Source organism: Orbicella faveolata, unplaced genomic scaffold, assembly GCF_042242905.1.
Source record: "Orbicella faveolata isolate gen_17 unplaced genomic scaffold, um_ofav_v1 contig_34, whole genome shotgun sequence".
NCBI classification, from domain to species: domain Eukaryota; kingdom Metazoa; phylum Cnidaria; class Anthozoa; order Scleractinia; family Merulinidae; genus Orbicella; species Orbicella faveolata.
The window spans coordinates 2,242,098-2,313,050 of NW_028301563.1; the positions used below are offsets into that span (position 1 = coordinate 2,242,098).

A 70,953-nucleotide genomic window follows, 5' to 3' on the forward strand; every position below is an offset into this window, starting at 1 on the left:
TACTTCATTTACAGACCCAGAACAGGTGCGTACCTTTTTCTCCTTGCTTGTAATAAAAAAAAAATGCAATACAGACCTCATAGTCCAGCTGTTAAGGGACAAAATTGTTCATTTTTTTTGATAATAGCATCAAACTTGGCAGGGTTACGAACCTCTATAAGACAAATGTTTCCTGATAGGAAGCCATGCCAAATTTGCTTCCAGAACCACGGAATGCGCATGTCAAAAATATGGCATACAAGGCCCTTATATGGAAACGAGGCTGATGCAAAATACCGATTTTTTTTTTTTTTTTTTTTTTTTTTTGACATTCTGGGACCACTATGCCTAGTGTCTTACTTTTTTTAATACAAAAACAAATTAACCAGTGCCTTTGAGTCTTAAATTATGTCACGTGATAGTCACGACCATTATTTTCAATTACTAGCAAAGCGATAGGCACTGATGAAATCATTACCATTTTTTACATGCCAATTTTATCATTTGCAATGTGGATTCTATTATCTAGACTAGGAAATTCAAACCTTAAATGTATGTTTGGGATGTTCCAAAAACGTAATATCGGAACTATGCATCAAATCGAGGCCGTGATACAGAGTCAATTTAAATAGGTTTCATTGACATGATTTTCTTGAGTTACTTGCTTACTGTGATTGAGACACCTTCTATTTCGCGTTTGAGACTTTCAAATATGCCGGATTAGATCAGGTATGTTACAATAAAAACTTGCTGAACTTTTTGGTCTGAAGGAAACTTTTTGAAAAACAGCTTTCATTGGCTACAACGTTCCTATGCCTGCTTTAAAAACACTAGCTGAATAAATGTTTTTTTAAGATTTCCACCACAATTGCACAAACTGGTACAGTCAAGACTAGCCTTCAAGCATATGTTAATTTTGTAATAACTTACAACAATATTCTACTTATAAACCTGATTTCCACGAATGCCGTGTGTTTAAAAATTACGATAGAGAAAGCGTTTAAATTGATTTAATGAACCAAACTCTCTAATGTTACAGTGTAAGCTGTTGGAAAGGGTTGCGCCGCTGTAACTAAAACTATTTTTCATGTAATTAGTTCTCGGAAAGGGAACAACAAGTCTGTTAACCGAGTCCCTCAGAACGTAATTTGATTCATTTCGTGTTACAAATTTAGAAGTGGGATATTCGGGAACCAGACCGTTTAAAGACTTGAAAACCATTAATTAGGGCTTTCTAAATATGATGTTGAAATCGCAAGTCTTTCCAGCTGAGTTTGTGAAACAAGGAATCGACATCAGCGTCATAGCCCGATGAAGTTATTACTCGTGCAGCACAGCTTTGTAGTTTTTGTACCTTGTTAGATAATGTTTTGCCACAATTACCCCAGACTAGGCTGCAGTGATCAAAGTGAGGTTGAACTAGTGAGTTGTATATGCAGAGTGGGGTAGATTGACGTACAAATGACTTAACTCGCTTTATGGCTCCAATTGCAGTACTAAGCGATCTCTTTACACAGTTTATCAATGTGTGAATGCCACGTTAGATTTTCAATGAATTATACTCCAACTAATTTCACAGAGGAAACTTGTTCAATCGGAATATTATCAATGGAGAGTGCGAGTGTATCAGGTAGAGTACTTAATAAGTTTAACTTTAATCCTCGGCGTGTGCAGTACGGATCGGAACTTCTTGGACGTTTTCGAATGTAGAGGACACTTGGATTGTCAGGGCATCGTTTCAAGGTGTAGTTCTTAAAACCGTGTGAAATCGTTGCAAAATTTGGTTCCTAAAATTGTGTGAAATCGAATAAATGTTTATCTGGTAAACAGCTTTCAAGATAAGTCTGTTAGACACAAGCCATTTGCTTAGCTTTTCAAGGTCGTGAGATAGACTAGACTGAATCAGATGCAAATCAGAACCAGCATAAGTAATGTGGGTGTCATCAGCATACATTCTAGGTACTCTATACGATAGAGAGTTAGGCTAATCGTTAATATAAATTAGAAATAAAAGAAGACCAAAGATCGTTCCCTGTGGCTCACCAAATGATATTGCGTGACATTTTGAATTGATAAAAAGTCAGGTTGTTTAGACGGTTTTTCCAATATTCTGTAATTTGTCATTCTTCTAGATATATTAAGTTAGCTCGGACGGATTTTAACAAAAACTGGGTATTTTATACGAATTGTATGTGGTTACAACTGAGCCAAATGAAAAACAAAATAACTGCAGGAAACACAAGAAAATGCACTGTCAGTTTTGCTATTGCCATCTGCTTTTAATGATTATTTTACTACAGTTAATGAAATTCATGCCTATAATACGAGACTTGCTTCCAAACAATCCTATTCATTGCCCAAAACCAGAACTAACTTCGGAATCTTCAACATTAGATATCAGGGACCTAAAATCTCTTGATGAGTCTGACAAAAAATTACTTGATTTTCAATTAAAGAAGAAATTAAAAATACACTTTATTGATTCATATTAAATATTACAATTATTTTAATTAATTCATAAGGATATATTCTGTTCCGCTGTAAGTTTTCATTCTGTTTGTATCTTTATATTTGTGTGTGTGTGTGTAAGTGTGTTACCGACCGATAAGTGTATAAATAATCTATGTAACTTAATGTCTGCCCATTCTTTGTAGCCCTTCTGGTTATTTTGGGCAGGCAGTACTCTATACTAATTTAATGTTTATTGTAATTATTTTATAAATTGTGAGTACAAATAAATGGTTGTTGTTGTTGTTGTTGTTGTTGTTGCTGCTATTTGTGTTCATGTTGACGTCCTAAAAATCGAAAAACACTGACGTTTTCCTTTGAGCGCGCGCAGATTACTTGAGCTTTAGTTTTATGCACGCGTGCAATCGTAAACCCATAGGGAGCCACCTTAAGCAAATCACCTCAATAGCCAACATAGATCCATGCTTTGTCTAAGCTTCGATTTGATCCAGAGCCCCAATATGACACTGTGCGTGCCGAAACACAAGTTTCAGAGTTTGAATCTCTGATTACTCTATATGTAATGTTCAAAGTAATTATTTTTGTTTTATTTGCGAGGAAAAACGAGAAAGAAGAAGAGAAAGAAAAATTGTTAATCGTATTAATGCAATATTCGGTACTATTTTATTGTTGATTAAAAATGATGGTCACGTGACTAATCACGTGACAATTTTTTAGACTCCTAGATACTTAATAAGTTGCTGTTATATTAAAAAGCAAGAAATCTAGGCAAAGAACTCCGGAGAAGGCTTAGAAATAAGCATTTAAACTCAGCCTCGTTCCCATGTAGGGACCTAACAAGTCATTTTTTGACATGCGCGTAGCGTGGTTCTAGGTGTAAATTTCGGATGGCTCCATATCAGAAAATGTTTACCTTATAGAGGTTAGTAATCCTGGGAGTTTCATACTTTTATCACAAAATGAACAATTGAGGCTATTTTTGGCTCTTAAGGTGGCCGAACACAGTTTTCGCACGCGCTTTTGCTGATGCGATTCAGCGCGCGCACAAGGATTGCAAAAAACAAACATGCCGTCAATAGGGCGATCACTTTATTTGCCCAATGCCTGCATTATCTGAGCTATTTTTCTCTATAACTGAACGCAGTGTATTGACCGTTTTAATCTTTTATTGCAAAGATATGTTACAAAAGGTAACGATGCAAAGAACTCGGCAATTCTCAGCTTTTTCGTTGTTACCGAAAGAACCCAGTTAAATGCAGCGCATGCGTAGTAAGTCAAAAAATTGCGATTGAATGAAAAATTGCTTTCTCGGAAATTCGTCTTGTTCTCGAGAACCACTCATTAGAATTTCACGAAATTTGGCACAAAAATACTTTAGGAAATAAGGAACTGGAGTATTGAAAAAAATTGAACTTTAACAAAGGAAATTCTGGATATTCCAGTGAACCTTCAACAAGGGATAATTAAAGATCTCGCTGTTAAATTGTTATCAAAATGGTGTTAACTTGTGAGTATCGTTACAAGCTTGCTGCATGCAAATTATAAAGAAAATCTAATGACTAGATTTTCTACAAAATCGATAAAAGCGATTTTAAAGGCCCGTTTTTATTTATTCATGTTGCCATGGCAACGGCAAATACGTCAGCTTAACTATCAAAAAACCAAAGTTTGTGTTGTTAAATTGCTTGCTGCCAATTTTGGCGACCGAGGGATCAAGGGTTTTAGAGAAAAAGGTGAATGAAACGTAGGTATCAAAAACTGTGTTCAGCCACGTTAACAGCAGGACTATCATTCATACCTGACTAGAAACAGACATTTAGCGCTTAACAATTTTAAGAAAAACAGCAACAAGTAAGTAATAATACGCGGGGGGTTCTGCGGACGGGGTGTAGGGTGCTGATAACATAATCGAAAACTAGACGGGAGCGGCGGGCGATGATGACATCATAATCTAAAAATAGAATTAGGGTGTACACAATGTAATAATTTGAAAACGTAGAGGTGTAAGGGTGTTCATGACATCATTTTTACTGAAAGGTGACGTAATTCCTCCTTTTCGGAAGATGACATCATCTGGGCAAAAAGCTTAATATAGACTGAATGAAGTGGTAGAGTAGTTCTAAGAAAGAGAACATGAGGGGACAGAGTTCCCTCAGTAGGAAGAAAAACATTTTAGCGGGGTAATTTCATAACAGAATAAAATATACTTTATCTCTATTACTTAATTTACCAACCTGGGAAATATTAATTATGTAGGCAACATGGAAATTTCTTTTCCGCGTTTAGACCGTCAATTTGTATTTGCACTTTGAATAGACGCTAAGCAGAAAAGAAATTTCCTTTGGGCGTGATCACTATGGGCTTTAGAGCCTCGAGCCAAAGTCTGTATGGATCGCGGTTTCGTCTTATACGCCTCAGTCATTATAAGAATCTATGATTGCGAATAAATCGATTTCTATTTGGTCTATTCACTTAATAGACAGTACAAAACAACTCTGTTTGTTGAAACACACAATAGAGTTTTCCATTGCTTCTTTCTTATTACAAAATAATCACCCTGGGGTCATTAACGCCTAAAGTTATGCAAGTAGACAAGACCGAGAAAATGATGGAACAATTCTTTTTCAAAGACGTTTAATGCAGTCAACTAATCTTTAACTATTTACAACTTTCGGAGCTCTATCTTGTGAAGTGATCATTACAAAGTCCTAAAGTTTTTCTTTCAATCCGGTCATGATCATGAGAGCTCTCTTCATCTTCAATACTTTCTTGGGAACTTTGCATCTCTGATTCTTCGTCAGATTCCGCTTCTCGACCTTTTAAGTTTTGACGATAAAATCGTGAACTTGAATTCATAATAGTTCACGCTTTAGATCCTTCAACTGACGAGTAAATTACTTTTGCTATGACTTCACACCTTTTATAACCGAGAAGCGACACAGATGTACGACAGAACAATGTCTAAATCCGTGATATTACGTAAAGTGACCAAGTCGAAACACCTCGTGCGCAGATTTCACGTGTGCCACGCGCTTGTATGTTATTGTGTGTCGTCGATCGAAAATTGAAAATTGTCCCGATGGTTCCGATTGTTATGGAAAAGTTCCAATTGAGAACGTCATCAGTTTAAGATGAGAAAGCGCTTATGTCTTGATTGCCCAGTCCCTAACTGTGGAGCCAGATACCTTGTGAAGCTCTCAAATCATTTGACAGATGCACATGACTTACGAAACTACTACCAACGAAGCAAATGGTTGGAGGAGGAAAAATTACAGCCAAAAGGTAAAATTATGGTCTATGAGGATATACAGAGCACAAGTTTGAGGAGGATGTGTAAGAAAAATCAGAAGTATCAAGACGAAAAGAGAGTTTATGAAGCAGGCACTAAAAGAGAACGTCTTTACAAGAAGATGAAACGCAAAAAATCGTCTGCTAATATAAAATAAGAAACTCTACAATTTAAAGAAAAAGAAATGTTGCGGAAACATTTTTGTTTCATAACGAACAACTTTTGATGCATTCTTCGAAACAGGGACTTTTCCAGGACAATCAGGACTTTTCCGGGACTTTCCCGGGACCATCGGGACTTTTTCAGGGCAATCGGGACCATCGGGACAATTTTCAATTTTCGATCGGCGATACACAGTAACATATACGCGCGTGGCACACGTGGAATCTGCGCGCGAGGTGTTTCGAGTTGGTAAGATGACGTAGTAAGTGTTCTTTCAAAACTTCGGAGAAACGAGGAAACGTTGCAATTTAGTCGACCACACCAAGCCACTGAACACTAGTGACTGATAGTGTGCAATGGTTCAGCCAACTAGATTACAGTATTTGCATTTGTACACTAGTAGAATTCTACTAATGCTAATTAGTTTAATGTATGAAGTACAGTTATGATTAATTTAGTCTGGGCAATGTATTGTTTCAACAAATTTTACCTGTTTAGTGATCTTATTTTTCTGTTTTCAGACTTTAAATTCTCCACTCAGTTGATATCAACAGTCCTGCTTGTTGGGATCGCCGTCTTTGAAGTCAGGCAATTGTTGACTATGTGCGCAGCAGCGCTATTTAAATACCGAAAATGATTAGTTTCAGCTTCTTTCCATCACTTAGACTTTGATGGGTCAATACCACAACTCTTTTTCATGTGATCCTACAACAACGGTATCACACAAGTTATTGTCATTCTTTTATATAATAGGTTACCATGACAATAGAAACTAATGGGCATCCGTTAGTTTCGAGGGACTATGGATACGCGCTCTGAGTGGTAGTTCTGGCGTTAGTACAGCGTCGAGTACCATAGTATAACATGCTGAAAACACCCTTAGTTTCAGCTTTATGTAATGATATTGAACATGAAAAGAAAGAGTAACAGCTGTAACTTATGGCTCACCGGCCTATTTCTTCCATCCAGAGGTCTCGATATCTTGGTGCTTACCAAAAGGGTCGCGGCCTCTGGAAACAAGATAGCTCCCTCAGCGTTCGTATCGGGTACGTACCCGAAATGAAATGACCGTAAAAAAGACTAGAAGAAAGCCATATAGGAACTAGACAAAGGTAAAATGGCTTTAAAGAACGCATGCATACCTATATATGCATGTACTCTTTATTTTAGCGCGATCAAAACATCGCGAGTTAAGGTAAACGAACAAGAAAAGAAAAACAGTTATATCCATAGAAACCACCATCAAAACATTTTTTATTTTGCCTACCAAGGTAATATGCCATGCACCATGCATAGGGGATGGAATGTCTTACAGTTTTCTTGCAAAATTAAATGGTCTTTGCTGTATATATCTCTGGACTGAATCATTGTTGAATCCCAACGTTTATTTATTTATTTTTATTTTACTAGGTTTTGTTGGCGCTAATAATATACTTTGAAGCCTTGCTAGAAATGTATTGCAACCACACTTCTTCGTGTTAGTCGAGGTGCAGTAGTTTAATACCTCTCCCGGCTGTCTGCCTACCTGTCTATCTACTTAGATAGAACCAGCCTTTCTGCTTTGTTCTCGAGTTATGGTGTTTACATGTACATTTTAATTCGGAACTATTTTTTTATCCTTAGTTTAGTGATTAATAAACTTATTTTTGTGACTTGTATTGTTGTTAGGTTCATTGTATGGAGCCTTGGTCTTATCAGCCCTGATATCTTTAATGGAAATGCTACAGTTTATGAAGGTTCAGAGGTAAGTCTTGCGTTAATGAAAAGTTCCTTCACATGAACACCACAATGACAAGATATGCATGCAGGTAATGATTTTCTAGTGATGACTTTTTTTATCTCCAAAACCAAAGCAATTTTGGGGTAGATCATAACACCCAAATTATGCTATATGCTAGTTTGCTTGTAAAACATCTCTATAGTCTTAAGGTAAATTAATGGTTGTCTAGAGGATTGATGTCAGCATTGTTCGTGTCACTACAGGCGTTCCAAGCTCGCGTCTCGAGAAAAGCGAAAAACTAATTCTCGGACACGTACTCATTATCTCCATGAAAGCGTCACGTGTTTATCTGTGAGTCCAGGGCGGAAAGAACCCTGGCGAGTTTGAACTGACGCGGTGTTAGGTTAAGCGAGGAACCGTTGAAAATTTGAACACTTAACAAGGAATTGTATGGGGAACGAAATATGGTCGATTTCAAAGCTAATATTCCGAGATATGAACATTTTACGCGTAAGATTAATAAAACTTACTCTCTTCTTGTGGTGGTTTTTGGTGATCTGTACCGTTTTGGGCTTTCTTTGCCATCACTGTTATTTTCTTCACATTCAGTGTCAATGGAAATACAATGTTCACCATTGGAGAACTTCAAAGAACTCAAAAATTATTTCAAAATTGTTGTGTCGAAAATGAGAGTAGTGTTGAATATGGCTCTGACTCCCACATGGGGTAGACGAGTCCTATCTGACCGTATCAGTTAGTTCGAATTACCGTTTAATTGTAGCGAGAATCGTTCTGTTGTTGATTCGAACTTGGAGACGGCTAGGGACGAGTCAGGATTCGATCCTGAACTGAATACATGCCATCGGGTTACGCGTCCGTTTAAATCCTATCCACAAGTCGAAAGTCGCATAGGCAGTAAGTGACTGTAGGCTTATCATTCAGGGAGCTTAAGAAACCACGACGACGACGCCGAGGACAACGTCGATTAAAAAATGATTTTATATTTTACCTACGAATCTTGCGGTACATTTAAGTCATTTTATTTGCTTATTGCTGTCAAAGCTATCACGATACTGAATCTAGGACAAATCGATATATTCGAAATAGAAAATTGAAAAATTAGCCGTCGTGGTTCACGTTCTCCAGACAACGCAGAATTTGGTCATTTCACGTTGTTGTAGCCTGAGTATCAGGCTTTTCTTACTTGCAGGGTAGGAGGAGGAAGCACATGGAAAAGAAAAGCCTGACACAAGGGTCTTTATTGCAGTCTTCCACCTCCACACAGCGTGACAAGCGTCAGTGTACATATTAACCAATCAGAATCATTTCCGGCTGTCATGTTTACTTGCATGCATCACAGATTACAACGGCGGGAATTTGAGCAAATAATCCAGTTGCATCCATGTTTGTAATGGTTTCCGAGAATATTTGCGCAATTTGCCTCGAAAATTTTCACACAGAGTATGGAAAATGTGCCACCAGAGTACCGCTGTTTTCTGAAACTTCTAGCAAAAAGTTTTCCAATGTTTTGTGTGAAAAACCGGTCATTCTTGTGGAATTATTGTTCGAGTTGAGAATTGTTGTCTTCAAGATAGTGAAGACGGCAAAAGACCTGTTTGCAAAAAAAATGCGCTAGGAAAATGGTGAATTGCTACAGAATGTTCACGGAGTTACGGGAGGCAGTGGCGGGTGGTAGGGCACTCGACGAGGCGAAAGAAAGCGCTCCACGAAATCCTTCAAGAGCCAGTCTCCTGTTCGAGGCCAGCGATCCCCAACTGGAGTGACTGCAAAGGCGAAGCGGCATAAAAATAGCACTTGTGAATATGTAGCTGAAGGAACTCAGCGAAGACCTTCAACAGAGAGAGCTCTGTTTTCTGACCAATACTCTGAACTCGACGATAAAATAACAAGCCTGACGAATATCACAACAGAAAAGTAATCAGTCATTGTTCTCCTCATTGAACCTTTTGTTAAGCGACGTTGCGGATTCCGTTGCCGTCCTGGTTTTCTTAAACTCCCTATTAGTGTTTGTACGGCGAATTTAACTGGAAATACGGAATAGGATCGACTCCGATCTCTGTGTGTAACATTGCAATGTTGTTATTTTACATCTTTGTTATTGGTTTCTTTTTTTGCTTATATAGAGATCACGTGCTTCAGCTTTGTCGTGGCCAACGAGACTTCATGCAAAATGTTTGCCTCTCACCTGCCTCCTTTGTGGTATGCAAAACATAAACTAACAGTGTCATAATCCGCAATGCTTGCATAAGAATTTCAACAAATGTAGCCTAAAGATGAGGAAATCATTTTCCGTACTTCAGTCTATAGCAACACGAGAGTTTGACTTTTTTCGTTGGGGGCCTACGAGATTCCTGGCGGTCCCGGTTGGAACAAACATGAAAGCAAATTGGAGGAGTTACACACTGTAAATTGGTAGAGTTGTCAAGATTATGTCCTCTTTTGAAATTTTAACGAAAAAAAAATGATTCGAAAGGGTATCCATCTTCCTTGAACGTTGTAAAGCACATTGTAGCTTATTGTTGTTAATTTTGTCTTGCAGGGAACAAGTCTATCTTTTACCGGCTATCAAATTGCCCATGCTTTGTGGGGTTAGTAATTTAGTAATGGCTAATTTGCAAGTTACGATTTGTCGTCCCTGGTTTGTATGGGAATTTGGTCTGTTCGAGAAGCAATTAGGGATTAACGCTTGGACGGACATGCAAACTCCTTTCCCGGCGGGGTGGATGGAGCTATTCCCTACGTTTGGACATATCATTTTTTTTTTCGGCCAAACCCTCGATATCCTTTTTTTTACATTCTCTTACACAATAGGTCTTTCCTAGATATCTTGCCAAATGTCAATCTATTACGAACATTAGAATTCACGTTTTTTGGTTCTTTATTTCTGAGAATTTACGAGTAAACCTTCCGAACAGTCGTGAATTTGCAATGGGAAGATTGCGTTACCCGAAGAAAAGATTCCAGCGCGACCTTCACCTCTTCGAGAAGTACAGGGACACTGTTAATGTCTCCAGCCGTTACGCAAGACGAGTTCCTTGTAACCAACAGGAAGCTGTGAAGGATACACCAGTCTGGTACTTACCCCACCATGCCGTTTTTCATCCTCAAAAACCAAGGAAAGTGAGAGTCTTGTTTGACTGTGGTGGCCAAACCGTGAATTATCTCTCCAAAGAACCAGTTGATTACCAGATGTTAGTGCACTTGTTCGGAGCCACATCGTCTCCAAGTTGCGCAAGTTTTTGTCGCAAAGAGACGGCCTCGGATAATCAGAGCGAATTCGATATGGGAACAGGAGCCGTAATCGGGGACGGAGACCGCGCGCTATTTCTAGTATTGGGGCTGTCCCTATGATATGGGTCAGTTTTTCTATTTTTAGAACAAATTGCGCCATCATGTGCGACACACGCGTGTACAATGCTGCGAGGACTTTTGCGGATATAGAGCGGGGAAATGGCGTCCGAAATTCCCGAAATGTTTGATGCTTTTGGCCCACAAATCAATACGTTCATGTCTGTTGGATTTTTGCGTCAGTATTTTCGTCGTAAGCTGCTCCAGTTTGAGTGACGTAAGACAGTGTCGAATTTAGTTCTGTCCCGCTTTATATCACTGACCAAGTTGTCTTCCGCTGCTTCTTTTACAAGAGCTCCACATTACTCCACTCTAAGTTTCACATATATGTTAAAGATTAACAGCTTTTCCAAAGCACAGCAAAAAAACAGTCGGATATATTTGGATATAGCACCGTTTCAGGACTTCAAAGTTTCCCTCCTCTTGCCACACGCTTGCGGGGATTTCGCCAGAGTCTATCGCGACCGAAAAAAAAATAAAATAAAATAATGTAAAGTTTGAGTTTCGCCTGAATTGTAAGCAACGCCTGATGTTTTATCAAGGCCCATTAAGTGACAATAACGTTTATGTCTGTAGATGCTGCCCAGTTTTGTTTGTGTAAAAATCCAGTAAATTGTCTGTTGTCGATGAAGAAGAGCGCCCGCCGATGCGTGTTTTGTACAGTCAGTAAAACATGACAAATTGGACTTCCGCACTTTCGTGTGAAAACGTACATCGAACTCATATAATATCCCTAGTTTTTAAATATGTTTAAGGTTGACAAATGTTTGATAACATATTAAAAGGTTAGCTCAAAATATGTGAATACAGCAGAAATAATCAGTAAAGTTACGATGACGCTTTCTTTAATCAACTCGAATAACAATTTCGATTTCATTGGTTGACTTATCAAAACTCCTTGTCTATTTTATTTTCGCAGTGTAAAATTTCACTATGTTAAAGAAATACACATGATGTTAGTAGCCTTTTGGCGTTGGTGAAAATTGTTGCAGCATCTCAGCACAAAAGACAACGAGAGAGATCTTTGTCAAGATTTGTTGACAATTGAAAACACCGACTCGGATTTGGAAGTGCGCAAGCTACACTATGCAAATGAGCTACTTATGTACGCGTCAGACTTTCCTTTCAAAAACTTTTGCAAACTCGCCAAACAAACAGAAGCAATGAGAAACTATCAAAAACAGGTTTTGGTTATGATTAAGCATTGTTTGGGAAACTCACAAATTAACTAGATACCAGAGTAAAGAGTTTTCTTGCATAACTTTTCTTTACAGAACAAACGCAAAATCTTACTCGCACAACTAGCGCGAGCAGATATTATTCATTCAAAGTGCGAAATTAAAGTCATGCTTTCGACCCTGAAAAACTCACCTTTTCCATTAGCTCAGAGCATAAAACTACATATAAGAGCCCTGGCTCTTATTCCCTGCCTTATTCCCTACCATCGCTGTGAAAAATCTGCACAGGAGAATCTCGCAACTCTCACCATTTGATCACGCAACGTGACGGCATCCACGCGAGAGCCCCCGACATGTGCGTGGATCCGCGCGGATATATGACGTCAGGATGGCGCAATTTGTTCTAAAAATAGAAAAATTGTCCCATATCATAGGTGCGCGCGGATCCCAAGACTTATGGTCTCCGTCCCCGAGTATGGCTCTTGACGTAGACGACATCTGTCATCTGTACTTGTTTCTAACGGATATCCCTCCTCTTTTGTACAGAAGATCACAAATGTACGAACAACCCCAAGAAGAGAGCCCGTGGCGGAATTTAAATCCACCGCCGTTTTACCTTATGTCCAAGGAGTTTCGGAGTCTCTCCGCCGCTGCCTAGAACAACAAGGCATTCGCACCGTCTTTAAGTCCGACACGACACTTCGGTCACACTTAGTGCGACCAAAGGACACCGTCAACCCGGCTAAACAGGATGGTGTTGGCTACAGGATTCCCTGTGAGTGGAAACAGGGAGATCTATGCAGGAGAGGATCAAAGACCACGACAGGGATATACGACTCGCCTGCACCCAGACCTCCGCCGTTTCTGAACACACCCACGAGACCGGCCACTATCCTATCTGGAGTGAGGTCAAGTTTATTGATCGAGATCCTCACTGGTACACACGTGGGGTTAAGGAAGCTATTCACATAAGACTTCAGCCTAATGACATCAACAGGGATAGTGGAATTGAAATTCCTGAAGCATGGATGTCCACGATCAAAAAACACAACAACAGGAGAACGGTACAACAGCGGACCACTGAGGGAACAGCTACTCGCCGGAACAACGGAACAATAGGAGATCGAAATGCACCAATCACAGCCGACCTTTGTGATATAAATGGTACCGTGCAATCAGTCGACCTTATCGTCTGAAGAAGACTACCAGTAAGCAGTCGAAACGTCACGATCTGCATCTCAAGCGACTACATCGTGAGACAAACGATAATACACTTTATTATTGCTCCTGTTTCGCTCGAAACGAAGCGCCCTGTTATTCTTCCGATCATCCAGAATTGTCATCGCCAACTGGAGCATTGTGGTCCTTCTCAAGTTCTGGCCTTCAACCGACAGAGATTCTGCAAAGTACAAGGTCTCTCGGCAGTACGCAAGGTTTTGGCGAATTGCATGAATTGTTGCAAGCAAAATGCTCGTCCTGGTGAACAGATTATGGCCCCACTCCCGTCGGCACGAGTCGCTCGGACAGATCCACCATTTACCCACGTGGGTGTGGACTACCTCGGCCCCCTCTTTGTTAAGCAAGGACGCAGTCAGGTGAAACGTTACGGAAGTTTGTTCACATGCCTAACCATGAGGGCGGTGCACATGGAAGTCGCGCACACATTAGAAGCAGGCTCCTTTATCTGTGGGTATCAGTGTTTTGTCAGCCGCAGAGAGAAGCTCAAGGCGCTATACAGCGACTATGGCACCAACTTCACTGGCGCTGAGCGAGAGCTGAGATAGGCATTGAAGCGACTGGACCGAGCCAAAATTTATAATAGTCTAAGTTCGAAGGACGTTCAATGGTCATTTAACCCTCCTTAGGCCAGCCATCAGGGTGGAATCTGGGAAAGTTTGATCCGCTTCGTACGGACGATGTTGGGTGCCCTGTTAAAGAAACAGCTGGTCAACGATGAAACATTGTCAACCCTGCTGTGTGAAGTGGCCAATGGACTTGACTGAGGAGGTGCCCAGACATTAATGTGGTTATGTAGGAAGCGTTAAGGTGAAAACGGCCACATCTGTTAAGAGACTGCTACATTACGAACTGCGTAATCTAAAATAAGTTAATTTTCGTCACATTACTGTAGGATCTTCGTAGTCTAGGAATTGGTTACTCTGTTGTTGGAATTAGCTGGCACTAGTAGCTAATTCGGGGCTGGTGTAGAAACCAATCCTCCGCCTAGTTCCAGTTCGCGCGGCCATGCTTAAATAATTTGACCTTCGCGTGGGTTATGAAAATGACAAAGTGTTCGCTTGCGTCTACAAGTGATCAGAAGTAACATTACGTTCTTTATGCTGTTTCGCCGTATTCCCAAATCGTCAAATAAATACTAAATTTCATCGTTTGTTACTTATTTTCTATGTTGCACGTTTTTCCTATGTTATTCATATTTCCTATGTTATTTCCAATGTTGTGCTCTTAATGTATTATGTTTGTAACATTTATTTTATGAACCAATGACATGTCTAGAGTCAAGAGTTCGAGTAGTGGTTGATCATTCATTACATGCTAATATATAGATGTAGCCAAGCCTAAAAGCGGAACTCCAGTGTCGGGCTGGTCAAGGCCCTATTAGGCTAACCCAGGAAAAGCGAGAATTTTGATGAGCTCCAAACTTGAAACCGAGATATGGTCACGTGATAATGGTCAGCGGATACCTTGTTTTGATAGGTGTCAATTGACTATAAAATGGATGTCCAATATCAAAGAGGGACGCTATAAACCAAGGCTGCATGTCTGTCAACCTATTAGCTGGAGAATGGCCGCCATGTTGCGCGACTCCGTCGTCGCCTGCGCTGTACGCACGCGCCCACCAGCAATACCGCTAGCCATGATAACCATAAGAAAATCAGTTCATGAGTTTCCTTTTCTTTCCTTTATAAGTATGGGGTTCCGCTTGGCGGTTCTTGGGGCCGCCGGAGCCCCGTTATTAATGAACTAAGTATTTTATTTTCGTTACTTTTCGTTTCAGGTTTCCTGATCTGGTCGTTTCTATTCTACGTTTTGTTTTATGTACCGGCACTCTTACTTGCTTATAAAGATGCGGCCATTTCAAAATTTCTACTGGGAGGAATCTGGTCGATTGCACAAAGCTCCATGTGAGTTCACAAACTGAATGAATTTAATCTGTTACCATAAAAACTCCATTCTTGGTATTTAGGGCCCGTCCACTACGCCATAGCAATTTAAAAACGGCGTTTTCACTCTGAAAACGCATCAAATGTTTTCCGTCCACAAAACGCCGGAAAAATATGAAAACGCAACAATCACCGGCCATTTTGAATTTGTGTCTGAGGAAAACTCGGGCAGGAAAATCGCATCATTATTGTGATATCATCGTTTTCGAAAAGGTCCGTTTTCGAAATGTTTCCTGTTGACACTAAACAGCTAAAATGCAAAGCCTTCGTTTTAAAATTCCTCCGGTTTGAAGAGCGTTTTTTAATAGCCCCGTTTTCGTGACGGATTAGTTTGGATGGTAGGCCTAACCGTAAAAATAAAGCTGACATCTTCTGTGGGTTAGACTGATGATTTTGTGGGCGGCTTTGATAATCATTTGCAATTGGATAATCAGTCAAAGAAACATAGTGTTTGGCATATAACTACGAGCATGCGATGAAGGGTGAGCTTTTCCCATTAGATAAAGTTTTGAATTAAATGAGTCTTAGCCGCTCTACTACTAGCTATAGGTTTAAGATGTGAATGAAAAAAAGTTTCTATCATAGGAACGATTGTATTTTAGGAGGGCGGAATGCACTACTGGCAATGCGAAGAGGTTGCGACCAGGTTCAAATCGTCTGCGTGTTGTATTGAAATTTAAATATTGCAGCAGAGTTCGTAATGAGTGTTCCGGGCTTGTCCGCGTTAATTTCAGCATCCATTGATGAGTTTCAATGTGAAAAGCGAAGAAACTGCGATTAATTTGGTCAACAGAACAAAAAAATATTATTCTGTGACGATTTTACAATTATAATGGTTCTTGTTTACTACTGGAATAAGAAGATACGTTTTAAATGAAACTAAATCTTTTCTCTTCAATGTTATCGGGGTTTTCCGTTTTCGCCAGCACGAATTGTAGTAGAAGAAAAAGAACATTGTTTTTGTTCAAGATAACTTTAGTGGTCTTTAGTGAGGTACCCTGTATATGAAGTCTCGGGCGTTTTATTGTATTAAACACAAGGACTTTGGTTATTGAAAAATTGAGACTGACGTGTATTTTGCCGGTTTGTGATTTTTAGTCCGGTTTGGAGGGGAGTGTGACAGTTACATACATACATTGGGTTGTTTTAGAGTGCATAATGTTCAGTGTAATGGTGGCTAGTTATATATGAACGAGATGAGTCTTGAGTTTTGAAGCAGTTCACGAGTTAGTAGTATGCAAATGGCACGAGATATTTTTATTTTTAGTTACAAAGGGTTACTGGATACTCTTGTTTTTCACAAGGAGTAAATTCAATTAGAGCTCACGAATCGTCGCTTCTAGTTCTTAGGACATGTTTTAGAGGAGACGAGACTATTTAGATTTGAAACAGTTCTAACGTTTACAATTGTAAGTGCAGGTAACGATTGTTTTGTTCTTGTTGTATGCAAATATAACGAGATCTTTTTATTTTTTAGTTGCAAAAGGTAATTTGTCACTCTTGTTTTTCACAAGGGAGTAAATTCAATTAGAGCTGACAAATCGTCACCGCTTGTTCCCACGAGATGTTTGCTATTTTTAGTTCAAACGGTAACTTGATACTTGTTTTTCACTAGGGAGTAAATTCAATTAGAGCTGACGAATCGTCACGACTTGTTCCCATGAAATGTTTGAACAAACAAAACGAGATACTGCTATTTTAAGTTACAAATGGTAACTAAACACTATGTTTTTTACATGGGAGTAGATTCAATTAGAGCTGACAACTTATCGCCTCTTGTTTCCAGGATATTAAACAAAAAAGAAGCTAACATCTTTGGACAGTTTTTTGTGTGTCTGCAGCAGCAGTTTAATATTTTAATTCATGGGCATTTTCTGACATTCGTTTCAGTCCGAGATCTTTATTTGGAGGTAAAAAAGTATGAAAATGTTCAAATGTTCTTTGAAGACTTCGTGGCGCCAAATCAGATTTAATCAGACTTAAACGTGCCAGAGAGGTTATTTCTCTTTCTTGCTATTTTTGGTAAAGTAGTGTTGTTGCGTTCTGTAAGAGGTAAACTTATGACTCGTGTTCTCTTAACTTAAGTATTTCTATACAAATTCCTCTTTGGGGCTGGAAGGGCTATGTGGTCAGTGAGTGAGGGAGTCATGCCTGTGCGCGCGTCACACCAATCACGGCATGGGTTGTATCAAATAACAAATCAAATTGCCTGTTAGAAAATAGGATGGTATCTAGATTAATCTGGAGATGTATCAGATTACTGTGGTTCGTTCAGTTAAACATTTTACATTGTTATATCGAGGGAGAATTGCATATGAAAAGTATTTTGTGTGACGCCCAGCTGCTTACAACGCACACGCTGTGAGCAAAATGCCCAACACTAAATTGTGATCCAAGCGTTCGTTTAGGACGGGCTAATTTTGCCGACCGAAGCGAAAATTGTAGAAAGTACTCATCTGCGTTATCACGAAGTTACTTCTGTGGCTATTACAAACTGTTACAGAAATGGTAAGAAATCTCGTCATGGCCAACACATACATTGTCTCGAAGTCGGTTGGGAATATTTCGTATGGTACAGGTGTGGTGTCATACAAGATGTTTGCTATCATGGTAGTCGCATGTAAGAAAGAGGATGGCAGAAAAACAATTGTAGATCAGCGCGAGGCGGATATTGGTAAAGCTGCAGATGCTGTTGTTCAAACTGGGTATGTGTGCGAAGAGTTATCAACAAAGATTCGAAGCGTTAGTTTATTGAAATTTAGAGAAAGAGCAGTCTTTCCTAAATGTGAAGGAAGTGAAGGATTGTGCGCCAAAGCTAGGGATTTTAAGCTCATGTCTTCGATCAATTACAATAATTATTTAGAGGGAACAAGTTGTTTTGCAAATGAGTTAAAAGATGTAAGATCGAAATATTGTATTTTCGTGTGTAGCGGATGATGCATTGGGATGACTGAAAGACGTAAGCTTAGATGTCGAGAACCTTCAAGAATCTGTTCCAAACGTAAGACTGCTATACGGAAAAACAGAAAGATAAGATGCTTATTTAAAAGAGTACTGGGGGCTGTTCCAAGGTCGTCTATACTTTACAAGTTCAGACAAAGTAGTATTCGAAAAGAGCATGTCTGTTTTATTAAGTATTTCGTTGGGATATCAGCTTAAAAGGAGAAAAAGAAGGAAAAGAGTTGTTCTGAAGAATCGTTGTGAAATATTTAGGGACAACAATCATCAAAGCTGTTACAAAATATATTAAACTCTTTAATGACATTATATGGAATCCGGGACCAGCATACGTGAATGAGTTACCCTTATCATAACTGTTAAGAGTCCACCGAGTACTGCTACCCCCAGGGTTTTTAAGTCACAAAAAAAAACTCTTGCACGCCTTGCGTGCCTATGTTGTTTCGTGTTGTTTTGCTTTCTACTCAATTTGACTTCAGGCTGCTTGTTCTCTTGCAGACCATCAGCTGTTATGGCGTTTTTCCTGTGGACGGTTCAACGTATTTTCCTCGCCCGTTGGGTATTTCGCGACAGAGATTTCCCGAATTTGACTGTCACTATTGATAATCGGTAAGTGTTCTTTTTTGAAGAATTTACTCCCTCCTCAGGTCTTATTTTTACTTAATCATACTTGCTGCCTGAAAAATTTGGGATGTTGATATCAGGAATCAAGAGACCTTTATATGCCGAACTGAACCACTCAACCCCCTTACCGTCACGTTGTGCAAAGGTTGAGGAAATGTTTTCCATATGAATGTCCTTCCCCTCCCTTTCCCCCCACCTCACCCCTTCCCCCCCCCCCCCCCCACCTCTCCGTGTTGGTAACGCCGGCGCAAGAATGCCTCTTTAGCAAATGAACTTACAATATTCAACCGGCTGTTCTCTGACAGAGTCGTATTTTAACTTAACTTGTGGCTAGTGTGTTTCCTTGAGTGAATATACGCCTTGTACGACTTTTCCTTTGTGTCCAACAACAACAACAACTAGCTTTACTTGCGTGACTATAAATACATACAGTGTTGCAAAAGCTTTTGTAAACTAAAACTAAACTAACCATTCTTCTTCATTGCAGACGGCTGTTTTCCATATTGTCTTACGTGTTTGTTTTCCTCAACGTCATTGTGGGTTTGTTTTCATGCTTGTTACGCATGCTAAAAGGAATGATACTGGGGCTTTTCTTCTTTTCTCGCCTCGACAAAACGTGTCTCATGCAAGGATTTCAGAGATGGGACAAAGGTACATATTTCTCAGTCTGTGTTAAATAAGAAATAATTTCATTGTATCTCTGCTCGCGTAATGCAAAAAAAAAAAGTGTTTATGATTCTTCATATTCACCCCGCGTTTGAATGATTTTTTCCCGTCTTGTAACTATTATTGTCTGAAAAATGAGGTATTCCAATAGTGGTAAAAGTGGAAAATTTACAGTTAAGTCCCACCCTATAACTATAGTTGGCCCTTACACCATTTTTATTGTTCATGCATTAATAATAATAATATGTTGATGATGATGATGATGGTAATATTTATATAACACCATTCCAATGCTCATGGCGCTTTACAAAGACATGTATAAAACTGTAGAATCAGTAATAAAATTTGTATACAAAAAGAGCAAGGTTTCAAACTAAGTTTAGTTCGAAAAAATTAACAATGTCTAAAAAACAATGAACGACTGTCCACAAATACTTTAAAAAGGTACGTTTTAAGTTCCGTCTTGAAGCTCGCGATAGAGTTCGACTCGCGCAAGGCAAGTGGCAGATTGTTCCAAAATCTTAGGGCACTAAATGTCCTGTCACTATAAGTTTTTGTGAAAGACCTCGGCTAATCTAACGGTTCATTGGTGACAGATCTCAAAGATCCAGAGTGAGAGCGATGGTAAAGCTTATCGACCAAATAGCTAGAAAATGTACCATTAAGCAACTTAAAACCATTAATAACACCTAATACATATTCTAGAAGTCTCCACCAAGTTGTGGGTGTGGCAAAATCATTTTGCAGCTTATAAACTTGTAGGCGAGGTGGCCAAGTATTTAGCACTTAAAGCTCCGGATAGCGCTTTTTGAGTTCGAGCTCTTTCGGAAATAGGGAAAGAGAGCTTTAAGGTCGAATGTTTAATCGGCGAAGAGAAGAACTCTAACATAGTACTTCTCTTCATCATTTTTTTTTAAATGGGTGCCGGCGAATCAAATGCTGGGAGCAACCTTACAATGGACTAGTGTCCCTTTCTAGGGACTAGAAATGCTCCTTGATATTTCATGCTACGGCAACCAGAGAGATGATTGCAGGTGGGCCTGTCCTGATTGTGCTCTGCAACTTTGGAGCAACTTTTGGCCTTTAATTTGGAGCAACGTTTTGCAGTTCCAGAAACCTCGAGCAAGTTTTGCCTTTCTGAGCAACTTTTGAGCAAAATATTTGTTTAGAGCACATATCAAGCACCAAAAAGTCGACCATTTCATAGAAAACTTCACTTTATGCGAGTTTCTTGAATGTTTATCAACTTTTTGAAGTTTGAATACATAAGGTGCCAATTGACGTTCGGCAAGACGTCAAATAAACCACGTGTTTTGTTCCGTTAGTATCCTTAAATTTCGCCCAAATTTGCCAGCAACTCTTTAAAGCTAGGTTTCTAGCTATTTTCCTGACCGATGTTAGCAATTATTGTGAAGAACGAAAACTAAAGATTTAAATTGACGTTTATATAAAAATATCAAGAGATTTAGGTAATAACATCTGAAATAAAGGAAGCAACTTTTTTCAAGTTTTGGCAATTTTTTAGCAACTTTTTGGCATTCCAGTCAGCAACTTTCCAGCATTTTACGAGCACAATCGGGACCGTACTAAGCGCAGGACTAATGGCTACCAGCTAGGTTCGAACTTAGCTTTTATATATTACCATACACTGTTATGACTCTTATTAAAAGTATTGCTTTCTGGAAAAGTAAGGAATGTTACACTGAAGTTTCAGCCTCTAAGGTGCCTACTATCCTGAAGAAATTAAATTCGTCTCGAGAGAAGCCCAAATTCAGCTTTGGACGCCGTCAGTTTGAAACTGTACTTTGCAGCCAGCCTGTGTTTATGTAACGTCGTTCCATGCAACTTGAAATAGGCGGAAAAACGGAAAACCGCAACTGACTTGGCATCCTTCACAAGGTCAGCGAAATGTGTTTATTTATTTATTTATTTATTTACTTACTTACTTACTTACTTATTTATTTATTTATTTTTCTATTTATCTATTTATTTATTTATTTATTTATCTATTTATTTATTTATTTATTTATTTTCAACGGATTATCCACTTCAATATCTTCACTGCTATCATTTTCAGGGTTTGGAGCACGTTTGGCTCGAAATAATACGGCTCAAGAGCAGCTATAACCTAGAGTGTTAGTTAAAAGGCTTATCGGAAGCCATGGACAAAATCCCTGGGACGGAATGACGTCGCGAAGACACGGCCAGGCTGCTGAGTACTTTTCAAAATGGCGGCAACGATGTCGAAGTTTGGTCTTCTTTGGAGACGAATTTTATAAGGAAAAGCTGCACTTTAGAGGCTGAAACTTCGCTGAGCAGCTGAACTTAGTGCAGGCTTTTTTGTTGCTTTGAACAAAAAAAATTACGTTTCTAGGAGTGATGTTACGGTAGTCTGCTTAAAACGTTCGACCTTTGAGCTCTAATTCCCTTTTATTATATGGCTTTGGCTTGTGGCTGATATAACGCGCGTTCTGATTGGCTAAGAGCGAGATCTGAGCGGTCATTATGTAGCCGTAATGCCCACGGCCGATTACGGATTATGCAAATTAGGAAGAGCCCGGCTCGGAAAATTCAAGCGCATTGAAACGATGAAAGCCGATTAAAAACAGTAAGGAAAGCAAATTTAATTCCGAGTAGTTAAAAGTTTAGGGAGTTTTCCTTAATAAAATTTGTATAGAAGTCGTTTTTGACTTACCGGTAACCTTGGCGGGCACTAGTGAAAAACAATCAAGGTTTGCCGAGTGTTGAGTAAAGCTAAAATCGCTAAGTGAAAAACACCATCGGCAGATGTGTCACGTATCCTGAGCAGAACACCACGAAGAAACTTATAAGTTATCATCTTAGTCACAACAATTACCGAAATATTGAACTCCGTTTCTGTTCTCATCAAATAGATTCCCTCGCTTTAACACAAGCAAGTGTAAATCAGCTTCCAGGATCATCAGATGTACACAATCGGGCGGTTTCTGTCGGTAGCAGTGTTTCTGATACCTGCAGGAAGTTTTAGACGCTCACAAGGCTTGAAAAGTTCATTCATAAGTCCCAGAATGAAGAAGGCCAAGATATGTTGTCGAAAGCGAATGCGAAGATCGAGTTATTCTGAGCAGTGCATTCTGAAGCGTTCGTATTTTCTTTCACCGAAAGACCGTTGGTTTGGACTATTTTGAAGCACTTTCTGTCTCAGTTCTATATGCGTTGACGTTTCGCCACAAAAGTTGGAAAAGCTCCCTCATCAAGTTGTGGCACCACGATACTAAACTATCTTTTTGAGGGCTGTGACAATCATTTTTCCGGTAAAGAAATACGCTCATTGACTGTATAGTTTTGCCCTGGGTTTGAGACGATGAATGAATCGGTAAACGCGCGCATCGCCGGATGTAAATTGACAACTTCCGCTCGAATAATTTTTTTTTCTTTAATTCGTGAGCCATATAATAAACAACTTAATAACCTCGACCGTTCGGTCGTTACGGGAAAATCTCAAACCTCGGCTTACCGTATTGACCGAGCGATAGCGAGGTCAATACGGCAAGACCTCAGTTTGAGATTTTCTCGTAATGACCTCACTCTCGGTTATTAAGTAGTTAATATTTTGGCTTCTTGAACAGGTTTTGTTGCGTACCTTGGTTTTATCACTGTTCTGGTCGCCCACCGACACCCCGTGATGTTAGTGTTCTGTCAGCTGCTGATAGACAGGAACAAAGTACAACAGCCAGATAAAGTGACCGAATCACGTAAGTAACTGTGACACTCATTATCGTTTTACACTGGTTTATTTATTTTATTGGCAAAGAGGGTCTATTAGATTTTCTGATTATTATGTGGTTACCGTATCGTGGAATTTTCGGGAAGTAACTTTGCCCGTTACTTTGACATGACCAGTCTTGGGACTTAATGAGGGTCCGGATAGGGGTGCTGTAATCCCAGGTATTCCTTAAATTTTTCGACGATTTCCATCAACAAATTTTGCAGATCTCAGATCTCAGCTATCGGGTTATAAACGCGCCGTTTTGTGTGCGCAGATTAACGGAACGTTCCGATTTTGATCCACACGATTCAATAAAAAAAAAGTCTTCTATCAGGGGGACAACGTATCGTACAAATCATTTTATTCAAATGAGCCAACCAGCTAATCAAGATGGCAAATCGGAGCGTGTAAATTAACCTTGAGGATACCAATGGTTTAAAGCAGTTTTTAAATCAGTCGTAAATCAAAACCAAAGTAATTTCTCTGACCAATCACAGACAATCCAACGAACCAATAAAATTTAAGCCCAAAGTAAATACGTGTAGCTGACCCAAAGCGCGGGAAAATGTGTGCGAGCGAGTGACATTTGGTTTTGTTTTTACCTCTGATTGGATGAGAAAGTGGTGCGAGTTTTTTAAGCCCATCGCCTAGTGTAGTCGCACAAAGCCAACATGTATTGCACGTGTTTGTGATTCATAAGAATAGTTCAAAGATGTTAACTTCCAAACACTTTAATTTTGACACAGCAGAGCATCCAAGCCATGCCAAGGAAGCTAAAGGATCTGCAGGTATGTAACATTCGTGCTGGATTTCTATCAATTAAATAAGCGAAAGTTTGAATAGTCTCGCGATAGAGTGTGCTTCACTTTGATAATGCAAATAGTGCAGGCCCGTGCAAGTTATACGTAGACAACTTGTTTGTATGGGTATTTGCTGTACGTAATCAATTTGGAGAAGAGAGAGGTCATTTGCTGCGGGAAGGGTATATTTACTTCCATTTTCTGTAAGTTATAAATGTTATTTGCCGGTTTAGGGTACCGGCGGTCGATCCGTATAGTGAAAACCTGTGACCGATCCGAGGTCTTGAAAATGCTGCCCGAGGCCGCATTATGTACTCCACAGAAATTCTCCTAAATACAGCAACGATCAGAGAGGTAAATTCGACTGAAATTCTCTCAAATTTTACGGCGAGAGAAACACAGGATTACGCGCCATTACAGCACCAGGCTACAAAGAACCAAGCAAACTCTCACAACGTCAGAACACTCAATTGAATTTACTTAAAGTGATTTTCCTTGCCATTTTAAAGTGAACAGAGATAAACTTGCGTCTGTAAAAAAGGCAAATTATTGACGATTACCGCTAACTTTTAGGAGCGAAGTAAAATTCCGACCCGTGAGCCGTATCGTAAAAAGCTAGACTGGTCACGTACGTATGATTAGTCAATCAAATTGGAGGATTTAGGATTCCGGCCCGCTCAGATGCTTGAGAAAAAAGTAAATGAATTATATTTTTTTCGTTTATAATGTTTGGGCCCAACAGTTTATGACTAATTGAATTCTGCTGTTGTTTCCTTAATTTGAAACAGCCTACAGCCGTGAAGTCCGTAACCCGCGCTTGTCTCAGAAGGCGGTGAACCGCTGGCTGCTTGCTGTAACTCTTCTCCGCAACCCATCGCTTATACAGCACCGTCGTCAGTGGTATTCCAGTCCCATTGCAATGAGTGAAGCCGACACTGCTTCTATTACCGTCTTGGTACAGTAGACAGAAAGTGGCAGTTTTCAACAGGCGAACCTAAATCGACGGCTTTTTTGTGTATAGGGCGGAGGAGTTATTCATTAGACAAAACGCATTTTTTTGTCCAGCATTTAATGTTACGTTTATGTAGCAAATTCTTGTTTACATTTCCTTGTGTTATCATTGAGGCATTCTAAGAATTTAGCAACTCTGTTTTTGCTAGTATCAGCGTATGGAATTGTGTTGGCATTTTCTTAATATCGTAGTTGGATTTTTGATAGCTATAAGTTGATAAATAAGTGTCACTTATCAAATCTCAAGACCGCGAAACTAATACGGGATTTAAAAAAAAAAATCGGGGCATTGTATTTGACACCGTGGAATTTTGAAAGTCATGTTTTTCGTTGTCTTAGAAACTACTGTAAGAGGCAAATGGTTGCCATTTAACATTTTCAGGGAAGAGTACTAGTAGTGCGTTCCTTGCAAATGCCAACCAAGATTATGGGAAGATGCCTAGCTATGCCAAAAACCGCACTATATCTTTTTGTTGTTTTAGTTGAATGTACAGGGTAGCGACAATAACGTTCTGTTGCGAAAGCTGAATGACAAGAGGGTTATTTTTCGAGTTGGGAAGTACCACGGTACCTTCAAAAGTACACGGTATCTCTAAAATCTTATTTCTGTACATGGTAGTTCAGTGCTAGTGACAAAGAAGGATATGTATACTGAGGTACAACTACAAGCATTGTTTAACAGATTCCCGCCAGTTTTGTAACTAGTTGTACTTGTTGTGTTACAAGAGCATTAAATTGTCATTAAATTCGCGTTTAAACTTATTTCAAAGTATCTCGTCCAATTCTGACTCTGTTATATTGCTTGAAAACAAAGGCAATCCCCTTGAATATCTCCTTGCTGAAAAACGAAACTAAAAAAACTGTTACTGCAATGCTATCTCAATTATTCTTATTATTTTGGCGTTGGCAGTCCTCACGAATCATTCCGGCAGCTCGAGGAAGCTACATCACAGCTCTCTCCGGTTGGTGTTGTTCGGTTGTCAGAATGCAATTTCATCCTTCGGAATCTTCTTTTGAAGCGCTCCCGGATCTACAAAACCCCGAAGAAAAAGAAAATTAATTAACGCGTTTCTTATTTTGGTGATACGTCAATTAAACAGCGGCTATGGACTGATCTAGGAAAATCAGGAACAAGGGTTCTTAGCATTTGGCTTGGCACGATACGTTATGGGTGAGGGATCAACTCCCCCGGAAAACAAAAAAACTGTCAGGCTTTTTGAGATCTTATGTCCTGTATTCTGAGAGCATTTTGAGGAGGGAGAGTTTCTTAATCCACCTTTGGCTAATCAATTATATAGGGTACGTACCATTTACATGGGAAAACCGGAAATTCCAGTTGGAAAATCAAATGGTTCGCGCCATTCCGTTTGGGAAGCTTCTGCAAATATGGGCTGTGATTTGAGGTAATGCTATTTTTCTGCTCTTTTAAGTCTCTCTAACTGATGTGGATATACTTTATAGCGATTCCTTCTCTCGCAACGTGGCATTCAACTGTTTAATGTTTTTGCCTGAAATTTCCAACCGGATGGTTTCTGTAAATGGTAAGCACCCATATTGTCCTGTATTCCGGAAGCATTTGTGAGGAGGGTGGGCAGGGGGGGGGGGGGTTGTTAAAGTACCTTTGGCGAGTTGATTATATATTGTCTTCATTGCTGTCACACCGAACCCAGCTGTTTGACAATGCCTGTTGTCGATGAGGGAGATTCTATACAAGTTTTAAAGCCCCCTTCAAACATTTATCTACTTACTTACATCGTTATTTCTCAGGCAATGAAAAACGAAAATGAAGAATCCCTGTGAAATTATTGAAATATAAAGATAATGTTAACCAAAACAATTATCGAGATTAAATACAATTTTACACTGTCTTGTAAAGCACTGTACCTGAGTGGAGTTCAGGATTACAAATATGTAGGTGAAAGCGACGTGTAATGGCGACAGAAAACCAAACAGCCACGTGACACCCAACAAGGGAACCAACACCACGAATGCTTTGATGCCAAGTCTGCAAGAAAACCACAGAAAGAATTATATACTTATTGAGAACAACTGAAAAATATCTCGATCAGTACAGCTTCTTATTTCAAGAAGTTTGCTTTTTTTTGTCTTTTTGTCTAAGTAGTCAGCATAAGGAAGTAGTAGGCAGCTAAAGTAGTATTGGCAATTTCTAAGGAAGATCGACATTTTTCTGGCAAATGATTATTTTGTCGCTCTAAATAATAACACGTCCTTTTCTTCTTGTGATCTACTCGTGTCAAAGATTCTTCTCAGTGACATATCTACTAGGCTCGATTATCAGCCGCTATCAGGAGCCATAATCGGGGACGGAGACCGTAAGTCTCGGGATTCGCGCGCACCTATGATATGGGACAATTTTTCTATTTTTGGAACAAATTGCGCCATCCTGACGTCATATATCCGCGCGTATTCACGCACATGTCAGGGGCTCTCGCGTGGATGTTGTCACGTTGCGTGATCAAATGGTGAGAGTTGAGAGATTCTCTTGCGTATTTTTCACAGCGATGGCAGGGAATAAGGCAGGGAATACGAACCAGGGCGCTTATATGTAGTTTAATGCTCTGAGCTAACGGAAAAGGTGGGTTTTTCAGGGTCGAAAAACAAGACTTCAATCTCGCGCTGGGAATGAATAACAAGATCTGCTCACGCTAGTTGTAAGCTCACGCGTATGCTTAAGAATATAGCAAGAAAACTCTCTACTCTGGTATCAAGTTAATTTGTGAGTTTCTCAGAGAATGTTTAATCATAACCAAAACCTGTTTTGATGGTTTCTTATTATCTCTGCTTGTTTGGTGAGTTTGCAAAGGTTTTTGAAAGGAAAGTCTGACGCGTACAATTAGCTCATTTGCATAGTGCAGCTCGTGCACTTTCAAGTCCGAGTTGGTGTCTTCAATTGTCAACAAATCTTGACAAAGATTTCTTTCGTTATCTTTTGTGCTGAGATGCTGCAACAAATTTCACGAATGTAAAAAAGGCTACTAACAACATGTGTGTTTCTTCAACATAAGCATAGTGAAGTTTTACACTGCGAAAATGAAAATAGACAAGGAGTTTTGATAACTCGATCAACAAAATCGAAATCGTTATTCCAAGTTGATTAAAGAAAGCGTCATCGTAACTTTGCTGATTGTTTCTGCTTTATTCACATATTTTCAGCTTAGCTTTTAATATGTTCTCAAACATTTATCAATCTTAAACATATTTAAAAACTATAGAGTTATTGTTTGAGTTCGATGTACGCTTTCACACGAAAGTGCGGCGGAAGTACAATTTGTCATGTTTACTGACTGTACAAAACACGCATCGGCGGGCGCTCTCATTCATCGACAACAGAGAATTTACTGAATTTTTACACGAATAAAACTGAGCAGTATCTACGGATGTAAAGTTATTAAGCCTCGATGAAACATCAAGCGTTGCTTACAATTCAAGCGAAACTCAAACTAGCAATTATTTTGTTTTACTTTTCGGTCGCGATAGACTGACAAATTCCTCGCAAGCGTGTGGCAAGAGGAGCTATGAAACTATGAAGTCCTGAAGCTGTGCTATATCTACATATATCCAGCTAGTTTTTTGCTGTGTAATGGAAAAGCTGTTAATCTTCAACATATGTAAAATTTAAAGTGGAGTAATGTACAGCTCATGTAAAAGAAGCATCAGTCGGAACACAACTTGGTCAGCGATATATATAAGATTACAGCGGAACATACCTAAATTCGACACTGTCTTACTTCACTCAAACTGGAGCAGCTTACTACGAAAATACTTAAGCAAAACTCCAACAGACGTAAACGCGTTGAGTTGTGGGGCAAAAACATGAAACATTTCGGGAATTTCGGACGCCTTTTCCCCCGCGCGACATCCGTAAAAATCCTCGCAGCATGCGCGCGCGTGTGCCGCAGGTGATGGCGCAATTTGTTCTACAAATAGAATTATTGTCCCATATCATGGGGACAACCCCAATACTTGAAATGGCGCGCGCTTACGGTCTCCGTCCCCGATTATGGCTCCTGCCGCTATTCGAGAAAGGAGCCCGCGCTCCTCTCGGGGAGGAACGTAGACCAGACACGGCGAGAGAGCGGCGCAAATCGAGCCTACATGTCCACTCTCGTGAAATTTTGAGTAGGTACCCATGAACTGAATGAAAGTAGGTCATCATGTTTCCAATTCTCGTCATGTCTCTTACGGTTTGTCTCAATTATTTCGCCATTTCCACATCCCTCATAATACACCCTGTTACCCCCCAAAATTCTGGATAACCTTTGTTTCCCATTTCTTCTGGGTATTACAGTCGTCCCAAGAGAAACTGAAAACAATGCTTATGCAAAATTTTGGGAGGTGTATTATGGGGGAATGTGGAAATGGCGAATACACGGATTCGGCTAACGTGTTAACATCCTAGCTTGTTTTCACCCAATTCAGATCATGTGATGATTCATTTTGGAGGTTACAATTGTTCTGTTTGCACATGCCCTCGTGCACTCAGTTACACGTGACAAACTGAACACTTGTACTCTCAAATGAATCATCACATGATCTGAATTGGGTGGCAACAAGGATAAAAACGCGTTAGCCCAATCCGTCTATTTGATCTGCTCTATAGAGGAGTTGGCTTCGAAATCGCACCTGATCTGCTCAGACTGGTTTTCCTTGGCGTGTTGCATTGTCATCATCTCCTTGATAACTCGCACCAGGATAAAGGTGTTAAGCTTCAAAAAATGGGAGCAAATAATCTCAATGCCATTTTACAAAAATTTATTTTTTCACTAATGTTTTGGACTGGTGTTATCCTTTTAACTCTCTAAGATGGTAACGATTTGTATTAGTCTCCAAGGCCTTTTAAGGCTCCCAACAACCAAGTGTATAATAAAGGAAGATTTAACCCTATCACAGACAGACCATGGTGGTTAACAACAGTTTTCAGCTCTTTCCAAAACCGACACTTTACTTTTTATGAGATACGCTACAATAATGGTATTATGAGAAAGTCCAATGGTGCTCATCTTTGTTATATACAACAGGTTAACAAAAGGAACAGTATAACCAGTTAAAACTCGCTTAACATGTGGAGGCGCGGTGGCCTCATGGTTAGAGCGCTCGACTCCGGATCAAGCGGTCTTGGTTGAAGCCCTGGCCGGGACATTGCGTTGTCTTCTTGGGCAAGACACTTTACTCTCACAGTGCCTCTCTCCACCCAGGCGTATAAATGAGTACCAGCGAATTTAATGTTGAGGGTAACCCTGCGATGGACTAGCATCCCATGCGGGGGGGGGGGGGGGGGGGGGGGAGAAGAAATACGGAAACCGGGATAAGCTCCGGCCTGGTGGGCCACTTGGCTCGTATGTAGAATTTGCTTTTAACCATAGCGTTAAGTGCTAATACTCCAATAAAACGTAGACGTACTCAGTGAGCCCTATTTTGAATTGTGGAATTGTATCTCAATAGGACACAACTTTTTGTAAAGTTTTACAAACATTTTTAAAGTTTGAGATGGCTCTTAACCCACTTCACAGAAGATCTTTGTATCTTAACTTGCTTATCACTATTACGAATTTTTGTTTTTTCCGCTTTTTAATAAAACAAGTATTCGAAGAGCGCGCGTTCGGTACGAGATGGCTAAAGCTATCTCGGATCTAACGACAGTCACATACTGAGATCTTTGCATGGATAGATGGAAAGTATTTGAGACTCTAAATTCAGATTCCAGAGAATTAAATCTTCGTTCACTTACAAGTTCGACGAGCCCAACAAATGCGATAAATATCCAGATCAGATTGTTAGTGGAAGATAACCAACAGCTTAGAGATAAGATAAGAAAAACGTTATTGATAAACATTACAATGAAGGACTGAAGAGAAACGCAAAAACAAGGGTGATCTAAAGGACGAAAACGATGTAGTTTTAATTGTCAAAAGAAATTTCCTGGAAATTTCTTATATGTGCTTAACATTTATGGCCCCGTTCATAAAACGGCGAATAAATTTGAAAACGGAACTTTACTTCTACGGTTGCTGTCTACCGTCCACACTAATCCATTACGAAAACGGAGCTTTTCCGGCGAAAACGCTCTGCAAACCGGAAGAATTTGAAAACGCCGGCTTTGCGTGTTAGAGAGGACGGAACACATTTTGAACACGGAGCTTTTCGAAAACGATGGCTTTACGATAACAATGTGATTTCTCTGCTCGATTTTTCCTCAAACCCAAATCCAAAATAACCGGTTATTGTTGCGTTTTTGAATTCCTCCGGCATAGGGTGGACGGAAAACATGCATTTGATGCGTTTTCCTGAGAATGAAATTAAACCTCTGTTTTCAAATTCCTCTGGGGCGTAAGTCCTTGGGGAACTAATTAATCCCTCCTTCCCCCTATCTGAATCAAAAAAGAAAAATCAAGAAGTTCTTACTACTTATCGCCGACGAAACTCTGGATTCCATCTTTTCCTGCAGCAATGCCCAACGATAAGGCTACGATAACGGCAGGAAGTCCTAAAATAAGAACAAAAATATATTTTTTAATATGCTTCAGTTTCATTTCTTTAATCGTGATGTGATTTCAAGACTTTGACCTGAAACCGCAGATAATGTAAAACAAGAAATCTGGGCTATAGTTAGTTCTAACTTAGTGCGGAGTTTTGAAACAGACCTCTCAGACCTCTTAATTTAAAAAACTTACGATATAATTCCTTTAAAAAGCATTGTAAGCAGCACCTCATAAATACTTAATATGCACCTATAATTAATAATAGCAGGTGTATTTCTTGTATTTCCGTAATGTATTTCCGTAATGTATTTTCAGTAATGTATTTTCAGCAATGTATTTTCAGTAATGTATTTTCAGTAATGTATTTTCAGTAATGTATTTTCAGTAATGTAGTTTTGCTCTCCGCATCTACTTTAACATGGTGGTAACCAGCTGGAAAGCCAAGGCCACTCGGGTTACCACACATTTTTTGTTATTTTCTCCATAACTATACCGTAAATCCTCGAATTAGCGCCCTCCCCCTTCATTTTCTTCTAAGTTTGAAATAAGCGTCCCAGGCGCTAATTCGAGGATTTACGGTATGTAATATTTGTTTCGTTTCTCATATTTATTTTGTAATACTGATATAAATTTTAAAATTCTGTAAATAGTGTACATAAAAATTGATTGATTGATAGATTGATAGATTGATAGATTCATTGATTGATTGATTGATTGATTGATTGATTGATTGATTGACCAAACTAATTCTGTCCTGGGCAATTCTAGTTGATGCCATGTACCTTGTACTAAAACTCTCTTTTGTTATTATTGGTGGGTTTAAAACTGTGTACATTGATTTTCTTCCTAATTAACCATCTTTTAGGCCCATGTATTGGGAACCTTTAATTTGTTGTCCTATAGAAGGGTGCACTTCTGTTGCACCTGCTTAATGTGTACTTTCATTGCTCCTACACTGTTTTCCCTTGACAATGTTCATCCATTAGACCGGATAGTGAACAAAACAGTGGCTGCTATTGCCTGTTATCACAGGAGCTGCTGGAAATCACTTATAATAAGGCACAGTGTTTTGCTGATTGCCCTTACCCCAGGAAATCGCTTGATATACCCGCATTTTGTCCACGATGTTGTAGACCTTGACAACAAACAAGTAAAGGTAGATTCCTTCGACGAACATCCAGCAGAAAGCTGCCATCAGAAAATACTGCAGAAGGGCTGCCACGGCAACACAGGCATCCTGCACAACAGAATGACAGGTAAGAGTAGTTCAAAAAGGCAAAAGACAAAATTCACGGTAATTTTGAATAACTAGCTGTTCTCACCTTGTTTTCTGCAGCATCAATTCCGGCAAGGAAGATGACATGTCCTGCTCCAATAGCAGTGGCGAGGCTCACCCGGATGTGGGACAGAGGTGTGTGCCGGTCACTGCCAGATCCCAGGTAGATAAATTGAAAAAAAAAAACAAAAAAAAACAGACAAACAAATGAGGCAAATAAGCAATTCACCTTAAGAAAGACGGAAATCAAGAAAATTAGACAGATGAATATTTTGTTCCCGTATAAGTTTGTGGCTTCAAGGTGCCAAGACCATGGTGGAGATTTTGAATAGTGGCCTCACCGGTAGCTATATTGCATGTATTGTTCTTAGCACACCAGAGAGAAAGAAGGACTTTGAACGTGAGGTTTCTTGTTCAAGAACAAAACACAAGGAACCCCGCGATACTTTATCATGAGCTCCGCGCCTGGAGTTAGGTCACTGCGCCTTTTATCATTGCCCTGTCCACACTTCACCGGAGAAATCTGAAAACCCATCAACTGAGAAAAAATTGAGCAGGCTAGAGGAATCACATGCTCCCCTTCCAAAATGTTTTCCGTCCACACCAGAGCGCAAAGCCGGCATTTTCAAATTCCTCCGGTTTGAATAGCGTTTTCGAAAAGCGCCGTTTTCATAACGGATTAGTGTGGACGGTAGGCCTAACCGTAGAAATAAAGCTGCGTTTTGGAATTTGAAATTGGTCCGGCGTAAGGTGGACGGAGACTAAAGTAGAAAGTATAAAGACTACGTACGTGAGCAGGAGATAGCTGATTACAGTGAGAACAACTCCTGTTAGAGATAAGGACATTCCTACACGTGTGAGAACGGTCAGGATTTTGTCGTCTTCTGTCGGTGGCTTGGTTGAGCCCTAAAAGTTAATTAGAATTCTATTCATGAAGTGTACATTTTAATCAAATTTGAAAAGACGAACTAAATCACAATTTCAATGAAAATATTAAAAGTAAAAATTTGAGTACTAGCTGCCTGGAATAACCATAGGGGCTAGCGGAGCCAGACGTTCACCTTTCATAAAACGGGATCCAATGATGTAATACCAATTCAAAACAACTGTCAGGGAAACATTTCCCTGTAGTGTGACTGTTTTGTAGTGCCTAGCTACTGACAGCTTTTTGCAACAAACCAAATGTTTAAATGCGTGAATTTTTTTCAGTAATCACAACTGATTCTTTTTTATTATTTACGAGTGACCTCCGTGGATTTGTCACGTCATACTTGGCGAGGAAAACCATCGTAGACTTTCCTTAGTACAATCCAAAAAATTCGAGCTGGGAGCTTTTTAACGTTCTTTAACTCTCAAATTGTCAGTTTTCATAGCCCTAATTATGCACTTTTCATGAAGGACAGACCACATCACGCTCACTTTCAATTTCTCAAAAAGAAATGAAGCTTACCCCACTGTCGCCGCTGTCGCCGCTGTCGGCATAATCCATGAGGACAGCAAAGTGTGTCAAGTGATTACAAAGACATTCTGTTAGGGAGCTGTTTATTATCCTCGTTTGGCATCCTCGCCCTGACCAGCCCTCGGGACTAAAGAAAAAAGTGTTAACACTTTCACTTTCAAACTGGAAAATTTCGACTATATTTCTAGATTACCACGATTATATGTGCTAATTCTTATTTCTTAAACTTTGATTGTACAGATCGAACACAGCATTTTTACAAGTTGACGTTATATCAAATATGACCATATTAAATAGACTTGTTTGACTTGACTTGTGCGGCACTAACCAGCATCCCCCCTCTTTCCCGGGGTGTTTTATTTATTCCTGGAGGATAAAAAGCGGGGGAGGGGGAGAGAAGCAGGGTGGATATCACAAGGAGATCTTCTCTTTGATGCCCAGCCTTTCAGTAGTTACTCGTTCATCCCTCGTGGTAATTTGCTTTATATGAACGTCATTTGACACCATTATTAACTTTGAAGCTGTCAAGCCAAATTGCGTCTGTTTTACCAGATTTAATTTTCTTTTGTTTTGTTTTTGTTTTTGTTTTTGTTTTGTTTTGCTTTTTCATTTTTGAGTAGCATTGCCGAATTAGTACTTTTTTTATGTTCTGTGATCACTTTGAGTTTTATTTTCATCAATTTACGTAACTTTTATCCTTGTGAGAAAACCCTGAAATCCAAAATGGTGGATGTTATTACCTCAAATTACGTCATAAAACGCTAAAAGCAACACAAAAAACATCTTATTTTGTAGAGCAAGCACCGGGTTATCTATTAAAGCAAAAAAACTTTGAAATTTCCAAGGAAGAGGGAGGAGGGGGTTCCCATTTCTTTCCAAGGCGGAGGAATGAAAATGCTTGTATCTGTGAGGCTAAACACAGTTAGGATTGTGTATAAATGGAGACTGAGTGGAATCAGTTACTTACTTTTCCTCTGAGAAGTTCCAAAACACACATTCTCTATTTTTTCCCGCCGCCTAAAAACAAACACGTTGATGAAATTCTTATTTGTGCATTTTGCGCAGCTGAAGTTCTTTTTGCGGAGAAAAAAAATACGATCAAATAAATGGAAGGAAAAATAAAAACTAACAAAAAATTAATAAAGTGTAAGTCAGCTAGTCTGAAAATATCAACGATATGCACTTTGACGGTAGCTGAAGAATTAAACCAACAGAAATGAAAACTGGTAGAAGACCAGTTAATCAAATCTTTAGGAAAGAATATAAAGGCGAGGTAAATTGAGGACGATCACAATACAAACTACATAAAATTCTTAACATCAACCATCAGCTTATTTTGATTCTGAAGGGCTTTTTTAATGGTCTTCTCAGAATTACAATGCTTTGCAGGCCCAAATGTCTGAATAGGCGTAAATATTAAAAATCTGAAGACAGCTTATGAATACGTATCAGATGATACAACACAATGATGAACAAACACACTTTTTCTACCTTAATGCTCTCGAAAACTAACGTGACGTTCTCCAGTAATACTCCTGGCCAAGGGTATATTACGGCTGACATTATTATGGTATTGAGCCACCTGAAAGAGCCAATCAAACGAATAAAAGCGGGACGCGTTAATTGACTTACACTGAACAATTCAGCTCCTTTACGATCAGGGAAGGGAGACTTCTGAACCCGATCCTATTAAGACCAGGGACTTTGAAGGTTTGTAACCTCCCGACCCCTCCCCCCACCTCCTTTTTCCCATCCCCGTTAGTCTAGCTGTATACACACCTAGTCTGGTTTGTTTTATTGCTGCCAGCTGAATGGTTTGATGTAAGCAGTTCATGGATGTTGTTGTACGTGACACCAAGCACCACAGAGCCTAACAAAAGAGCAAGAACAAAGCAACCAAGCATTAACCATTTCAATCTTTAGTTTTAAATATTAATTGTCGTTGCTGATTTCTATGCATCTCTTTCAATATTCAGAATATGCTATGAATACATGTAGGTATTTCATGACATTTTAGACTGTAAGATATAGGTTCAATCATGGACAAAAGTCTTGGGACAAATTTGCATTTTGGCGCCTTTGCACACACGCCAGACGCGAATACAACTCAGTCATCTGCCAAGTCCCGCCCCCTACCCAACATACAATGTTGAAAACTAGTACCTGCAATTTCTCCTGAGTTTCAACATGGTATTGGGTAGGGAAGGAAGAACAGCAACGTGTCTTTGAAAGGATAGCAATGTTTTTTTTCGAACTTCAGTTGTAAAACTCATAATTCGTTGCAGATAATTCGATTGTAGAATTGATTGCTTGACTTAATTCAAGTAAAATACGCCTTTTTTAAAAAGGAAAAGTCGAACATGGTATGCTCAGTTTCAGGAAAATGTGTACAGTAAATGTCACAAAAATATCATCCGTTGTGAGGATTGACGTTCAATATTCCAGTCTCCAGTCCTTACACTTTGAAGAGGAGCTTTTATATGTCCTTAATAATGGAAAATGTTCAATGTTCTATACCAACCGTGCTGTAAGTTTCTCGATGGGATCTTGATGTAATTTCCTTTAGTTCCATTGAGAAGAAACTCACTCTCATTGTCCTGGTGCATTAAAATGCGTTGAACGCGAAAATCTGCAAGGCAAAAGGCAACGTGATAGTCAAATACTCTCGAAGAACATGGAGGCCTGACCCAGAGGCTACGGAGTGGCGTCAAACGTGCATTAATAAACGTCAAGAATGACTTTCCTGCCCCCTCCTCCTCTTCCTCCTCCTCTTCCTCCTCCTCTTCCTCCTCCTCTCCCTCCTTTTCCCCTCCCTCTCTCTCTCCCTCCCTCCCTCCCTCCCTCCCTCACGCCCCCTGCGTCCCCCCTTTTGACCCTGGCAACTTGAATTTGCGTGGAACAGTATTATAACTTCAACTTGAAACACCTGGTGGAAATTCTCACGTCCTTCAACAAAAATTCCCACACGAACCAAAAAATTGACTTACCAAGTTGGTTGCTCTGGTATGTGAATTTAGGACTTGTGTCATTGAGTTTTTCTTCCGCGAACCTGATAAAAAAGTCCTCGAAAGCACCCATGGCGAAACATATGTCATCTTTATTTCCCTCGCCTGCATTGTCCGGTCGATTAACATTGTTTGATATGGTTCTGAACTCCTCTATGGTGGCGTTCAGCGCGGACACTGCGCGCTGTATTGAGGTTAAGATAAGAAGGTTAATTTAGTAACTTAAAAATACTTCACTTTCGTTTTTACCTACAACGTGCAGGAGGTAACAGGCCGGAAACTTGCAAATACCAAAAGAAAAATTGGTTTTGTTTCACTCCCCCCGGCCCCCATTTTCCTCTTTACCTGTACTCCGTAACTGAGATAATACTTAACCAATGGGTCTTAATAATAGCAGGCAAGTCAAGAATTTAAAGAAAACGACAAAACCTCTAAGTTTCAAAGACATGTTTCGACAGAACCAACTGTCATCATCAGTTGATTAATGTACAAAGGGTTGGAAGTTGAATAAGTAGAAAAATACTAATATTCAAATGATGAACTAAGAGTGTTTATAGTACTTCTGAGAATGTATTCCATAAAGTGAGGAATACGAGATGATAACAATATATCTCGTGGTATAATTACTTCATGACATCCAAACAACCGCGATGTAACGGAGACTTGCAACATATAGCGTAGTCTTGGACAACACCCACACCCCGGCCGGCCCAGGCTTTGGATTGAGGGGAAGGAAAGCAATTGAGATTTAAGTCTATGAATGTTCTACTCCTTACGATCGGACTACCTGTGGGGCGTCTTCCTGTCCAAAGCCTATAATGTACAATGAAGTGCCAAAGTTATCCGTCTGCAACAAGAATGAAATTATTATTATTAGACACGAGTGAAAAGAAAGCTCTCATTTTACTGTCCATCGTGGGAATTCCATTTCTATTGTTTTGCTTCCCTTGACTAAGGAGATAAAATTCGCACCGTTCTCTGGGGGGAGAAGGTGGTTTGCCATCATCTTAAGCCTAGAAGTTAGTATTAAAAATGTATAATGTGGAAAGCTCGTCAAGGGTTTTTTGCTACTTTGAAAACGACATAATTTCTTAAACATTAGAAATGTAAATTCTCACCGTGTCCTGGATGGGAGAATCTGTTTCGCGTGTAATACTTGGTGCTGCAAAAATCAAATAGATAGTTTATGGACTATGAGTAAACTACTGGTTACGTCAAGCCATCTTCAAGCTAGGGTCGACCCTACAACGATATACCAGTAACATGACTTGTCTAGTTCCTAGGCCCGATATATTTCGCCTCGGTCAATCGTTTTCGAGTCACGTGGTCAGAAGCGAAAAGTGTGGCCTGTTCCGGACCGTTCGTCTCGGATATGCAACCGAAATAAATTGAAAATAAAGGCCTGGAAGAAAGCCGTACAGGAACTAGACAACAATATGACCTCGTTGCCTAGTTCCTGTACCGCTGTCTTCCAGGTGATCACGGTCAATTCATTTCGGTGACGTACACGAAACGAACGGACACTTTTTTGCTAAGACTACGAATTGAGACTTGAAACTGATTGAGCAAGGCTAATTACTGAGGCCTAAGAACTACATGTAGGTAAGTGACTTTGTATCACTTCGGTAATGGCATGTATGGCACTGATATCTACCCCAAAACAGTAAAATGAAAAGTAACTTACGTTCAGTTGTCCGACGCGGTTCGCAGGAACATTCTGTAACCTTGAAAACGACATTTTTGATATCTGATGAATTTCGTGAGCAAACTCTTTCGCGTACTTTGAAGGAAGTTTTGTTTTTCTTCTTCTTCTTAGTTGCTGAATTTAGGTTTGCCTTCTTACATCCCTGTATACTGTTTAGGTAGTTCTGAAGATATTGAGTCAAGTTCTTTTGCAGTTTGGACTCGGGTATCACTATTGGCAACAAGTCTTTTGTCCCACTAGCGTGCTTGCATTTTGAGAATCTGTCATTATTGCGCTTTGAGCAAAAATCTGTTTCTCAAAGGCAAAAATTTAACAAACAAACAAACAAACAAATAAATAAATAAATAAATATGATGTAATCACTCTACTGTGACTGCCCAGTCTCTTTTAGACCATTACGCTATATTGGGCAGCCATGAACTGATTTCAAACTTTTTAACTTGAGCAACATTCAGGCTATAGTCGTTGAAATTTAATTTTCTCAGAAACATGTGTCAACTGCTGATTTGGTCGTGTGATCTGACTTTTCCATGGCAACGTGCGTTACATAAACACATGTAGTACACTACATTCCCACTACATAAACGTACCAGTCTAAGAAGAGCTTAGAGTAGAATCTCACGCCCTTGCCCAAAAGGGTAAGAATTTCTTTCTTGTTTGTAAAAAGGGGCAATGAATGGAAGGTTTCTGAGAGTAAGATCGTTTAATATTTACCTAAAAAATCTGGAATTTTCGGTCAGAATGTAAACGGTAAGACAATTTTGGCTCCACCGACCGGAAAATTGCCAAAATAAGGGAAAGCCTTGAAAGTAAGTCCAAAATTTCCAACCGAAATATCCAAGTGGAAAATGCGCTTACCATTTGCAATTCTTCACGGCCATCTTGGAGTCATGATCGGGTCGAACTCGTCTCAGGCTCTTTCGGTAAATTTGGGATATTTCAGAAAATGGAAAGTCGCCCTTCGGAACGTAACTTATCAGCAGGAATTTTTTTTTACCATTTACACAAAGCGTTGACGAATCAGTTCTCCGAGTAAATAGTAAATAAGCTAAGACTGCTGTAACGGCTAATGTCTACTTACCAGTTTCATTGTCATCTTCGCTGCAGTTGCAACGTGATACTCTGACAGCATAGTCATTTCTCCTGAAAGGCCAGCAAGGATGAACATGAAAAGTATCCATAACTGACGAAGAAGCGTCATCGCCTGAGGCAGCTATCTGGGATGGAAACGACTGGCGGAACATGGCTGAACATTGCCGAGCCCAACGAGCGGTTCCGCTTTCATTGAAACAACGGGCAAATAAGTCGCACCAATTGGAACATTTTTTAAACTGCCATGAATAATAAGTTTTAAAGGGCCCACATTTTATCTGACGCCAAGGGTTTTCTTGAAGTTCCTTACAAATGTTTCCCTGTGCATTGTCAAAGTCTAAGGGCTCAGCAGTAGGACATGGTGCTCCTGAAATTTAAACGAAAGTAATGTTGGACAGCTAACCATTAATAACCAAAAAAGAGCGGTTTCCAATAGCACGTCAAAAGTAAAGCGCAATGGCTCTTTAGAACAATTTTCAATCGAGTGTCGAAAGTAATTAGACAACTACTTTGGTTTTGGGTTTGTTTTTACCACGGTGTGAGATTGACTGAGTCGTCTAACCGATATGAAATTGGTTTGGTTTTGGTTTTACGACACTCAATTGAAAACAGCTCTACTACGCTGACTAAGTAACTTTAAAAACACCTCCCCCACCCCCAAGCCCCTGCTGCATCTTCCAATCAGAAGTAAAACAAAAGCCAATAGGGACTCGCTCACAAGTGTTCCAACGCTTGTCAGCTTTATGTGAAGCGGTGTTCTATTGAGTGTCGTAAAACCAAAACCAAAGTAATCACTCTAGCCAATCATAAAGGACACAGACAGTCCAGTGAACCAATCAAAACTCGTATTAAATGCAGGTAGCTGACGGGAAGTGCGGGAAGACGTGTGCGAGCGAGTTGGCGATTGGTTTTTGTTTTAATTCTGATTGGATGAAAAAGTTGCGTGAGTATTTTTAAGCTAATCGTTTGGCGTATAGTAATGCAAAACCAAGTACTTTTCGACACTCGAGTGAAAACTGTATTTTTTCTTTTTGAGTCTTTGCCGTTCTTTACAAAACAACAACGTAAAATGATTAAATTCATCGTAGTCAAAAGAACGTTTACCACGCACGTTTAAATTTTTAGTTTCGAATTAAACGGTTTCTAACATATTCAGTTTTGGGATAGCTCTGACGGGGATAGACAAACTGAATGAATTCAGAATCTTCCGAGATTCGCTGGCTGAATTTATACAATCGACGTTTTCGATGCCGTACCGGCGACAAATTCCCCTGTCTGTGAAATGACAGTGAAATTTACTTTATTTTGGCATTAATAAACCCAGCGGAAGCGAGCAGATAGGGCTAAAAGATCATTCATAATTTGTTTTTATAAAATGAAGGTAATGTTGCATATTTATTATAAAATAACTTTAGGATTGGCAATCAAGCATCTATGCTTAAAATTATAAATCAGTCTGTTAACTTACTTCGCCCACTTGATTTTGTGATCCAACTTTCAGCAACTGAGAAAGAACAAAATGAAAATACAAAGCCAACAAGTTAAAAAAAAAGAAAAAATTCAATATGACATTTTTGTGCATATTTAAAATATTTTTTATACTTCCCAACTTAAAACTACAACAATCTGCGAAAAAAAAAAAAGAAGTTTGCTGGAGGACGGCTAGACTTTCTAGAAGTCCTTTCCAATAATTCTTCCCCGGCCTGTTGGTTTCGCCGTTGGAAAGGCCTTTTCCCACTTGCAACGCACCAAATTTTACCGGTGGATTTTTCCACTGGTGACGTAAATACACATTAACCAATGAACAAACAAGTACTGACTATACATCATGACGTCGCGCGCGATCAACGCCACAACTCTCAGAACAAATGTCTGCTGAGTTCAAGTACTATAAAAACCTTCTTCATTCAGCTTTAGATTTTGTTCTCGCATATACTTAAGGATATGAATTTTATGGAAGCAATTGAGTATGGTCTATCCAACTTAATTTCAAGTCTTTGAAAGAAGGACAGGGAAAAGCAGTGGAAGGCTATTTATCCGACCAATATGTGTTTGTTTACTTAATACGGGCGCGATCTGAGCTCCTGAGTGATCCGGATCGTTTGAGAGAATTAAGTTTGGACCTTTCGAAGAAGAACAGAGCCGTTCTTGCAGTTTGTGTAATTGTTGCACTTTTAGTTGTTTTAATGAATGACCAAGTTTCTCCTCTACAAAGAAAGGGCATCGCAGCAAATTTTGCATTGGCCGTTTTACCGTGCTCAAGGGCCCATTAACCGGTCTTTTCGAGCCGTTGCTAAGGAAAATTTATTCTCATATAACCTCATCATTTTTAGTTAGTTCAGAGTTATTTTATGTGTTTTAGCTTTTTCATGATCAGTAACACTAGTGATGACGTCATCAGGCCACGCCCATGGTCATGTGACTAATACAGAAAAAATGCAAAAGCTACCAGGCAAATTACTTTGTCGGCATTTTTTTCATTGATTTAATATTTTAATTTAAATCCCCATTACGCTTTGCATCGATTTTGTTTCATTTCTACAAGGTCAGATTTTGAGAGCTTTTCAAAATATTGAAAAATTCGTAATTTTCTGAAAAAAGCATGATTTCGAAAAAGGAAAAGTTGGCTTTATGCGAAGTTCGTCAAAAAAGGCTCGATTTAATGAAAAACCGCGTTTCCTTTAGCATTTAAAGAAACCGGCAGTGCGCCCGATGTCTTTTGGAAGTTACCCTATCAGCGCGTGCGCAATTTACACTACCAGCGCACTTCGGTAGATCAAACCAAGCCACACGGAGTTAGTTTTTCTATTTCTATTGCTTTTGTTTTTCTGTCTTTCTCTTATTTTGTCTTTGCTTGTACTTTTTTTACTTTGTATTTTGTTAAACACAATGAAAAACAGCTAAAATGTAAGCGAATTTGCAAGCTTTTGAGTTGTTATTATTTTCCGCGCTCAGGCTGACGTAAGTAACCGGAAGTGAAATTTCACCTCCTTAGCAACGCGCGCGAGCGCGCGCATGATCGGTTAATGTCGATAAAGGAGTTTTGGGAACGGCGCTTTTATTCTCTGCCGTTCGTTGCGACTTCGATTTTCAATGTTATTTAAACAAGAGAGCTTTACAGAATTAAAGTTCTCCCCGACTAAGTCCGTCTTCTTTAGTTTATTCGGATTCTTGTCGATACAAGCTAGATCCACATAAGTTTATAGCATTTGTCAGGCAGCTCTCTGATCGATAGCTCCAGGTGGTTAATCCAGACTAAAACGAATAATTCTCGATCGGCTTAAACACGGTTTTGTCTTTTCAGGAGGCGTTACTCAACGGAACAGCTTTCGCCGTTTGTCTGCTGGCTACATACTGCACTGAACACAAATAAGTTCATTTGAGTTAGGGAACAGTACTCATAAACAATTTGATGGCAATGATTTTCTGCTTTCGCGACGATCGCGCGCGGAGCACATAAAAAGTGCGAAATGTCAATCATGTTTTTCGCGCCAAAAATTTAAACTCTGATTCACATTCCTGCAAGTGAAACAAGTCGACCTCTCGCGACTTACGTCGCTCGCGCTCGCCCTCGCGACTTCGTCGCACGGAGATAAATAAGTCGAGGTTTAAGAAAAGGTCGACTTGTGGCAGGTCTAGAGGACGTCTGCCACGCAAATTTGCCACAGTTTCAAGGTGCACGAGCTGATCACGTGCGAGACGAAAATTTCAAGTTGTTGTTTCCCTGGGGAGCTAATGTCTTCTGTTCCCTCCAGGGAATTAGGCCCAGTCCACATCACACCGGAGAAACTTGAAAACTCAGCGTTATTTTTACGGTTAGGCCTACCGTCCACACTAATCCGTCACGAAAACGGAACTTTTCGGAAACGCTCTACAAACCGGATGAATTTGAGAACTCGGCTTTTCGTTTTCATGTGAACGGAAAGCATTTTGACAACGAAAAAGTTGGCGTCACGATAATCATGTGATTTCTCTGACCGTGTTTTCTTCAAACACAAATCCAAAATGGCCGGTGATTGTTGCGTTTTTAAATTCCTCCGGTGTAGTCTGGACGGAAAAGATTTGATACGTTTTCAGAGAGAAACCTCCGTTTTCAAATTCCTCCGACGTAATGTGGACGGGGCCTTCGTTAGTTTTGACCCAGGGAACGCGATACGATCTCCTCCAATCGGAAAACGTCACGTTAGGACGTATAACAACATCTCAAGTTGCTTACCTCAAAGAACAGATGCTACGCATCTTTTAAAGATGATTTCAAATTAAATTCAAAAAAACAGAAATCAACATGATTTTTTTCCGTCTCGTCGAAAAATAATCTTTTTTTTAACTGTTGTAAATAATTAATGCTGTGGAGCATCTCGCATATATGACAAGTTTGGAAATAATGAAATTTTAATTCTATTTATTTTTAATTCAAGTATTTCATGATATATGTCCATAAAAGATCTGTTGGCCTTTGAAAGGATTTCTCTTTTTTTTGGTTTTGTTGTTCAAAGGTGGCCAATTTGAATTCACGCAACGAACTGACGTCAACGGTTTATAAATGGCGTATTACGATCAGCTCTTAAAATAAGCACATAGTAAAACAATAACACACAGTAAACCAATAACATTTTACATAACGTAAAACAAACTACAAAAAAAAAAAAAAAACAGCGTCCAAATTGTCCGTACTAGGCCATGTTTCTTCAATTTCCGCTTAACGCTTAAGTTAAGCAAATGCACGGCTTAAATTTTAGATTTTATCATTCGTTTTGAATATTTAATGTCAAATTTGTTATAATTGACAGTTTAAATTTGTTTTTATAAGCCAAAGATCCTAACTGACTTAGATTTTTTACACCTATGTTGAAATCGAAAAAAGCTAAAAGAGCATATAGTGATGAATAAAATTGTAAGGGTATTTCTTCACCAGATCATCGTAAACCGTCGTAAGCCGTCGTAAACTGTCGTAAAGCAACGGTATCCGTCGTAAGCCGTCGTTAACTGTCGTAATCGCCAACCATGACTGGGCGGCCATCTGCTGCATCATTTCCTCTCGTTAAAATAGCATTAGAGGCTTAATTTTAAAGCGATTTTCTTTGTTGTTGATGATTTTGTAGTTAGTTTATTTAGATTCTACGTTAATTGTTGTTATGTAAATAAGAAGATAAAACTGGTCACAACAACAAGCGGTATAATATTAGACTCCGTTAACACGTCATTACTACTCACTCAGAATCAACCCAATAAATAGAGTTCCTTTTGTGACAGTTGGAAGTTTCATCATCTCTCTTCAAGCTGTAGTTGAACCAAACTTCTTTCATTTGATGAGACGTGCACCGTAGACAGTGCAATTCTGTATGCTTCCAACCAACTTCGCTTTCTCAATTTTCCCGTTCAACAAGGATATATGAAGGTACGGAAACTGCAGCCAATGGAATACCGATTCTAGCTCGTGTTTATTGTTTCCAGTCCTTTACGACGCAACAATGTATTTATCATGCGAAAACATTATGTCCAGTTTGGTCTATTATCGTAGGATTATGACATGTAATGGCACCAGATGGCATCTATTGAATAATTGTGAATGTCAGCTGTTCTTTTACCTGAGCTTCGTTTCTGTACGAAAATATAGTTGTAGGAAAATAGGGGGAATAAAGGCTTAATTCCAACGATCGCCCCTATTCCAATGTACAATGGATTTTGTTTCTAACAAACGCAGCGCCCCTACAGCAAAAGTGAACCCCTCGGGTGTACAAGTTGGGGGGGGGGGGGCGGTGGTGGGGGGAGGAATGCCCCATAAGAGTTTTTTTAAGTTTTGGAAAGGCGATTTACTCTATTTGTCAACTGCGTGTGTCCATCATCTTTGACGTTGCTATGGCAGCGACAAATTTTGACTCAATTCTGTATTTTGAACATTTGATAAGCTTTGCGGCTTGCTTTTGCGAAAATTTCAATTTTTTCTTGACTTTTTAAGACTAAATAGTGAAATCCAAGATGGCGGATCCAAGATGGCATGTCAAATGACGTCATAATTAACAAAAAATGGTTTCATTTTGTAGAGCAACCTCAGACAGGGCTATCTAATCGATGTAAATTTATTTCGTGCCCTAACTGAACGAAAACCAGGGGCGGGGTTCCATCCACCCCTCCCCACCTTCCCACCTTGTACCACGGGGGGGGGGGGGAGGGGGAGGGCTATGAGTTAGCTTCATCATCATCATCTTTATTTAAAAACACGGTAAATACATCAGGCATTAACAACCTTGTACGTTCGATGGTTAAAAGACTTTGACATAGGATAGACTGTTTCGACAAGTAAATTATGTGGTCTTCTTTGTTATCGAAGCATAATATTGAACACATTGATTTGGAATGATTTCGCCCTAGAAAGTAGTTTTTTTTTTAAATATACGATTCCAATATAGGATTTCAAAGTTTTACATTTAGGGTGGAAATTAACGATTTTCCTGTCCTCAAAGTTATGTCGAAGTTATGTTTTCCCCTCACAAAATAGTCAGGGGAATGGATCGAGTTAACTGCTTACATGTGCCTTGCCATGACATGACGTCATTTTGGTGACGCTCATCAGGTTCTTATTGTACGTAGCTCGTGCTCGATAGCGTTAAAATAAGAATATCTAAAGATCTTAATTGACTACTCTCCTCCAATGGGGCTTTTCAGGGCCAATGGAAACAAATGATGAAACAAATAATTCAAATGAACATAAAATGGTTAAAAATCCCAATTGGCAGGAGGCAGACCAGTTGGCTGTTTACAAACGTGGCAGAGGAGTTGAAGTCAAGAGTCTAACGAGAAACAACTCCAGCTTAGTGGTCAGAGCTGGAATTGAATCTGCGACCTCGGGATTTCAAGTCTAGCCGCCCAACGCTGGCTCCGTCGCACAACCGGTCGGTGTAAAACTGCTTGCAATACAGACTGCAGTCTACAAATTCTCTAAGTACACATGTTGTTATTTCCATTATCGAGTTCTAAAGGTAAAAAAGACTAACCCTGGGCATCAATTATTCAGGCTTATCGGAGTGAAAATCCGGGTGGTACTCCCAGAAAAATTTGGTGAGGGTGCACGGCCCGCTTCATAAAACCCTTAACCCTATTGTTTAATTTCCTTGCAATGCAATCGCTACAATTCAATCAGATTACAATTTATGTCTCATTTTTGCATCAGAGCCGCGAAAAAGCTTTTGTTTTTACAAGACACTGGCCAAATTGAGTTCTGTAGGATATTCCTTTGAAACAAGATATCTTCAGCTTTGTTCTGATCAGATTAAATTGCAGGGTTCACATACTTTGCGTGACTGATGTCAAATGGTCTGCAAACGAGTGCGTGTCTGAGCCATTTAACAAGTGCGCTAAAACCGTCTCTGAATATTGAATATTCCACAGTCTGGTGATTCCAATTGCGGTTTATTCCAAAAGCTGTCAAAGATCTTTGCCGTAGGAAGTGCCCTCACAAAGATTACACGAAGTCTTCCGAACGCAAAACCGTGAGAACGTTTTCTGGCCCTCAGACACACAACTTTTACTGCTGTTGACGGGGTGTCGTGCAAACGACAACGCTAACATCATGGCAAACATTTCATCTAATACGTCTACTGACCCAAACAAGTAAGCGAAACTATTTTACAATATTTTGAAGAATATCCGACCACTTCTGAAACCTTATTGTTGTTATAGTGTCGGAATTATTCGACCAACGAGATAGTGAGCACTTGCAGAGTCAAGTTTTGAGGCATAGCCAGTTCCAGTCATATCCAGTTTCAGTTAGCGATATAGTAATACTAATAGCTTAATAATAACTTTACTTACATAGCGAGTATATACAAAGCTCTATATCGCTTCACAGTCACGAAAGTAAAACCAAATATAATAACTCAAACTAAATTAAATTATAAACTTTAAGATAGAAATAATTATCTAAAAGCAATTCTGAAACGATGAGTTTTTTAACGCGATGTAAACACGGCGGCCGATGGACTTAACTTAATTTTAGGCAGATCATTCCACAGTTTGGGGCGGCAACTGAGAAGGCTCTGTCTCCGTACGTTTATAGACATATCCTAGGAACTTCCAAACTGATATTTTCCAACAGATCTTAAACTCCTTGGTGGATTATAGTGGACTAAAAGTTGACCTACATAGGAAGGTGCGAAGTTATTAATTGCCTTGTAAGTCAGTAATAAAACTTTAAAAGCAATTCGCTGCTCCACCGGAAGCGAATGCAATGCCTTTAGGATAGGGCATACATGCGCAGCCTAGGCTGTTGAACTACAAGGCACGCAGCACAGTTTTGAATCCGCTGAAGTTTGTCACGGTATTTATTTCAATTTGAGATGCAAATAAGCTGCTGACGCCTGAAGTCTGTTGACAGTTTTACCGTACAACATATATAGTTCAGATTCATAAGCAGCTGTATTGTACCGCTAATCATACATTTTATTTTGAGTGTAAACCGTCACGGTATTTATTTCAATTTTACGTCCATGGTATGTTTTCGTCACGGACTTATAACTTTACGAGTTGACGGCACGAAGAGAGAAAAAACTAAGCCAATAAGTTCTTTGAAGAGAATGGACACCGAAAAATCGCATTTTCTATAGTTTTAACTTCAAGAACGCAGCCAATAAATGGACGATCGTGATGTCTTTCCACTATCCCCTGTAATAATGCGTGAAATATTTTCGCTCGCAGGCGACTGGTCTAAACGGGTCACGTGACTGAATGAGCCAGCTTTATCTGCGGCATATCGCAGGGATATCGATCGCATGTAAACTCAGTTGTGTGATAAGGTAATTAACGTAACGATTCGCGCTGCAATTGTACGGTGAATTTAACTGGAGATACGGTCGAATAGCACTCCTCTGCTCCTTGTGCTACCTGTAAAAGTTATTACCCGCTAAAGTGAAAGTCTCAAGACTTTTTTGTGTCTTGTCTTGTGGCTTGTAAGTATATTAATTAATCTACAACTCTTATGATGACACCTTTTTCCGTCCCTCAATAGTCCTAAGACCTTACTAATTTTATTTTACAGTACTCAAACTTTTAACTTTTTTAGACAGTGTAGTTTGAATAATGACTTAGAAATTGAAATCACCCTCGCCCAACACCTCTAACACTCCCATTGGCTGGAGGGCGAGTGCAAATTTTCGAAACTACAATCGGCGACAAAATTGTCGACGCATTCACCCTTTTAACCCCCTATTTCGTCACTGCGATCCCTTTTTACCTTCCTAGCTTGTCCTTTCAACCCCCCTCAACCCCAAACAATGTTGTGTGGCAATCGCTGCGATCGTGAGCAACAAACAAACAACATTGAATGGGGCAGCGGGGTCTTTTCCACAGTTTACTGCGCGATAAAAAGAGTCGTGTTATTTGGTACGCTAAAAGTACTATTGAAAGACAATGTGTCAACTAATTATGTCGCCGATTGTAGTATTCTGGTTTCGTTGTAGGGATGAGTGCATTGCAACTATAACTGAAAAGACATTTGACCTCTGGTGCCTTGCTCCAGCTGTAAGTATCAAACAAATACAGTATAGCTAAACATTGGTCTCTCTCTGCGACGGGCATTCGGTTGTACCATTATTCGCATTAGCGTCAGAGTATGGACCAAAGCTGTTTAACGAATCGCAAAAGAGGGTTAAACAATGGGTCTAATTAGAGTACGCAAATTTATACGTGCAATGAAGAATTCAAACGAGAGATACCTGATAAAGGTAACCTTTATCAGAAAAGTGGATAATTATAAAGTCACAGTCAATCTTCCGCAGGGGTTCGAACGTTCGTTATAGAAATCCACTGTGCAAAGTGAGTGCATGCGCAAAGTCGAATGGATCTCTCGCCTTTCGCCTTCACGTAGCCCTGCGCCTGCACTCAGATCTCTCAGCGGATTCTCCCCACCTGTGAAGAAACCTTTAAGCCTCTACGGAGAGGAGAGAAGTTGATAGATGTACGCTCTCTCTCCCTACCTAATTGAAGGGTGGCGCAGACGTAAGAGGTCACTGCGGATTAGATAAACCAAAGGACATTGGGGCTGGAGTGACAATATTAATTATTCTGCAGGTTTTGGTGGGCTTGTGTCATGGTTACCACTTGATTTCACTTGTGCGGCCTTATTTAGTACAGTTCAAAGGGTTATGTTGTTTGCAAGTGCATAGTCTGCTTGGCTTTGTTATCAAAAACATATTTTACAATAACTGTCTAATTTCTCGCGCGCTGAGTGGCTCGTTTTTATCCTCAATAAGAGTACAGACGGATAAAATTTTAATTTATGCAAGCTTTTAAGTTTAACTTTCAGCTGTCAAACTGTCAACTTTTTAACCAATGAGATTTTATGGACTTTTTAAGTAGCCAATCAAAAAGCGAGAAAAGCTTTTGACAGTGTTTGCGTCATTTTGAATACAATTCACTTATTTTTCTTTACGGCAAGGTTACGGCGTCTTTTCCTCTCATTTATGCTCGGCATTTGACCATTTTGGGGTCTTGTTATTGTAAAAGACAAATTGATGTCAGTTTTTATGCGTCTGTCCTCTTATTGATTATAAATTTCTTCATAACATTGTCAAAGTTTACAGCCGAACCACTCGCGTGCGGCTCGTGGTTCCACAGCCACTTTGACAATGTTATGACGCAATTTATCATCAATAACAGGACAGACGCATAAAAATTGACGTCTATTTGTTAAATGTAAAGGTAAAGATAAAGTCACTATACGCGGAGCCAAGTGACAATTAGGCCGGAGCTTATCCTGGTTTTTGTAGCATGAAGCGACTAGGAGTATTTCTACTCCCCCTTGGATGGGATGCAAGTCCATCACAGGGTTAACCTCAGCATTAAATTCGCCGGTACCCATTTGTACACCTGGGTGGAGAGAGGCACTGTGAGAGTAAAGCGTCTTGCCAAAGAATTCAACGCAATGTCTCCGGTCAGGACTCAAACCTAGACCGCTCGATCCAGATCTAGAGTCCACCGCGTTAACCACGAGGCCATTCGTCCGACCGCAATGACATAATCTGCTTTTCCATATTCTTTTTCAGCTGGTCATAATATTGATACTGTCTTGCTTCAAGCGTCGAAGCAATTTCAAACTTGAGTACTGCAATGGGTATCCTGGACTATTGATGTAAGTTTAAATTCCTTATTACTTTTAATTTAATAATTAGCCTCAGCTATAGAGCTATATGATATGATGTAAAATTACAAACACCAGTCCTTAAAAAAAGCTATTTGGCTGATGTCTCCTTTTGTTGAAAAACGGAACAAAACTGTTGCATTGTTTCAGGTCAGTATACCTTATAATAGACCATATTTGTATTCACGGTATTAGACTGGAACTAGCTTGAAATGGAGGCTCATGCGGGGGAATATCATTAAAAAGAGATTGACGTCATTTGCATTTGAAAAGACTCCCTGCATTAGCCTCGGTTGCAAGCTAGTTCCAGTCCAACACTGAGAATACGAATTTGGTCTACTCTCCACCAAGGCTGCATTCCGGCCCCCATCCCCCCCTCCCTTAAACCGTGGAAAAGCACTCAGCCCTGGAAAACCAGAGTAAACATTTTATTGTATTAAGACATGAAATATATTAATTGATGGTATTTACAGCCAAGAATTCTTCCTTCCTCCATTTCAGACCAATCAACTTCTTAGGCAGTTTCAAAAACAGATTTACAATCGCTGCCACCTTTGGGGCAACAGCCAGTACATTTTTTACAAATGCCAGGTCTGGATTGTTTACCCTACCCGGCCCTGCATGGCTCACAGGTGGGTAAAAACAAATCTTATTATATAACCAATTATTTCGTTCTTAGAGATTGGCTGAGAATAGGCCAATTTATGTTAATTTTTAATTTGCACTGCAGTGCAAAGTAGCGCGCGCGCTTTCGTTATTTTTTCAGTCATATGATAAATGAGTAATCGTATGAAAGCTCGAGCAATTAAGGATTTACACTACTTGTGATATTTCTTTGAAATTGCACTCGACTTAAAGCTCGTGAAACCTCGAAAGAGTTTCCAAATATCACTCGTAGTGTAAATTCTTAACTGCACATGCATTCATACGATTACCTATGTAAATCACTCGATTACAAAAGTGTAGAATACCATCATTATAATATTTGTTTTTGTTTTTGTTTTTGTTTTTGATGTGACACCATTAAGGTAACAACATTAAATCACATTTTAATAGTAGTTGTAATGTACGTTTGGCCGCAAATGTACTGAAGAAATTGTCATTAGAAAACAAACAAACAAACAAATAGATGTAAATCAGGGCAGCTAACAACAAAACAGAGTTGATGCCCTTTAATTTATTGCACTTTGCTACCATTTTTAGCTGTATTTTTTTCAAGTGTCGGTCAGGATTTGACATATTGATCTCATAACGCTAAATGAAACAAAAGTTTTGTCGTATTTTTCGGTTATGTTATTTCAAAACATTGCGTGACAGAAAAGGGCCAGCACGGACCTAACTTTCAACTGCGTAAAATTGTTTACTAAATAGGGCAAAATGCTATCGTTAAAGAAAAAAGCCAGTTATGAGTTATTCCATTCTTGGATTATAATTATGGAAATTAGTCTTTTATTGGAAATTTAATTACAAATTTATTATCATCTTATTATTTTCTTTTCTTTACAATCAGTTTTCAATGTGCTTATTTCTGTCCTCACTTATGGAATACTGTTCTACCCATTTTTTGCCTGCCTCACAACCGAATACAAGCTGGTTGGATCACTTCTTGGTTTTCTTTATGTCAGTATCAGGTAAGACTATAAAGTAAAACTAGAATCTTGATCATATTTAAAGCTACCATGTCTTTCGCAGAGTTAAACGTTGCTAGCGAAACACTGCATACGGCATAATAAAAGACCACATAGAAATGCGTAAAGTATTTCGGCAAGGGTTAAAACGACCTTGAAAAGGAACAATTCATAGGATGTCAAATACGGACTTGGACTGCATTTACCGTGCGGCAAACGTGCGACAAAGAATGATTCGTGTGAATCTACATGCGTACGGTCCAGTCGGAACCCTTCGTCTCGCGCAGTACCGTGCTCTATCAGCGAATTGACAGTAGTGGAAGGATTAATGATGCCTGCTCAGTTTCAAGTAGAACACACTGGATATTTAATAATTGAAATTAAAGAAATGAACATTGGACCTCTTAGCTATACCACAAAGACATAGTGTTAAATTAAAATTAGCTTTCAGTTTAACTGCCAAGTTTGCAATCACGTGTTACGTACCAGGCCATTATTTGTTTTCTCGTGCTGGTTAATCTAGTGGTAGAGAGTTTATGTTCTTGGACATAAAATATGTTTTGGGCCTGACTCAGACTCATTTTAGCCCAAGCCGTTAGGCGAGGGTTTAACTGGGCTCTGAGAAGGGCCCAAAATATATTTATGCCCAAGAACATAAACTTTGTTACTATTATTATCACTTTGGAGGGTATTGAGAAATTAAAAAGTGAAAAAAAAAAAAAAAAGACAACAAAACAGTCTGAACAATCACGCGAGCGTTAACAAGTTGAATGACTTTTATTTTCCCTCAATGAAAATACACAATACATCAAGCGAAGCTGGTTAGAAATTACAAAACCTTGCCATTTGAGTTTCACCGACGTTGCAATAAAACGGCGCTAACATTGTAATGATTCTCGATTTTAAATGCCTGCTTACGTCGTACGATTGTTTGATTCTCATTTTTTCATTGGTTTATTTCAGCGGGCTAAATAGCCCGCCAAATTCTCCATTTTAGCCCGCAACATGCGCCGCAATGCCCGACAAAGTGATATAAATATAGCATATTGCTATATACGATTGTACGACGCAACGACTGTCACTGATTGTTGTTTTTGTTGACCATACAGGTTTTCTTTCAAACTTGTGATTGATTTACAGTGCAAAAGTTCTTATGAAGTGAGGAACATACCAGTTTGATTCATGTTTTGTTTCACTGTGTTTATCCCAGTGTTATCATGATTTAGTTTACTGTGTTGTACGATTATGTCGAGTGTGTAAATGTGTGCAAATATTTTGCAAGCCGGATGCTAGTTAAATTTTTGCGCAAATGCAAAGCTTTGATTAAGGTAACAACCCGTGCGAGGGGCAACGCCTTTCTGTTACATGTAAACTATATATATGCTATAAAGGATGCAAGTGCTTCTGTAACAAGTTGCACTAGTGAATCTTTTTAGTAAACGTAGAACGTTTCTGAACGGTTTTTGTCCCTGTAGGTCAAGGCCCTTTGTTCTAAAATAGGGTGCATGCATTTTCATGCGATGATAAAGAATATGGTATAGAGGGTCACTAGTTTGTCAGTGCTAACTGTAAAGTGTTTTTACCCTCGTTAAATAAAGTTCTTCTTATTATTATTCTCCTTCTCCTTCTTCAACGCTCGATAAATTATTACGTTAACAGCGACCATTCCTTGGTAGCTGAAATCACGAATCAAACAAGACTGAACTGATACATATTCCGTAGGTTATTATTCGATTTGGGTAACAAATTGTTTTGGGTGCAATATCCCCTTACAGAAAATTTAATGATTTTCCATGTTTTTTCTTCCAGAAAAATTTGAAGATATACCAGTATCTTGGACTGCTTGGTGAGGTTCCAAGCTACTTGTGTCTTCTGTTTATTGCCATGAGGTTTGGTGTTCTGCTCTTCCTAGAGGTCCGACACAAGTGGTTTAAATGCACGAGTGAGGTGAATAGATACATAGGCAGTCCCACATAATGCGAAACTGTTGATGGGATGAATAATCTAGGACCAATTGGCAGACGTATTTGTAACTAGCCGATGACATCAATGACATCAATGGGTATTCAATGGGAAATTGACGGCTACTCAGTTGATTAGTCATTGATTATTGCCGATGATCAAAGAGTAATCGAGGAATAATCAATAGGCCACAGAATTTCAGTCATCCATCAGTCATTGATTGCGTCCATTAGTCATTGATTGCACTAGTGAATCATCGACACAATCTGATGATTACCCTGTGACCGTTGTCAATAATCGATGACTGAACAATTGTTACTCTTTGATTACCCAACGACTACTCATCGATGTCATTGATCATGGGTGGGTATGTTTGGCAATTGGCGTTGACTGGGTTCCCCTATGCCCTCCGTGGGAAAACAGCTCGCAGGACGTTGGATTTTGCAAAGATCACTGCAAAAAAAGATCTTTATAAGAATGTACAATTTCCTAAAAGATTCGACGAGGATCTTAGAGATCAAGATATTTTTCCCATGTTTTTGTAGATCTTTTCTTATTCCCTTGGTTTTGTATTATCCTTAAGATTGTTGCAAGATTAACCCAAAAGTTCTTTGTACAATCTCGCAAGGCTCTCGGCGATCTTTGAGCATTGTAGGTGAAGACGCTAAGAGTTTGTTGATCGAAAGATCGATCATAAGTTTTTCAAGGATTCTTTAGGATCTTTCAAAACTTGTCACCCGTGATATGAACGTTAGAGCCGTTAAGCGAATAACCTTTTACCCAATACAGCGCTTCCAATAGACGTACCATTGCAAACCCACTATGGCCCTGGTGCAGACGTGTCATTTTCGAAGACGTTTCATTCTCATTATTAACAAACTTGTTCAAATCTATTTTAGGGACGTGGCCAAGCTCGGGCGGATGATGAAGTGGCTTGTTTGATAGAAAAACAAGGGATAATCCATGTCGAACAGCTGCTAAATCCAGCATTAACCTCGTAAGTGTGCAATCCAGAACCTATTGGCACTTTATTGCATCCAGCCCCGTCGCCACTTCGCCGGAGAAATTTGAAAACGCATCTTTATTTCTACATTAGGCCTACCGTCATCTAACTGCACCGCTGTGAAATACGTTGACCACCGAATCGGAGCTGCACACACTGCATTTGGCAAACTTTATAAAAGTTTCTTCACGAAAAAAGACCTCAGCCGAACCACCAAACTCATGGTTTACCAAGCGGTTGTCTGGACACCGTACCAGAAGGACTTGAAGAAGCTCGAGCAATTCCACCAACGAAAGCTCCGCTCTATCCTCAACATGAAATGGGACGACTACACCACAAACGACTCCGTCCTGGAGCAAGCCAACGCTGTTAGTATTGAGTCCACAGGGGTGAAACATCGCCTCTGCTGGTCTGGTCACATCGCCAAGATGAGCGATGCTCGCTTGCCGTGACAACTTCTCTGCAGCGGGCTGACCACCGGCTTGCATCCGAGAGGACGCCCTCTCCTTCGCTACAAAGATCAGCTCAAAGCTACTTTCAAGAAAACTGAAATTGATCCGAGGAAATGGGAGACAACAGCGGCAAATCGATCCGGCTGGTGACGGTCCATTTCTTTCGGGACTGCCATGTCTGAAGCGGAATGGAGGTGCAAAGCCGGGGTGAAACGTGAAGAACAAAAACGCCGCCTTGCAGCCCCTCGTCCACCGCCCACCCTCCCGTGCCCTCACTGCCCTCGCAAATTCTATGCAAGGATTGGCTTGTTAAGCCACCTCCAAGGCCATCAAAGAAGAGGAGACCGTACTGTTAGAAGAAATTGATGCTTGGACGCGAGCCAACGCCGACGACGACGAGGCCTATCGTCCACCCTAATCCGTCACGAAAACGGAGCTTTTCGAAAACGCTCTTCAAACCGGAGAAATCTGAAAACGCGGGCTGTGCGTTTTCGTGTGAAGGGAAAACATTCTGAAAACGGAGCTTTTCGAAATCGATGATGTGTGATTTCCCTGCCCGAGTTTTCCTCAAACACAAATCCAAAATGACCGGTGACTATTGCGTTGTGTGGACGGAAAACAGTTGATGCGATTTCAGAGTGAAAACAATGCTTTCAAAGTTCTCCGGCGTAGTGTGGACAGGGCCTAACCGAAACTTCTCACATAATGTATTAAGTGTAGTCATTTCTTGCTTACAGTGGTGTGGCAGAAGAGAAGTGGTATACAAGGCTGATTTATAGAATTTACAGACCAAGAGGAGGTTGGTTTTGTCATTCGAGTGTTCTGCCTTATAACTGTGTTATCCTTTGTACGTCCATCTCATTAAGATAAGTGAATATCATCTAGAAAGATTTGAAAAACTAATGGTAAAAGTAAGGTCCTGTTTTATTTCAGACTTTAAATTCTCGGCTCAGCTGATTTCCACTTTGGTTGTTGCAGTGATAATTGTGTTTCAGGTATGCCTAGATCTTCTCCGTAACTTGATAGAGGCGAGTTGTCTTGTCTCGGCAGCTGGTATAACTCTGGGGAGCAGGACAGCATTTTCCGATATGAGATATATGTCACGTGTCACGTAATGAGGATTAATTAATTTATTTACAGTACCCAAATCCGCAATTAGCCAATCAGAAGTCGGGGCTACTGTCCTGATATCCTGCGATATCAAGTCACTGACCTGATATGGCAACGATATCATGTTCAATTGGCCGAATTTGGGCACGGTGAATACCTAATCGTACAATGTACCGGCATATCAGGGTCGTTTGGTATCGCCTTGGCTATTTTGGCTCGCCTTCGTCTCCCCAAAACACAAACCAACGCTCGACCAATCTTGCCTAATATGCCGTCGAAGCGTACCAAAGAGATAGGTATAAGTAGTTAAATAAGCAACGCCAAAGCAGTAGAATAATCGAGGATTTGAAAATCTAGAAACGGTTACTAGTGAGGATGCGTAGTCAACTTTGACTCAGCTTTGACTCAGTGTCCAGCAGGGACAACTTTGTTTCTTATATAAACAATAAAAAAAAGCTGCCTTGGAAGGGAAGGTTGTTTCCACTTCCTCAGGACCATTCAAATGGGGACTAAGACGTACTGGCTTTATGAGAACTTTTCTTTAGAGCAACATTTTTCTATTAAAAGTAAGAAAGCTATTGCATAATAAACTAAATCATATTTAAAAGAAGAAAGTATGGTGGTTTATGTTTTTCTTATCATACGTTAGACCTTGGAGTACAGCTCCAGCGTGTTCCAGCATTAGCTAGCATTTGCAAACCGTAGGGAACAGTTTAACCGATGTCACATAATTATCTTGCGTTCTTTTGTGTACAACAAAGCACAACAATCTTCCATTGATCCTTGCTTCCAATTCCTGAGAGGTTGTTTAGACTTTCTGAGCTCTGCTCTAAAACAGTTTCTTGAATGACAGTATGAAATATAACTTCTGGAAGTCATGGAGACAAAACAAGATAAGACTTGTCGGTGAGAAAGCCAAATGTTGTTTATTGTTCTGCTTTACCCTGAATTCTTCCTGTCTGTTTTTTAATCAGTCTCTTTTACGTGTTGTGGGATCGTTAGAATACTGCAAGCGAACATCTCTGGATTCATGTGACATTGACTCATCATGCGACTTGTTACGTCTTTTCTTCGGTAAGTCCTTCTTACCAAGTAACACTGAAACGTCACATGACAGGTAGAGAAAAGAGATGAGATCTAATTTAAATGTTAATATACCTGGTATTGCATTGGTTGAATACATCTTTGTTATAGTAGGCGAGCTGTGATTGGTCAATTAAGACCTTCAGTAAGCATTGCGAGTGTGGGATTGAGTGCAAGTACGACTTTTCAAATCTGTTTCACTGTGTGCTTTCATTTGTTACGTTTCACTCCAATCTCGCACCGTTCAGTAAATTAAAAAGTTCTTTATATACAATTTGTTAGCAATATAGTGAACGTAACTGGACTGAAATTTAGTTATACTGGTATTGCTCTCGCACTCGTGCTGAAATCTGAACTTCCCTAATTTTACGGGCTACACCATCTGTGTTCCGCCCGCTAGCTTAACGCGAATGTTTTTCTTCTATCCAGGCCGAGATAGTGTGGATATATTATAAAACATATTGTTAACCTCCCATTTGCGGTCTGTACCGTGGCCTGTTCTGATGGCCTGTACTGATGGCCTGCTCAGTCAGCAGTCAGTCATTCAGCCAGTCAGTTAGTCAATCTGTCACTTATGCAGAGTGTCAGCTAGCCAGCAACCCAGTTTATAAGTCAGTCAGTTAGTCAGTCAGTCAGTCAGTTGGCCATTTAGTCAGTTGGTTGCTCAGTTGGTCGGTCAGTCAGGTGGTAAGCCATTCCATTCTGTCAGTCGGTCGGTCGGTCAGTCAACCGGTCGGTCGATTGGTCGATCAGTCAGGTGGTAAGCCGTTCCATTCTGTCAGTCGGTCGGGTAATCCATCGGTCACCGACTCAACACAACAGTGCTTTTGGGATCTAATAGTGTCTATTTAGTACTAAGTTTGGTTTGGTTTGATTATTACAGGTTCCCTGCAGGGAGGATATATTGTCGCTGCATTCTTCGCTATCCTAATTCTGCTGCATTTCATGAAATGCCATCGGTGAGCCTTTCGTTAGGTTCTCTCTCTATTCTGTCGACTTTTCTCTTTTTTTTTTTTTTTACAAGAGGTAGAAGAACTGTATGGGCCTTAGATGACATCTCAGATCTGGGATCTGAAAAATCTACTGACAGCTGAGAAATTAGTCGAAATTGTAACTGATAGCTGAGAAAAGGATGAAAATTCAATTCGGTGATAATTCCAACACCCTCCAGATACACCCATAACCTTGACAAATACTTTTTGAAACAAATTTGTATTGGTTTTATCAGTGACCAAACCTTTGATTTAAAAATCAGTTGACATGATAAAAGTAATATAGAACAAAGGTATTCTTTCTTTTTTTTTTTTTCCTTCTTTTTTTTTTTTTTTTTTCACTTTGGAGAAAAATAACCTTACAATACTCAGTGAAAGTTATGGATTTTAATGCAAGCTTGTCGAATTGGCAAAGCAAGGTGCTTTGTGATTTCAAATTAAGGGGATTTGTTTTCCTCAAAGTGACTAGTTCCGTATCTCTGATGTTGTTTAATTTTGTCTTTTCAGGGACCATATTTTTCAGCTGTATCGAGGCCAAACGACATTTTCTCAAGATGTGTTTGTTTCTCCTGCACGGCTAGTGGTAGGTTTACATTCATCCCAGAAAAGTGCATCAATTCTGCCTTAATGTATGCCACATAAACAAAAAATAAGACAAATATTAGACCAAGCTAATCCTTAGAATTCTACTGAATATCAGTTTTTCTAACAATAACACAAGTTCAAAATGGCGCAGTGATGCATTGAGAAATCAACTTCTTATACCCAAACAATCTAAACATTTCGAAAACAGTGATCTGACCCGGGTCTTTCGACGTTATTCGGTGGATAACGTTGTCCACCGGATAAATGACTCCCCAGTGGATAGTGTGGTTCAATTTTCGTTGGATAGCGTTTGCCAGCCTTCGAACAACCGGAGCCTGTAATGCAAAATTAATTACTTACCTACAATGAAGAAAACGGCTGTTGGCTCGTCTCTCAACTCTGAGATTTCTTGCAACCACACGATCAAGCGCGAAATTGCAATATCTGATCAGCTCAGCAAATATGTTAGTATGCAGATCATATGCAATACGTGTTTTGACAGCTGTGTGGTATGTGGCCGTTGGTTTTGTTGGTAAACGTTAAGCACTATCTGCGCATGCCAATCTGACAACTCTATTCGCTCGCTTATTCCGCCCCATTGAACAAAAAATAGAAATCCCATCCCAGCTGATGGCTTACCACTGAAAAGATCTATGTATTGCCTCTAATCGTTTTTTTTTTTTTTTTTTTTTTTTTTTCCCTCGGAAATCGTTATAAGTATTGAATTGTTCTGCCGAGTTTTAGACTTTTTTTTTCTCGTGAAACATGTCAATGTCCTAAAAACCAAAAGTTTTTACTCAAGCTGCTGGTCGTTATCATTATTTTTCAGGGAAGAAGTCTTCGATTTTCTGGATATCAGATAGCCTTTGTCTTCACTGGTATAGTATATCTCGTGTTAAAAAAAAAATTGAGTATGTATATGACATTATCAGCGGTTTTTGCGGGTTATGAGGCATACGTGAAGACATTTTGTACCTTAATCTTTCTAGTGCTACCAGTAAAAACAAAGGGGATTTTAAAATGAATTGTCAGCCAGAAGAGATATTTCTTTATTCCTAATCTTTCTAGAGCTGGCAACAGTGAAGAGCTATGCTAGTCGTGTAAGAAAACTACACCGTTTGATTTGAAAGATGTATTATTCTCTCGGAGTGCAGTTGTCTTCCCAGCGTTTCCTCTAACTTCATTTCAGTGACTGTTAAAGGAATGATTTTACGGCTCGGCGCATGAGCAAGCTCATTCGATTGCGTTGTTTATGAAACAATCCAAAGCGAGCTGATGACTTTTTCGGGGCCCTTTCCTTTAACACATTCTCGGTTAGTTGCAAAAACAAAAAGCTGAATTGCGATGGAGTAGATTTTTCTTATCAAAATCATTTGTATGTTCTAATCCCTGTGCATCGATAAATTCTGTTCTTAAGCAATCGGATGCGAACAGAAAATTCATGCGTTCCAGAGGGTCTAAAATAAATCCTTCGGGCCAAAGAATAAATTCCATGGTCAATATTAAGACGGATTCCGCTCAAAGCTCGAGCAATGGTTGCAAAATTTATTTACCAAAAATCTACCCATAGCACGGTAACTTTGGGAATACTTTTTAAAACAACTCACTTTAGTTCATTTCTCTAAGTGACCCCGCGATTAAATTCTCAAGCATTCTCGAGAAAGTTAATGTCAAACCTAGTAAGAATGATTAAAACGTGTGTTATTGTGTTTTTAACTGACCCGAAACGTCTGTTTTTATTGAAATATGGGTAACTTCAAGTTCAATTTTCGCTCACGGTGTCAGCTTGAGAGCTTAAGTCTCGATAAGTTTTTCTTAACTGTGTTCAAAATATTACCATGCCATGGGGTTTGTTTGGTAACTTAATTTGTGCCATTATTGCTCGAATGTTCCACGGAAATCATCGTAATTCGACATTTTCTACCCAGTTTATGTACCCCAATGTACATAAACACAACCCGCAGCAGTCTCTACCACCAATCCGTTCTGGTCAAGACATAATTCAGCCATCTCAATTTGCTAGAAACATCGGTGTGATATTTGACAGTATCATGACTATGCTTCCGCATATCAAGTCTATTTGTAAATCAGCCTCTTATCATCTGCGCAACATCTCCCGGATAAGGAAATTCTTATCTACGAAAACCACCGAGATCTTGGTCCATGCTCTTGTGTCTTCCAAACTCGACCACTGCAACTCTCTTTTGTACAATGTACCGAAGTGCGCTTTAAAAAAGCTCCAGTCTGTTCAGAACGCCGCTGCCCGACTTATCACCTGTTCTCGAAAGTACGACCACATCACTCCAATACTGAAAGAATTACACTGGCTTCCTGTTTCTGAACGCACTAAATTCAAGATTATATTACTTACCTGTAAGGCTCTTCATCAACAATTTCCTGTCTACATTCAAGATCTAGTAACGTACTACCAACCTTCCAGAATCCTCCGATCATCACACTTACTACTTCTTAACCCCTCGAATTTTCACCTGAGGACGTATGGTTCTCGAGCTTTTGCTGTTTCCGCTCCTGAACTCTGAAACAGTCTACCTGTTTCTATCCCCTCATGTGACAATCTAAGTTCTTTTAAATCTAAACTCAAAACTCATCTTTTTAAGAAAACTTATTATTCTTAGCGATTTTTACTTTTTATTACTTTCTTAAATGCATATTTTTAATTATTAAGATTAGTACAGCTCATTTTGGCAAATTGTACAGCGCCTAGAGCAGGCATGGATAGGCGCTATTATTATTCGTCGAAATCGTTCTTGATATCTTGTAATCAGTCATCAGTTCTACTTCCACAAAATTAATTGTCCTAAAGGACTCCTGCTGAACTGAGACAGCACATGACTGATCTGAGACAAATAACCATACAGAGTACTTCATATCTTTGTCTGTCTTTTCATCTGAATCTTCTTGATTTTTACTGTCTAGGGAATGTCGTTATGGGATTTTTTATGGCCGTAATTGCTCTGATTCTGGGATTTATATTCCGTTACGCGAAGGAGATTTTCTCTGCGGAAACCTTAACAGAATTGAAAGGGATCTTGATAGCGATGCTGTAAGTTTTACCTTGATATTATTTTGATATATTGTACTTAGGTTACAATTTAGAAACAGTCAGGAAAAAGATTAATACAACACTAACTCAACATCCCCATCTATCGATCGACTAATCGATCAGTCAGTCAGTCAGTCAGTCAGTCAGCCCACCAACCAGCCAGTCAGTCAGTCAGTCAGTCAGGCAGACAGACAGTCAGTCAATCAGATAGTCAGTCAGTCAGTTCGTCAGTCAGCAAGTCAGCTAGCTAGCTAGTCAGTCAGTCAGTCAGTTAGTGAGTCAGTCAGACAGATAGACAGACAGAGAGACATACATACATACATACATACAGACAGACAGACATTTATTCATTCATTCAGTCAGTCAGCCTGTCAGTTATTCGAGAGTCAATTGATCACTGGTCTTTTCAGAAAAAAAATGTCAAATAATATAATAAAATTGAAAAATCGGTAAAATAGACACCAGTGAAGACAAATTGTTTAACTATACAAGACGATCTGAACCAGGACTTACAACAAAGGTTAATCAGGACCGTACAACTTTTGCATCCATAACTCCCATTATTGTTCTAGCTTCGTGAACGTGCAAAATGGTGCCCGCTCGGGATTACCCGCCGTTTTCCCGCCAAAAATAAATAAATAAATAATGTTCTTTTTCCACATGATAATTCCTTTATTGACCAAACTTGCTCGGTGAAGATTGCTGGATGTTGGCCTTTTTTGCTTGTTTATGGACCTCGACTCTGTGTCGGTCCATAAACACCCAAAAAAGAGCTTGGCCATTATCCAGCCATCTTGACCTCACGCTTGATCCATAACCTATATATCTTACTTTACACCCAGAAAGACAGAAAGATATTGGTTTATTGTTTTTGAGTGTATTAAAATCCCAGTAATACGATTTTATTTTTCAGACCAACAGTCGGTATGGCAATTTCCCTTTGGGCATTCCAAAAGTTTCTTGAGCTCTTCGCCTTTCGTGACAGAGACTTTCCAAACATCGCCATTACTGTTGATAACAAGTATGGCCTGCTTTTCTGTTTTTTTCTTACTTAACTAGAATGTCTGGAAAGCTGAAAAACGAATAACAAATAGCGAAGGGAAGAATTTGAATATTAAACGAGAGACATAGTACGTTGAAAAAGCTACATTCACAACCATTTGTGTGACTGGAGCTATGCAAGTGTTTCTAAATGTTGCACATTGTTCTTCGATTGTTTTAAGAATTGGCATTATTACTTAATTCAATTTTGAAAATAATATGGAAGGACCACAGCGAGGATGACCTGACATGGTGAAACATGAAAACGTTCTCTGGCTAAAGGTATATAACAAACACAAGCTTTCGAAAGTTCGTGTTTTCTACATACTTTTAACCAGAGAATGTTTTTATATTTCCTTCTTTCCTTTTTTTCCCCCTTTTTTTGTAATTGTTATATCAGTTTTGCATGTGTAAGTTGAGTGAATACATAAAGTGAATTATGATGTATCAAGTTGAACATAGCGCCAACCAAAATGTGATCTAGAGGGAGGTGAAGTTGTTTTCCAGACATGTCATTGGCAAGTGTATTGTATAGGGCCAGATTAACTTGCAAGGTTCAGAAAATTAGACTTTAAGCTACAGGGTACAATTGATTCCCTTTTTTATGTGGGTCACAGATTCTCTGTTTGAGCATGTTCTGTTCTTTTCTTGCGTGGAGGGTAGGGGGAGGAATGGAAGAAGCTTTCGTAACAAATAGTATACAGAAAATAATTATAAATTATTTGGGGATTGTAGGGGTTTGTTTCAAAGACCTCAGTAAGAATTTGGCTCTCATCCCTACTTGGTAAATTTTTTTTTTGTCTGTTCCATCGCTATCCCGTCTGAGTCAAGCTTGAATATATGGTTGCCTAAGGTTATAGGGAAACCATTTTCGATAGTTAGCTAACTGTTTGTATTCATTTTACTCTTACTTATTACTGTGTCTTTTACTTTTCCTTGATATAGACGGCTGTTCTCTATCATGGCTTACTTTTTCTTTTTCTACAACATTCTCCTTGGAGTGTTCTCCTGTTTGGTTCGCATCCTGAAAGGAATGTTGTTAGGCGTTGTGTTCTTGTCTCGTATCGACCGCACGTCCATGATGCAGGGATTCCAGACTTGGGACCAAGGTTTGAAAAGCAACTGTGTTATTCAGTGACACAGTTTTAAACTTTAATGATAGATTGGAGAAGACGTCCGTAGCCTGCCAGCGGATTCACGTTTTGGGCATGCGAGCGAGCTTCCGCACCAGACTCCTTTCCGCTTCGCTCGCCCACTCGCACTTCTCTGCGTAAACTCAAAGGTGCGCCTGCTTGCAGACTAACATGTCCATAGCTAAGTTCGTGAGAAGTGTCTCTCTTACGTTTGAGCGGCGTACGAATCCTTATAATGCAAACAGACACGAAGATAGCCCTTTTTTCCGAAAACCGATCTTTCATGAAAAAGACTAATTTAAGCTCGATTTATGAAGCTTTCACTTTTTAACCTGCGTCAAGCATGGTTCAGAGCCTAATTTGCACAAAATCTGAAATCAATCATAACTTTTCAGTGATTTACTAAAACAGTCTCCCACGTGGCAACAATTTGAAACATTACCGATGCCACTGTTGATTACTGCTACTGTAGTCTTTTAAGATGCAATGGGTATACTTTGTTAAAGACCTTACCGCACCATCAAACAAATAAAATAAAATAAAATATTAAATTCAACTGTTCTTTGAAGTAAGGGACGTTACAGCTTCAAAGATGCAGACGCTACATTGAAAATCTCCGGTATGTTTTTTCCTTATATCCTCTCTTTTCCGTCAGCCTTTGTAGCATATCTGGGTTTTATTCATTTGCTGGTGGCTCACAGTCATCCGGTGATGCTCATGTTTTGCCAGCTGCTCATCAATAGAAACAAGGATAGGACTTTTCAGGAATCGCTAGAACAGGGTAAGTCAAAAACGCGCGCGCGATTCAGGATACAAGGGTGGTTAAAAATGGGAGCGGGGTGGGGGGAGGGGGGAGGGGAGGAAGGCAAGTGAGCTCTTTGCGGCTCAAACCTTTTATATATATATACTTTAAATAAGAAAACTTACACTACTTACACTACTTATTACATACGCCACTTACGATACTAACACTTAGATTACTTATATTACTTACAATACAATACACATACTCACGCTACTAACAATACTAATACTTACACTGCTTACAATACAACATAATTAGATTACTTGCGCTATTTACGATTCTAGCACAGCAAAATCGTACCAGTTTACTCCTGTCAGTAATTTAAATTCCGAATTGCGAATTAAAGAAAATATACAAGGTATATATGCGCTTTGTTTCTTTTCCCTTCATTTCGCGCCTCAAACCTGCCTAACCGTAAGTAAGAAGAGGATCAAGATTTTGAGAAATCCTTGAGAAGACTGTAAATATCGTAAAGTGCAGAGGTGCTACAAATAGGAGAGGGCGCCAAATGAGTCTCCTGTTACCCCGGGACTCTATCTTGGTGTATATAGCAGTTGTCATGCAATAGACAGAAATAGATCCTTATTACAAAATAAACATGTCAATTGAACTAATTTTCATTCATTTCTTTTCTTTAGCTCATTTTCCTGAACTTCGCCTTCCGCGCATGTCTCAGCAGGCGATCAACCGCTGGTTCCTTGCTGTGACTTTGCTGCGAAACCCGTCTCTCATCAAGTATCGTCGCCAGGGTGTTGTCAGACCTATTGTGAGAATACATGGCAGCATAAACGATGACTCCGCTGCGCTCATTTAGAGCGGTTTTCAATTGAGTGTCGGAACACTAATCCAAAGTAATCCCCTAGCCAATCACAAGGACGCAGACAGTCCGCTGAACCAATAAGAAATCAAAGCAAAATACCTAATAATTAGCGGGAAAACGTGTGCGAGTGAAGAATTTGGTTTTGCTTCTGATTGGGTGACAAAGACACTCGAGTGTTTTCTTTTTTTCTGATTTTTTTTTTTTTTTTTTTTTTTTTTGACTTTTGTTGCAAATTACTTTCGACACTCAAGTGAAAAACTGCTGTAAGATAGAGGTTTCAGCGCCGGTTCAAACGTTTTGGAATACACATGTTAGCTTTTCTATTCTCTGTTAAGAAAATAATGATACATTGGCCACTGATCAATCGTACTGTTCGGTCGATATAGTCATTGGCCAAGTTCTCCACTTTGTTTATATTTAATTTCGCTCACATCTTACCAAAGGGAAAAAAAAAAAAAAAGATTTTGACCCAGTTTTTCAAAAGAGGGCTAACTTTGCGTTTGAGTTAATCCGGGGGTGAAATTTCTTATGATCAAGTTCCGTCGAATACGTGTTTTTTTGCGGCTCTTTCGCCTTCTCTGTTTCTTCTTCGTACTGTTTCAATTTTACTATATTTAACCCGAGGTTAGCGAGTAAGCCCATGTAGCGAGGTGAGTTAAATTTAACTCGCTGTTTAGCCAGAGGTTAGCCGTAACATATCTTCGAACAACAGCAAAATCAACAACAACAACAAACAAAGAAGCAAACGCAAGGTTTTCTTCTTGTAAAAAGGTTAATCTCAGGTTAGAACTTAACGTAACCCTCTATGAACAACCGGGCCCTGGACCATTAAGCTAAATTTGGCAATATCAATTTTGTTTTATTTTATTTTATTTTTTTTTTAGCAATTTTTTCTGACATACGCCTGTGTATGTCTATTAATTATGTGACGCCACCTGCAAAGGTTAACTTAAAACGTGCGTGAAACCTTGTGATTGTGTAAAAGGGTAGAGTCAAAATAAAATTTAAAAAATGATTATGGTTCGAGAAACAAATTACAAGGCGTGATTCAATTTTGAAGTGCACGCGGCGCAGAAATGTACGTAATGATGAAGTGTTTTAGGACTGTAAAACAGTCAGTGTGCTATACTAAGAACAGTCAGTTCTCTAAGGAACGAGGTTTCCAAAAAGGTTATATATCGGAAGACAGAAAGATACTAGGCTAAAACTGAAATCTTGGGTGGTTTTTGATACTATAAAATTGGATCTTATTCCGATTTGCAATAGCATTTAAACATGTGCATCAAATACTACAGTAAAAACTCGCATAAAGAACACGTGTTTTGGGGTTTCAGGCTGATTTTGTTCTTATACATCGGGTGTTTTCTGCAAAACCAGCCTGAAAATGTTCTTAAGGTGTTCTTAAATATTGCATAGACTACCAACAAATGAAATCAATGTGCAAGCACAACATTTTAATTAATTAATTAATGGATAACACATATATTGATCTACTTAGTACCGTACTTAGTATTGTACCCTAGTAGGTTATTCTAATCTAACTGGCAGCCAATTTTTTTTTTTTTTTTTTCCTGTAAGAACAATTTTCATCTTTCAGGCTGAATGTGTTCTTATGTATATGGTACCTTTCTGACCAAATTTCACCCTGAGTGTTCTTAATCCACTTCTTCTTTTATGCAGGTTTTTACTGTATTTACATTTTAAAACTTTGCAATAAAATTTCTTACATAAATAGAAATCTAATATATATGCCACTTCCTGCCCTAAACACGCTAAATAGCTACTTTGCATGAAAGACTGTTTAATTTACGTTTTTATTTTTAAGAACATTAATCTGCACTATATATTAACAGTATACATAGAGAAAAAAAGGGCTGGAAAATATATGTTGAGAGTAAATACATTCTTGTTTTCGAATGAGAAGTAGCGGTTGTTGTTGTTTTTCTCTTGTTGTTGTTGTTGTTGTTGTTTTTTTCCTTTGGCGGGTAATCTAAGGAATGAAATCTCCTAAACAAAAAAAATAACTTATCTAACTTATGTCGATACTAATAGCGCTTTGTGAAAAGTGTGTATTAGTATATAAAACTCCCGTCTGCGTTGATATTTTCCGCCAATTAAAGTTGAAACTTAATTTAATAACTGAATTTGTAAATTAAGTTTGAAGTAAACTCGCCTCGCTCGCGCAAGTTAACCCAAACAGCCATTCACCTACAGATGGCAATATATAAAGGTACTGATTAAATTATCGAAATTATCAGATGCTTTTTCAAATGCAAACAAGGGGGGGGGGGGGGGGGACCGCAAACGAAAATGCTGCTGGTATTCGTGCAGTAACATCTGTAAAAGATCTGATCAGTCCCAAGTAGAAAAAAACGACTAAGCAAGGACACGATAGATTTCAAAGACTAGTTAAAACTGAAAGCCAAGATCCAACCGTGCACAGCTGTTTAGTTTCTACCTTGTTGCTGGGTCAGTCGTCAGCACAGTGCAGCGAATTTTCAGTGGTATTTCAGTTTTGAGCGATTTCCACGACGGTGTTTCGCTTTTCAAATAACCTTTCAGCGCTTCTCCAGTTTCTTGCAGGCCCCATTGCCTCCCTTAATATTGTGAGGTATGCGGCCCTGCGTATGACAAATACCATGAAAATGGAATGAGACTCAGACACTAAAGCGCCTGTCCCCTTTAGGCTAAAATTATAAATTGCCAGTTGGCGCAATAGATCCATTTTGCATTGTTACCAGTTCTTGTTTTTTGCTGCTGTAATATAACCCAGGAATATAAGGATTGAAGAAAGCGAAAAACGTGTTCGCTGGATATTTTTGGACCTCCCAAAATAATACGGGTATTTTTCTTTTTTTTTTTTTTTTTTTTTTTTTTTTTTTTTTGTCTTTGCTAATTTTGTCATTTCATTTTTCATTTTTACCTCTTTTTTTCGCTTTGGTTTTCGTCGCTCTGTTCTTTGTGGTGTATGTCTGGTGTGTTATTACTTCTCTCTTCAATATGTGACGTGTGTACTTTTGGATATCGTTTCGATATCCCAAAACTCGTAAAATATTGAACTGAGTTTCTAATTTCGTTCCGCGGACGGTCCAGGTCGCTCGCGGCCGCCCGAAATTTTTCATCACTCCAGTAGTCGTTTTTCATTTAGCTTCCGGTTTCCGAGAAATTAAGCCACCGCGCCCGGGCCTAAATTTCCGAGAAACTATGCGAGCGAGGAACAAAGGAAAGGACAGCTCTCGACAGCGCAGTAAATTTTGAAATGGCTGAAGATTCAGCGAACACTACAACCCAGTAAGTAGGTTTAATTTTTGTCTCAATGTCGTTTGTGTTGTTGAATCCAGGGGCCTGTTTCGCGAAAGCCCCGGAAAGTTTTCGAGCTCGAAAAGCCATTTTTAGTTAATCGGTATTTACACACAGGGGTGTCTGGAAAACCCGAATAGCGAATAGCGAACAGTCTCGAATAGTGCGAATAGTGCGAATAGTGCGAATAGTAGCGAACAGTCGCGAAAAGTGGCGAATAGTGACTAATAGTCGTCAATAGTCATCGCTTTAATATCCAGCATTATACAATTAATTACACTCGCCGAAGCGGCTCGTGCAATTTCAGCTTTTTGAAAAACTCACTCGTGCAAATTAATTCCAAATTAAACTCGAAACCGTATGATTACCGATACAAATACGTGTATTTAGAACGGCTAGTCAGGCATATGGAATGGTTATATTTGTCCCCCGACAACATGAAATTTTGAAATTTAGGCTTATGCATTCACAACCAAAATATTTTGTCGCAACAAAGAGAGCTAAATTAAATATTTAATTAAGACAATCATATTTCTTCGAGCTCCATGAGCCCACCAATTTTCAGCTCTTCAAATTGCGCAAAGATGGTTGATAATTTTGTGCCAAAACTTTCCTCGATCAGGTTTAAGCTTGTTTGATAGTTTTAAGG

At 39.4% G+C, this 70,953-nt stretch overlaps 4 protein-coding genes and 1 long non-coding RNA gene across 9 annotated transcripts in view; 3 read left to right on the forward strand and 2 right to left on the reverse strand.

Annotated features, from left to right (window-relative positions):
* The first annotated feature begins 7,567 nt into the window (after window positions 1–7,567).
* LOC110062363 (stimulated by retinoic acid gene 6 protein-like) lies at window positions 7,568–25,924 on the forward strand. The gene is made up of 9 exons (XM_089272061.1): window positions 7,568–7,643; window positions 9,764–9,839; window positions 10,180–10,228; window positions 15,183–15,309; window positions 18,805–18,915; window positions 19,418–19,581; window positions 23,205–23,330; window positions 24,091–24,132; window positions 24,933–25,924. The coding sequence occupies exons 1-9, from the start codon at window positions 7,612–7,614 to the stop codon at window positions 25,106–25,108; spliced, it is 903 nt and encodes a 300-aa protein (XP_089128187.1). The 5' UTR covers window positions 7,568–7,611; the 3' UTR covers window positions 25,109–25,924.
* Window positions 25,925–26,017: 93 nt separating this feature from the next.
* LOC149104285 (adhesion G protein-coupled receptor L4-like) lies at window positions 26,018–37,577 on the reverse strand. 2 transcript variants are annotated; one of them, XM_089272001.1, is made up of 15 exons: window positions 37,378–37,577; window positions 36,912–37,019; window positions 36,170–36,260; window positions 35,882–35,972; window positions 35,358–35,407; window positions 34,382–34,517; window positions 33,722–33,837; window positions 32,978–33,080; window positions 32,742–32,892; window positions 31,579–31,660; window positions 30,905–30,971; window positions 29,800–29,882; window positions 27,040–27,160; window positions 26,908–26,949; window positions 26,018–26,185 (listed from the first exon to the last, which is right to left on the reverse strand). In XM_089272001.1, the coding sequence occupies exons 1-15, from the start codon at window positions 37,466–37,468 to the stop codon at window positions 26,069–26,071; spliced, it is 1,449 nt and encodes a 482-aa protein (XP_089128127.1). In that variant the 5' UTR covers window positions 37,469–37,577; the 3' UTR covers window positions 26,018–26,068. The 2 variants fall into 2 exon arrangements, with proteins under 2 accessions (XP_089128127.1, XP_089128128.1); XM_089272002.1 differs by lacking the exons at window positions 26,018–26,185; window positions 26,908–26,949 and having other exon boundaries at window positions 26,961–27,160.
* A 9,810-nt stretch (window positions 37,578–47,387) lies between these two features.
* LOC110059757 (stimulated by retinoic acid gene 6 protein-like) lies at window positions 47,388–68,927 on the forward strand. 2 transcript variants are annotated; one of them, XM_089271971.1, is made up of 19 exons: window positions 47,388–47,803; window positions 49,648–49,708; window positions 51,232–51,317; window positions 51,828–51,958; window positions 52,837–52,957; window positions 54,064–54,112; window positions 54,764–54,901; window positions 55,816–55,913; window positions 57,109–57,170; window positions 57,305–57,366; window positions 58,456–58,555; window positions 59,448–59,523; window positions 60,064–60,139; window positions 60,971–61,019; window positions 63,079–63,205; window positions 64,119–64,226; window positions 65,192–65,355; window positions 66,035–66,160; window positions 66,823–68,927. In XM_089271971.1, exons 1-19 carry the CDS (start codon window positions 47,763–47,765, stop codon window positions 66,996–66,998), a joined length of 1,851 nt encoding a protein of 616 aa, XP_089128097.1. In that variant the 5' UTR covers window positions 47,388–47,762; the 3' UTR covers window positions 66,999–68,927. The 2 variants fall into 2 exon arrangements, with proteins under 2 accessions (XP_089128097.1, XP_089128098.1); XM_089271972.1 differs by lacking the exon at window positions 47,388–47,803 and adding an exon at window positions 48,182–48,984.
* A 922-nt stretch (window positions 68,928–69,849) lies between these two features.
* The window catches only part of LOC149104286 (uncharacterized), a 198,784-nt gene continuing 197,680 nt past the window's right edge, over window positions 69,850–70,953 (reverse strand). The window contains exon 2 of the long non-coding RNA XR_016201658.1: window positions 69,850–69,891. This is a non-coding gene — a long non-coding RNA (uncharacterized LOC149104286). The remainder of the gene's footprint in view (window positions 69,892–70,953) is intronic.
* Window positions 70,146–70,953, forward strand: part of LOC110059755 (stimulated by retinoic acid gene 6 protein-like) — a 26,590-nt gene continuing 25,782 nt past the window's right edge. For 2 of the 3 annotated variants that reach the window (XM_089271967.1, XM_089271969.1), the window contains exon 1: window positions 70,146–70,295. In XM_089271967.1, coding sequence (XP_089128093.1) covers window positions 70,264–70,295 — 32 coding nt within the window. In that variant the 5' untranslated portion in view covers window positions 70,146–70,263. The remainder of the gene's footprint in view (window positions 70,296–70,953) is intronic. The other variant, XM_089271968.1, reaches the window with a different exon arrangement.

Bases quoted from the DNA above. Each gene is read 5' to 3' on its own strand.
- LOC110062363 (XM_089272061.1), top strand. From the start codon at position 7,612: ATGGAAATGCTACAGTTTATGAAGGTTCAGAG. The intron at 18,916-19,417 runs GTAAGTGTTCTT...TCTTCATTGCAG, and splicing joins ACTGTCACTATTGATAATCG to ACGGCTGTTTTCCATATTGT. The intron at 24,133-24,932 runs GTATGTAACATT...AATTTGAAACAG, and splicing joins GGAAGCTAAAGGATCTGCAG to CCTACAGCCGTGAAGTCCGT.
- LOC149104285 (XM_089272001.1), bottom strand. From the start codon at position 37,468: ATGGGTGCTTTCGAGGACTTTTTTATCAGGTTCGCGGAAGAAAAACTC. The intron at 35,973-36,169 runs GTGTGTATACAG...TGGCTCTTTCAG, and splicing joins AATAAAACAAACCAGACTAG to GTGGCTCAATACCATAATAA. The intron at 29,883-30,904 runs GTAAGTGAACGA...CATTTTTTGAAG, and splicing joins TTGTTGGGCTCGTCGAACTT to CTTAACACCTTTATCCTGGT.
- LOC110059757 (XM_089271972.1), top strand. From the start codon at position 48,917: ATGAGCCAGCTTTATCTGCGGCATATCGCAGGGATATCGATCGCATGT. The intron at 57,171-57,304 runs GTTGGTTTTGTC...GTTTTATTTCAG, and splicing joins AATTTACAGACCAAGAGGAG to ACTTTAAATTCTCGGCTCAG. The intron at 59,524-60,063 runs GTGAGCCTTTCG...TTGTCTTTTCAG, and splicing joins CATTTCATGAAATGCCATCG to GGACCATATTTTTCAGCTGT.